Below are 60,948 nucleotides of genomic sequence, written 5' to 3'. Positions count from 1 at the left end.
TTAAGAATATATTGAAATGATCTGAGTAATTAGAAGAGTATGTAAAAACAGGACATTTAAAGAAAATGAAAAATTAAGTGGTTCACTGTCACCCAAACATTAAAGCCTCGTACGTTTTATTATACGTTAGTATTTGTCTTATCAGACCTTTTCCAATTCATGGCATCCTCCGTAACCGTCTTTTTCTTTTTTCTCTATTTCATTTTTGTCTCTCTTGGGTCTAGAATGGAATTGTAACTAGATTTCAGCTTTAGAAAGCATAAAAAGACAACAGAGCAGCAGAAAGAGCAGTGAAATGTAGCAAATAGTGAAATGTGAAATCCCCTGTAAAATGCGGGGGTCAATGTGACTGCTATGGTCATTCAATGTAACAACACTCAGATCAGATCACAGATCAGATTGTGTTTTGAAATTTTGATCTCAGAATAAAATATAAACACCTTTAAGAAAGTTCATGGTTCTATTGGTCCATAGGTTATTTTATAACCAGGTTATGTCCAACATTATGATGTCGCAAATTTCGAAAACAGTCAAAATGACTGCTTTGGTTTGTGATCCAGAACTTGCATCACCTGACACCCCCCTCCCCCCATTTATTTTATTTTATTTACACAATTTGGTATGCTAGGTTCACACTACAGTAAAATGTTTCAAGTAAACCGAGCCCCTTGTTTTAGGCAAATGAGGGTTTTCTGATGGTGTTCACCGGAGTTAAGACAAGCTTTCACATCCGCCCAAACAAAGTGACGAAAAAAACAAACAAAAAATGATTAAGACCAGAAACAGGTCTTAAAACATGACTGATGTTAATTTATCCTAAAACCCCATGGATGTGTGTACCAAATTCAGTAGACTGGCTGTTCAAGAAACAACATCTTAGAGATGAAATGGTAAGTGTTGTTAAACTCAGAACAACAAAAAAAGACATTCAAGTAAAGCTGCGGCAAACATAAAAACACATTTTTTATGCAATTAAAAAAGAAAAAAGAAAAACAAACCTTTTTTTTCTCTGAAGATTTGAAGACATTTATTAAACTCCCAGAAATGTAAGTACTTACGTGCCATGCTTCTTAATAAAGCACTTTGGGCTCAAACAGATTTATTATTCAGCATGGCTTTATCAGTCCCCACAGCTCTGTTGGCATGTGTCTTTGCTTGTTCTTTGCGGGTCTCTCTCACTACTGGGTGGCCTAGTTGGTCACTGCTCAACACTACTGAGTTGCCAAGCATTGAAAAAGTATTGGACTCCTCAGAGAAAACCAGTAGGAACAGGACAGATGCATTTGAGAGCATTAAATGATCACTTGTTGTTTGACACCTTTGTGATGCAGCCTATCCTGTTCCATCTCACCTCAGTTGTGTGTAAATATTGCTTCTTGTTAGACAGCAGTAAGAGGATGAAAGACACAGACTACATAAATGCAGTGAATTGGCTGGAGCTGGTTTGTTGAACCTGGGTTAGGGATCAACTGCATTGCGCTCTTTGTGTCGATTTCCCCTTGCTTCTTTTCTGTTCACTCTCCCTCAAAGTTTCTTTTTGTTGTTAGTGAAAATTGTGCATCAATGCAGTCTAAAGCTTCTTCAGTGAAATGACCCATGTTTAAATGTTGTGGGGGCATCCTGTTGAACTGCTCTAACAAATTGCTGTTGATATGAAGATGTGGGGTGGTGTCTGTACTGGGGTGGAAGCACTGAGGATTTGGCTGGTGCAATCACTTTGTCTGTTGTAAGTTGTTGTTGTTCACCTTTTGGCATATCTCTACAGGGGTCGCCACAGCAGACAAGCTTTCACTGATTCCCAATGGTTTGGCGAAGAATGTTATGCCGGATGCTCCTCCTGACACAACCCTGTGTTTTATTTCCCCCCCATGTTGAAGTGTCCTTGGGCAAGACATTGAACAGCACCTTGCCTCAGATGTAGGACTGGCGCCGGTGTTCAGCAGCGGAACTGCCATCAGTGTGTAAATGGGACTGTGACTGTAAAGCACTTTGAGCCTTCAAGGAAGGTAGAGAAGCGCAATACAAGTATATGCCATTTACCATCAAAGTCTTCCATTTAACTTTCGGGACTATTTGCAGTCCTACACCCCCACCCCCCTCCAAATAAAATTTGACCATCCAGTTCTTCTTGTCGGATATAGATTTCCTGAAGCATGCAGTGCATGCCCTTCTTTGTCTGCTCTTTGGCTCTGGAATTCACCATGTAAATTTTTCGCTTTCATTCTGTGATTACAATGCAAAGTTAATTTTCCCCCTGTTGTTTTACTCAGTAGGTATTGTGATATGCATCCCATAGATCATATATTCATTTATTAATTTTTGCATTTAATACTGCTTAGGTACTTTAAAAAAATGTATTTTTAGATAATGTTTCAAAAACCATTACATCTCTACATTCATATGTAAATAACTATTATATTTAGCTTACTTCTTATTTGTGAGTCCAAACTTTCTAAAGCATACATATATGAAGTTAATTATTTTATGTGGCTACACATCAATGTATGTTCACAAAGCAGTTTAGTTCTACTGCAAACATGTCTTTGAAACATGCTTTGAGAGGCATTAGCCACATTTTTCACTGGAAATCACAATAACTGTGTTTTTCGGGACTGTTTTTGTTTTAAATTAGATTAATTGCCTTTACACATATGTTGAATAAGTTATATGCTTGCAGCATCAAAACCCTGTTTTTGACAACTGTGCCTTACAACGTTTTTCTCCAGGAAGTCAGAAGCTCATTTTCCGACTCCACCATCACCACCATGGTGACTAAAGTAACACTGAGCACATTTGACACTTCTCACAAAAAAGGCTGTATGTGTCAGAAGCAGCCTTGTACCTGTAAACAATGTCGCAGTTTCATTCTTAAGAATTCAACTTCTCATAATGTTGTGTTGGGTGACGAAAAAAAGGGACTTGACTTTGCCTGAAAAGTGCAGTGAGTGCTTGCCAGCCGTTTTGGGTGGCCACACTTCTTATGCAGGACACTTCCTTTAAGCTTCTAATGACGAGTGACCCTTACGTGAAGAGATTCTTAGAGACTAGGTCAGGCTTTTAAAGTCCACGGAGTTCCGAGGACAACCGTCTATCACGCCTAGAAACCAGGCAATCAATTCCTGTATGAACAAACCCCACAACCTCCCTGTTTAAGCTCAAAGAAAAACAACTGTGTTTTAGGTTATTAAGACTTTATGACAGGCCAATCCTTCATCGTAAGTTTCTAAAAGCAGTTCTCAGGCGGTTTTAAAGGAATGGTCGGATTATATGTTCGGATTCGTAATGACCTATAAAGACGACAAAGAGGTGAGAGTTGGTATGCTGAGAGCAAAACCACAAGAGCCACTGAATTGAAAAAAGAAATCCAGACTGCTGACATCCATCCATTAATCAAATGGGGTCGCTACTCCTTTGAAGTGTGAAAGATGACTTCCCATTGGAATTGGACCAAAAAGAAAAACTCTACAAGAATGATAAACAAAAATGTATTAAAATATTACAGCAAATTATAAATTGTTACGCAAATTAAATTTTTAAATGATTTTTCAAAATACTCAATGCAACGGCAGCCACATTTTTAAGTCACTGACCATTTGAGTATATATTAAATGTTATTGAAAAAACCTCCTAAAGATAATAGTATTTTTTAAAATAAAACCCTTGAAATGCACAGTTCCATATTATTGCACACAACAGAGTTCTACAACTTTCAATAGATTCTAAAGAACTGAAAGTTGTCCTTTGTTGAATTAGAAGGTCATATTTACTGAAATCAAATACTAATCCAATCAAAAGCATCTTAATGGGTCAAGTTACATTTTAACTTTTGACCCCTTATTTTGTGGCAGCTTCACAATTCTTGCATCTATTGAAGTTGTGAGTTTTTGGAGAGTTTCTGCTTGAATATCTTTGCAGGATATCAGAATAGTCTCCCAGAACTGCTGTTTGGATGTGAACTGCCTCCCACCCTTATAGATATTCCACTTGAGGATGCTCCAGAGGTTCACAATAGTTGAGGTCAGGGAAGGTTGGGGCCACACCATCTGCTTATCTCATTTCATGCTCACAACAGCCAATGATGCAGATGGTGCATTATCCTGCAGGAAGATGATTTTGTTACCAACAGTTCTGTTCTTTATTTTTTTTTTACCATGGAAGAAAGAAGTCAGTCAGAAACTTCACATCCTCTTATTTTTATTTTTTATTTTTTTACTTGTCCTGTCCAACAGCTGAGTAAACAGATGTGAGCTGAAGGCCTCTTTTGTTGGACATATTTTACTTTAACAACAGGGGGTTATGAATCTTCTGTCAAACCAGAGGTATGTCTGAATAAACCCCTTTTGTAATCGAGGCCAAACTTTATTCATATTGATAATATTTATAGCATTTTAATGTTGGATCAGACGGAAAAGGAAAGGAGGGAAGAAGAGAAAGGGATGTTAAAGAGAGGGGGGGGGGGGGTAGGACGGTAATTATAGAAGGGGGTGGGGGGTAAAACCCTGAAGCAGCATAAACCAACAAGTTGCTAGATGTTTATAATCATTACAGTTAGGTCAATATGTAATACCTTTCTAGAAGGGTTGGGACCTATCCACACACACACTCAAATGTTATAAACATACCTATTGGCTCCAAAAATGTTCACATGTCAACATGTACACAATACAACTGATGTTCACACACACATACCTATGAATTCAGACCAACTAGAGTGAAATGTTTTATTCAGTCACGCAAACTGTTTGCACAAACTAAAAGTACGATGAGCACACTTCAGTTTGTCAATTGTTATGGTGCAAAGCCGCTTTAATTTGTGACAGAAAGAGATGATTTACGTCTATTTTTGCCACTGTAAAGTGGGTATGGTATTGAGTATTGGCACAAGGATGCTTCAGAAAACACTGGAAATAAGTTAATTGTGTAAATGGTTGAAAAGTTGCTGTAGTCAAAACAATGTTAACACTGGAGCTGAAGCCCAGGTGTTAAATGGTTAAAGCATATTTCTGATGTCTGCTTCCTTTCTTTATTTATTGGGGAGGGGGGTGGCAGTGGGTGGGCAAACAAAATTCCAGTTTTACAATGAATTCCAGTAAAAAGTTCAGTTTTCATTTTCGCCTTCTGAATCCTATGGGTGATGTCAACGATTATTTATTCAGTCAATATTTGCCTCCGTTTTTAGCACAAAGACTACTGTGGATTGTGATGGATTCCAGTGGTGAGGGGAATTAATAATATTATAAAAGAATGCACTACGATTGTTTTTTTTTTAAAGAGAGTCAAGTGTGCGATTCAGACGGAAGCTAAATTATGGACAACTATTTTAATTGAATGTGAACAGATCAAGCCGCTTGGATTAATTAGAAATCAAAAAATGGCGCCAAAAGAACAGAAAAAGACACTGCCAAGATGAAACTAACTAATAAACATTAGTAAATACAAGGAAAGAGTGATTGACAAGGATTTGGGACAAATAGTTGACAAGGACCTGGCATAGAGTCAAGGAACACAAGGTGCCCGTGTGCAGTCAGAGTGATGACTCAGAAAAAAAGACTGGTAAATATTAAGAACAGGACTCAGTTGTTGCACACCAACAGGAAATAAGGCTGAAGACAGAACAAACAGCACAAAACTACAAAATAAGATCCAAATTTAAGACATTTAACTAGGAATTGAACTTTAGATAAGAAGCAAAAGTAAACTAACAAGCCAAAAGAAAATGGGCCTTAAAATCTGTCTATGTAAATGTTTGATAATGAAAACAAATCAGTGAGATTAGAAAATATAAAAAGTTATAAAGATATATGTAAAAGATATATATGTCTTATTTTTAGAAAATATAAAAAGAAAAGACCAGTCACATACACACACGCGCGCGCGCACACACGCACACACTGAAGGAGGAGGGTTTGGGGAAGAAAAGGAGGGCGGTAAGAATGGGTGCCCCGTCTAGGCTACCCCACTTTGGTGGAACACAGCCTGGGTATATAGATAGATAAAAAGAAAAGAACTTGGATAAAATACAAATTTGGTGAAAACAAATCTAAAGTTTAATAAAAATAATAATAACAATTGATTGGATTAAGTTTTGGTACACAACGCATCAGCAAACGAATTGCAAGTGGAGTGATGATGAGTGGTTAAAAAAATCGTTTGCATGTAACCCCACCCCTTCCCCTTCAGAATAAAGGCACTATTTGGCGACTACCATTCATTTACCTAGTAATTCAACTTGAAATACATTTTATTTAGTTAATATTAAAACAGTTAAAGCAGGATGTGTACACATTCATTTATATTATAACAAGACATATTTATAACAAAGCTTTATGGTCTAGAAGTTCACGGAGCAAAAAAAATGTTTCTCCCTCAAACTGCTTTTGAGTTTTTACAACCTTCTTTTAGACTAGATTAATTATCAGTTAATTCAGGTTACTGCATGTTTCAGAGGCGGAGGGCATCAACCTGCCCCGTGTTGTGACCGCGCCACCCCGCGCTCTGCGCGCCGTAGTAACGCTGAGCTGCGTGGAGCGTGGCTTTTATCCAAGTACAGGCGCTTGAGAGCAGACCGCTTGCAGAGTGGAGGCGCAGTCGCAGGTTATCCCTCGCCTCGTGCTTGCTCAGAACCGTCACTCTGCCACCTTTCTTTATAAACAGGTCAACAGAAGCGTCAGCTGCAGGTGCAGACCTTATCCACCCTGCGTTTGTCAATAAAGGTGATTGTTCAGGCGGATCATCGCTGGAGGGAAGACGCGGTTTTGCCATTATTCATTAAAAGACTGGTGAGTTTGCTTCCACTTTGCATGTCAACTTTGTTCAACTAGTCCCAATATTTACCACACTGAGACTGATTTCCTATAATAAAAAAGAGGTATCCCTCTTTTTACAAAATTAACTTGTCTTAAAAAATATGACGTGTATTAAATTTGGTTATCATAAAAAGGTTTACTTAAAGGACGGTATGTACATGTGTTCTTTTTCATGTGAAATAAATGTTTGATTTAATTTCTAATTATGTACTACATTCTCATAACGTTTGATTCTTTGAGAAGTGTCATTTTTAATGGGGTGGTTAGCTGTTTAAACTAGAAATTCAAATTATAACCAGTTTTTGACTGCTTCTATCATGTTGTGCATTACACAGAATAGACATTGTTTAGCAAATTTTTTGTGTGTTTTGGACAGTCTATGTGACTCCAGTCACTCCAGAAGAAGTGAGTTGAATCCTATTTAGGATTTCAGCTCACCTTTGTCTGCGGGCTTTTCTCTCTCTCAGCAGGCTGCCTGAGCGTCATGACAGCTGAGAAGAGTGGGCCCGTTATAAACGGAAAACCAGAGGATGGCAAAGACCCGGAAGGGTCCAGCTCCAGTCTGGACAACAGGGAGTACAATGAGAGGGGCCAGTGGAACAACAAGATAGAGTTTTTCCTTTCAGTTGCAGGAGAAATCATTGGGCTGGGAAATGTCTGGAGGTTCCCTTACCTCTGCTACAAGAATGGAGGAGGCAAGTTTTCCTTTAATGCTGAAAATATGATAACCAGCAAGTCTATTTTTGTTTTAATCAAACATTTAGTTACAAGTTAGTGGTGTTGATGGATACCCAATGAAAATGCTCATAAAAAAGAAGTAAAGATTATGTTGTTTTTATTTCATCTGGCCTCTTAAATTTGCACAGTATGGATCTGATTGTATCTTGAATGGTGATTTGACAGTGTGATCAGCAATAAAGCATCTTTTTTAATGTATTGACCTCTTGCATGTACTGGTATTTGTAAAGGTGCCTTCTTTGTTCCTTACGTCATCTTCTTCGTGTGTTGCGGCATCCCCGTGTTTTTCCTGGAGACGGCCCTGGGTCAGTTCACCACCGAGGGAGGCATCACCTGTTGGAGGAAAGTCTGCCCGCTCTTTGAGGGTGAGAAAGGACCTTTGAAAAAAACCTTTTCTCTCTAATTATTACAACCTATACTCGGGATTTTAGCTCTCAAAATAAAAAACCAAAATGTTGGACTTCCCAAAGAGAGAAAAAAAGTAATCTTGATGAAGTAATCCCTTTGAACACACACAAAGTACCAAAGTAACATAATTCGATTTCCACTGATATAGCATCTAAAAACTTCTTATTTGTTCTTTTCAGGCATTGGTTATGCAACACAGGTGATTGAAGCTCATCTGAATGTGTACTATATAGTGATATTAGCCTGGGCCATTTTTTACCTCTTCAACTGCTTCACCACTGAGCTGCCATGGGCTGGCTGTGGCCATTACTGGAACACAGGTTTTTTTACTTGAGTTAGAAAATAAGATTTTTATTTTGACATCAGACAGGAAAATCTTAATTCTGTTATTAACAAATTGTTGTGCATTTATAGAAAACTGTATTGATTATTATGGAGAAAATGCCACCAACATCACAAACCCCAATGCAACGTCTCCAGTCATCGAGTTTTGGGAGTAAGTACGCTTTTTTGTTTTCCTATTTTTCCTCCTAGTATTTAGAAGTGTCTTGCCAAATGACAGAACAAACTTTAATCTTCTGCTCTTGCCACACTTGGTAAGCTTAATACCCCCCTCCCTGACTTTACTCCAATAATTAGTCATCCCCTTTCATATCCACCAGGCCATATTAGGGCGACTCTCCCAGCTAGAGTCGTGAATGTGGCAGCGGATCAGGCCCAGTCAGTGTGAGATGCTGATCACACTTCCTGTCCCACTGCCAGCAGCCACATAACAATTGCTGGCTCAGATCAAGTTTAAAAACCATCTCTTAAAAATAATCTTTTTTTAAGTCATTAACTCATAATCTTTTAGAGTTTAGCTGCTTGATATTTAATGTAAAAATCAGATTAGGACCAAACACATACTCTCAACCCCTAAGGATGGTGAAGACAAAATGCCAACTACCATATGTTGGTGGTATAAATAGATGCTGACCTGTGTTTTTGAAGATTTTGCCAGAAAACAAATGGAGTATGTTGGGTACGCTGAGTAACTGGAGTTATAGCAAACCACTGTGTTGCTGTATATTTAGATATTTCATTTGTGCAATGTAATTTTGGAATATCTCACATTTTTGAAAGTGTGCTATAAAGTGTCAGGTTTGTTTTATATATATATATATATATACATTGTTTACTGTATACTATTTAGTATGCTTAGATGTAATGTACAGGCCCAACCCGGTCAGATTACTAAAAACTAGTGATTTTCATAAAAAATACAAGAATTCAACTTAAAACCTCAAGACACTATGACTTTCACTTTGTATACCACTGTTCTTTCAACTTTTCAAAATTTCAAAACTTTTAAAAATCAAGCATATGCACTCTTATAATCATTTTGACTTTAGACAATGTCCTAATTTATTTGTTAAGCCAGAAAAAGACAAAAGTGTATTTGCACACACATCTTACCCTGTTAGCTAACCTGGGTGGAGTAAAGACGCTGTTTGGACTGAGACTATGGCCATCCACCAAATACATGTCACAGTGGTCAATGGCTGCTCAGGAGCCTTGGAGGTGAACTACATGTCAGAGACTTGGCTGTGCCATGTGGCTCTGTGGCAGAGCTTTCTGATTCCCTGCCTCCATTAATGAGGTTGCCTGGTTACACTTTAGTAAACAGGAAATGTACTCTTAATTCACCATCAGTGTTGGGAACACTTCTTTAAAAAGTACAAAAATATAGTTACCCAATACTTAATCCAAAAAATAACATAGTCATTTAGTTACTTTTCAATGAAAGTAACTAATGACCAGAAACAGTTACTATTTGCATTACTATAAGAAAAGTTGCTTCAGATTAACATTTAGATTTTTTTTAATCAGTTTTCACATATTAATAAAAATGAGTGATATTTCAATTGACTTGTATATAACCTTCAATATGTATTGCAAATCAATAAAAAAAAAAAATCTAAAGTGTGTTAACCCTAGTACTCAATAAATCAAACTTTAACAAGCTGAGACAACTGCAGGTAATCAACTTGTTTTTCAGAGTTTTTTGTGCACATCAACAGAAAACACAACATGTGTTTTTAACTCTAGTCCAAATAAAATACACTAAATCAAACTTAAAATCTCAGACAACTGATCTGGGAAATGTCTGTATACCTATTTCATTTAAAAGTAAACCGGTAAACATAGGAAATGTTCTTGCATTTACTGTAGCTAATTAAATACTTCAAACTCTCTCAACCTGAGACAAAAGACTGTAAGTACTTATTCTATCTTTGACTGGAAAATGTTCCAGCTTTTCATTTGGTTTTTCAGAACATGCCATTTCTGCTGCTTCTTCCACCTGTTTGGTGTTTGTGTATGAGTGTGGGATGAATGTTCTGGGTTGAGTGTAAAATGCTGGCCCCAACTGGCTACCATGAAAGGTGACACTGCCTTAACCAATCATAATTGCTTATTTCATTGTTAACTCATCCAGATTTATTTTCTGAAGAAAAAAACACTATAAAAGGCAAAATCAACTTTTTTTTAGCTTTTAAGTGTATATTATTCCCCCTTTAATTTAATGGTTTAGGAATCAGAGACATCCGCGAATACACCATATACGCGAATACAGAGAACCATCCCCACCCCCTACCCCCGTGGCCGAATAATGTCCGTCACCAATCCTTAATCATTAAAAACCCTTCTGAAACATTTATGATTCTATGTCAAACATTTATTACACTTCCTTTATTAGACATATTTGATTCTGATTGGCTGCTGGGTGTGGATTAAAAAGTGATAATCCACAGTGATAATGCACACCCAATAAAGTTCCAGTCACATATCTTAAATGTTCTATATCACTGCACTGTCTTCTTTAAAACAAACTTTTGCTTCATCATCTGGACGAAGACAAGCGGTAAGAGATTAACTTTCTCTCTGAACTGATGCTTTATTTAACCCATCGTGGCAATCAGCATATATATCGGCATGTTGTCATGGTAGCATGATGCTGTAACAAAAAGTCCACATTTGGTGAAAAAAGTGATCTAAGCCAAACAAATGACAAGAATAAAGTACTAAAAACTCCACAGCTTGCATTCATTTTTGAAAATGCACACTTCTACTGCCATTATCCCTTACTCAAACACTTGCTCCGGATGATCAATATTCTCCGCAAATATCTTCCTCAATGTTTCAGGATCTTTTCTATCAACTTCTGAGTCAGCTGATGCCATTTCTCTGTGCAGGTACAAACCAAAGCGATATAGCGATTTAGGAACCGGTGGAAACACCTGTAAAATATTATTTACCAACCGGCAAGGAAGCCATCGGGCCGGCGTTCTCTTTATCTCTGCTTCCCGCCTACCCCGCAGGACCTCGTTCGGAAGCAAAAGTCTCATACAAGCGTCCTGAGCTGAATCTTTGTGATGAACCGGAGGCGTCACATGACTGAAAAAAAATCTACAAATTCGTGAAACCGCTAGTATTAAATCGCGAATAAATAGGGGAATTCTGTATTATACTGTTAATTCTTCATTAACAACAAACCCAAAGCAGTATTTTAATCCTTTCATGCAGTGTTCCTTTTAAAACCCCTCCCAGTCCACAACAATGAGTGGGTCCTCACATTGTGATGCCATAAAGTGGGGAACAGCCCCTTCCAGGAACAGTCTGCACTGCCAGCACCGCCCCCAGTCTAACCCACATTTTCTTCCCAGAGCTAGCGGTGATTGTAAAAAAAAAAAAAACTTTTATTTTGTCTGCACAAAATGCACATATATATATGCAAAAGTTTGGATGCTGTTTGTTTGGAAAAAGTTTTTCAAAAATGCGGATGTTGTTTGTTTTTGGTGGGTGAAACGCAGACATGCTGCTAAGGCCGGGTCTAGGTTGACGTCATGAAATGGGGGAGACACACGAGGAGCAAAAGGCAGGGCCTCAGAGATTGAGTGGTCCTAGGAAAAGGAACTCATGAAAATAACAATTATTTTATAAAAAGATTCATTCTTAGTGCGCCAAAGGCAATATATTATCATATATATTGAAATAGTTTACTCTGAAAGGTTTAAGAATATTGACGTAAAGAGGCTCTATAAGGCACAACAACGGACAGCGGTGCATTTGGTTTGTACAATTTTTTAAATCAAGTCAGAGTGATGCACCCCACATTTCATCCAGTACAGTTCTATGAACAAAGAAAATTGTAACTAGTTTATTTTATGACTAAAAATTTTGTTTTAAAGTGTTATTATGTATAGCTGTTCACCACCCCAGCAAGAGGCAACGCCATGTTGCAGATTTGCATGAGTAGAAGCTAATAATATCAGAAAATACAAGGCTGTTTGACCAGCAGAAGTAATGGCATCTCTATTTATACTGAGAAATTGCACGCATGTATTTATTTTTTATCATCCTCCCTGAGTGTTATAACTTATTCAGCAAAGGTGACTGCTTGGAGACTGATCCCAGAGAGTCTCTGAGCCCAGCTCTGATTCACTGTATTAGCTGTTTACGAATTTCGATCCCAAATTGTGAGTCATTAATCATATCCAAATCTGTCCCAAATCAGACGGAGAGTGCTGAAAATATCAGATGGAATCGAGCACATGGGTGGAATGCGTTGGGAGCTGGCCATGTGCCTGGCTCTGGCTTGGTTCATCTGCTATTTCTGCATCTGGAAAGGACCCAAGTCAACTGGCAAGGTAAGACTAGGGTATGTATGTTGCTGCTGTATGTGCCTCAGTGGGATGGTGACATGACAGCAAACCTATGCTAGCTACACTCTTTTTACATAATATGTATCAAAGTTTCATATGTGGGGGTGAAAGCAGTTTGTGTTCTGACTGTTTATTGGAGCGGTTTTAAGAGTTGTGGACTGAAATGGCTGGATGCCACAACACTTTCCCCTCTAGTGTTGGTAACAGCTCTCTCACAGAAAGCCTGTGAATTCCCTTGTACAAACACAAAACAAAAGAGGTGTCTGTACCAACTACTTCTTCTATTCCTTCCCAGTTTAGTTCCTTGCTTTATTCTCCACTGGAAGTCCCGTGAAGGACAGTATGGATCCAACACTTCTCTTTGGTTTCTCACAAGCCTTACAGAAAACACCTCATAGATTCACTGAACCAAAAAGACTACAAAAATAGAGACAGAATCTTGATAAACTGTGAATGCAGAGGGTTGGGTGAGGAAAAATTAATGGCTTCACATTGTATGTGATGGGTAAAAAAACACTAGACAGCAATGCTTATATCTCCATGAAGAGTCTTTTGTTCGGCCGTGAGGAAAAAAGGGGTAGAATGCTTCTTCACGGCTAAGCTTTTGCAGTCGGTCCAAGATTGATTTCTGTATTCACTGGAGGAAAGTGGTGCGTTCATGAGGAGCATGCAGAGTGCATCCACAACTCCCTCCTCTGCCACTTCTCTTCGGCGATGATAAATTTACTACAGCAAGCTTGTTGTAAGAAAGGCGCTTTCTTTTCTGCAGACCCTACAGCTCATTCAGTCCGAGCTTTGCTAGGCTGTTTACTTTTATTGGCCGGCTGTGCCAGCCATTCTCACTTTTAAGCCCTGCTGTTAAATTTACGATGAGGCAGGGGCAAGTTGCACCAGGAAATTTGTGGTGGCTAAATGTTTACCAAAAGCAGGCAGAAAAGAGCATGCCGAGCATTAAATGCTCACGCATTCAGAGATTGAATACCTTCCCTTTTCATCACCGGGAAAATAAAGTGATTAAAGAGGGGGAGTTAGATTGTGTAGCTGATTTATTTCTTAAATTAAAAGGAGGGATGAGCTGGGCAGGAAACACGTTTTCCCACACTATCCTAGTAGGCCTCTTTCGGATTAGAGGGCTTACAGTGGATAGCCACATACTAACTGTTCAGACAACTTTCTAATTAGGATTTTATTTATTGCAAAACTTTTGAAACAAGTTTTAAAGATATTCAGGTTATTCACTGAAGCAGTTTCTTTGGTTTTTGAATGACCGAGTAAACCACGGCCCCATGGTGCTCAAGTGAACTGAACTTTTGTGAGCATAGATTAAGAAGTTCACTGCACTAAAACACGCCACTTCCTACTGCTTGAAGTCTGAATGAAGAAGCCATTCAGGAAGAAACCTCATGAGGTACAGTTATGAAACCTGCATGCACTGATGTGTGCATGCGTGTATGTTTGTAGTAGGGACAGTCCCATTTCAAAGTTGTGAATGGGTCTGTGTGTGTCCGCTTGTGTGTGTGCACTCATGCACTCCTGTGCATGCTTCAAAGAGAAGCACATTTTCCCACACTGCCAACATCACTCCTCTGGGCTCGTCCTGTTAAAAAAGATGAGGGCCAAAGGAGCACTCTTTTCTTTTCAGGCTCCTGGCCTGCCTCTGCGCTGTCCTACTCTGTCCTCAATTGGACGTTGACTGTGTGCCAGAAGCCAGTGGATGTATGTTACCCACCTCTGCCTTCCAAGAGTCCAGAGTCTTTGTTCAAAGAATCTTGGGATGTAGATCCCAGTTCTGCAAAATCTGAATGGTTCAGTAAAAAGGGGATGCATTTGATGGCTAAAGACTGTTTCTTAACATTGTGCAACCAGATAAATACATCCTTATGGTTCATGCTGTTGCAAATACTAACTATGCTTGGTTAAGGCGCGGGCTACACCAAGACTGGTAGTCATTGATATTGACAAATGTTATTAGTAGTAGATTTATGGCTCCCATTTTTTAAGATCAGTACACAATTACTAGTGATAGAAAATGATTGCTTTGAAAGAAAAATTAAGTTGCACAAGCAAAGTCAAAATAGCCATAACTATTTGTCTTGTGAAATGTCAAAAAATAGTTTTAGCTCAGTGGAAATCAGATTTTGTGGGGCACTGTTCCATTTTGCATTTGAGAAAACATACATGGCCTGTATTTGGATCAGGTTGATTTATCGAAAGGCCATGCCTCCCTTGAAGTACAATTTTAATCCCAACAGACAATACAATTATGAAATTTAAAAGAAAATCCGTTAGATTTTAAGTCCCACTAAACTAGGCCTGCACAATATACCGCAAATTTATCGTTATCGCAATATCCAGCTCTGCAATAGGCATATCGCAAAAGACTGCGAATGTCGCAATAAATCGTAAACCCAAAATGTGTTAAAACAATCTTATGGCAGCTTGACGCTTTTAACGAATCAAATGAATCCCTTTATGCTTTGACCAATCAGATGGACGCCTTCCCATTGTTTACCAATCAGATGGAGGCCTATCATGTTAGATGTTTGTCACCTATGTCGATGAGGGTCATTTGGAGTATAATTTTAAACTGTTGCAATGGAATGGGAATGATGTTTTTGGCATTTTTCTAATTTTTTATATACCACAAATTATATCGTTATCGCAATATTAATCTCTAATATCGCATATCGCAATTTTCCTCATATCGTGCAGCCCTATCGTGCAGCCCTACTTACAACCAAAGTAGCTGAGTATTTATCTATTACTAGTTTGTTTTAAAATTGTACTTAATTTCTGTGTTGTTTAAAGGACAAAAAAAATTGTTTTTTTTCCGACTTTGAGCCCCTTCCTTTTTAAAATCCTGTGCATGTCCCTGCACGCTGAAATTGAATCCTTCCTTTTTCACATTCTCTCCCGCTATCTTACAGCCCCTCACAACCCTAAGTTAACATTTGTATGACAAAAACAACAGCAAGCCAAACTGGAGCTATGCAGTTTTGAGCCAGATGCCAGCTTGGACAATAAACTTTAAGACGCATGTATTTGTCTGCAAGTGGATGCATCAAGAGGAGAAGGGGGACATTGTAGTTGCTGCATCATAAACCTGAGTTTTTTCAATCTCCAGGTATTTTCTGCTCCTAATCCATCATGATTTGAATAAAGAAATACTCCAAAACACAGTTTAAATCTTTAATTGTTTTATATATGCCCTCCATCAATTTTTTACAAAAACATATTAAAAACACAAAAAAATATAACTCCCAGGTAGTGGTAAACTGCCTGCGGGTGGGGGTGCTCTCTGGTGGATTGGGCTTTGTGCTCGGCCCCTGGTACAGCAGGAGGGCTGTTCTTCTAGCTTGGCTGGTGCTTGAATTCTCTGTGTTACTATGCCCCTCTGCTCCTTGGTGTTGGGGCCCCTGTGGTAGTTCTGCCGACTCTGGTTTGGGTGTCTGATGTTGGATTGCCCAGCGGGCAGATTTCCTTAAACTGCTATCCCGTCCAGGTGTCTAGAGGATCCTGGCTACCACTGCTATGTTGCCTTCGGCAGGGGTCTTGGTTTATGGGTGATCGGGCGCTCCTCCTCTTTTTGTATTCCATCATCCACCACAGTAGAACACACAACTGAGCACAGGTGTCAGCTCACTTTTGCACAAATAATATGATAGACGGAATGATATGGTTGACATGTTTATTTGTCTGCATAAGTATGTGTATGTAAGCTATACTGGCATTCTGTAGGTGTTGACATGTTTATGTATGAAGATTTTTGGAGTCAGCAGGTATATTTGTAACATTTGAGTGTGTCTGCGGACAGGCCCCGCCCCTTTGACTAACATCTACATTTGACAGTAATGACGATAAACCTCCAGCAACTTGTTGCTTTGTGATTCTACTCGCCTCCTACTTTATCCTCCAACATTATCCTTTAACCCCTATTTCTCCCCTTTCTTTTGAACCCTTATTCCCCATCTCTAACATCCCACTCTCTCCTCTTTTTTTGTCCAGTCCAACAAGAAACACATAAAAACATATTAACTATAAATAAAGTTTAGCCTTAAATACAAAAGGGGTTAATACAAATATACGCCTTGTGTGTCAGAAGATTCCTAAACTCTTTTTATAACAGCAAAATCTGTCCTCAGCTCTTCTCTGTTTGCTCAGCTGCTAAACAGGTCAAATAAAAAATAAAACAACAAAAAAACACCAAAAAACACAATTTTCATCAGAGTGGGTCTTTAACCTGAATAGAGAGGAAAAATGTTTCTGAAGCCAAATTTAAATATGTGTAATTTTGTTGCAATGTTAGCTGAATTTATGCAAGTTATTAGAGATGTACTGCATTAGAAGTTTACTCAAGTTACTTCTGTTCTCAAACAAGCTTCTAACAGAAAGTAGAAGTGTTGAAGCTTAGCTTTCTAGTAAACAACAAATGAGGGGTTGACTTACAATTTTGTCTCTAGAGAAGAAGTCTTGATAGTCAAAAATATTGCAGGAATCAAGGATACCCATACCCATCACTTAAGCTTGAATCCAGTTTTGCTCTCAAGATAAAGTTCTATGAAAAAGTCAGTATTGAAAGTGCAGATCTCTGTCCAATCATTTAAACATATTCATGTGTTTTCATCCACAGGTTGTGTATGTGACGGCTACCTTTCCATATTTCATGCTGTTAATCCTGCTCATCAGAGGAGTAACTTTGCCTGGAGCTTACGACGGCATCAAGTTCTACCTGTACCCTGACATCTCCAGACTTTCCGACCCCCAGGTAGGCTTGATGTGTCCTCTACTGCTGATTTTAGGAAAGGGTTACTATGCTAAGCAAGCGGCACATGGATTAAACTACATTTCTGTGTCAAGTATTCTCATGTTTGGAAACAGAACCAGATTTATTCACATTTTTGGATCATAGCACTGACATAATATGTAGCTGGTGATGAGCGGTTTGTAGATTGGGCTGTTTAAAAGATCCCAAAGAGTATTGGCACACTAACATGTAGTGGATGCAGATGGATACAGAAACACAATCTTAGATTTTGTGATCTTGGCTATCAGCAACAAACATTTTGGGTTGCTTGGCAACAGAGCAAATGTCAGTATGTGTCATTGCATGGTTTTAGTAGGATGACAGGTTTGAGAGAGAGGAGATCAAAACAGATAGATGAGTCTTGCTTGTATATACACTTAAATCTTCTTGTAGGATCTGTTTGTGAACACAAATGGAATCTGGCTAATTACCAGAAGTTTGATTTAGTTTACATTTGACATAAATGAAATGAGAAGTATTCATTCATTCATTCATCCTCATTCATTCATTCCGAATGAATGAGGATGAATGAATGAAAAAATGAGAAGTATGGCCTGAAAATACTCTACAAAAGATACATTTCTCCTTTTTTTATTTTGAAACCTTTAAAACACAAAAAAACAAAAAAACACAGTCACCCTGTTCACACTTTGTAATGAACATTTGAGTGTCCAGTTATAGTTGTGAGGCACACCACCTAAGTTGATTGTCTTTCCTGACATTAGGAGAATATGGGTGTAAGTGTATGCCTGAGTTATTCTTCCTGCTTAAAACTTGACTTGTTCGAGGGATCGGTAAGCAAAAAAAACAAATGTAGTATCTTTGGATGTATGGCAACTAACAGGTCCTTAACTGAATCGGACAACTCTATTTTCAATATTTTTTCCATGGGAAACACAAATTTAAACCTAAGTTTCGAATGATTTACTTTTAAAGTAATGGAAACAGAATAAATCAGTGTTTGGAGAGAGTATGCTACAATTGGTTAAGGGTTTATTTATTTAATAAAATAATTTTAAAAATTATGCATAAAGCAGTGAAGAAGAAAAGAAAAGACAAAGTCCACCAGAAACAAAACAAGTTAAAGTGTTTTGGGCAACCCTAGACTACTTTTAATGAACTTCCTTCTTTGCAGACTTGTGTCTCATGTAAACATGTGTTTTACACTCTTGTGGGAGAAATGTGATAACAAGAAAACTTCCTGTCTCATAAACACTTCTTCAGATCTGTTGGGTGAAAACTTGGTTGAGCCAGTCTGTTTCACTGAAGGTGTTGACAAAAGTGGTGTTTGACTCATTGTTGCTATCCTAGAAAAGGCAAAACCAGTTTGCAAAAAAAACATCATTATGTAGTTGCCTTTTTTTATTATTTTCTGAAAGAAAATAAATGGGCTCTAAACTAAACTTTGGATAAGTTGCTTATACCAAAAAACAATTAAAAGAAAAAAAATAAAAGCAAACTGTAAAAGTAGAAGCAGGTGAGGGCAGTTTAAAAAAAATTGACTACACATTTTGTTTAATTTATTTCAGCTTGATATCTTGGGGATACTTCTTGCCTTTTATTTTAGAAAAAACTAACGAAACATTTTGTTTGTGTCAAACTTTTCTGGTGTTTAAGTTTCTTGAGACCCAACAATAATTTTGATAACTGGGACAAAGGAAGAAAAGATGTGACTATAAAAAGAGATAAACATGAAGACAAGGGGACGTGATAAAGAGTAGCTGCTGCTTGAAAGAGTCCATTGCTTGTGAAAACGATGTAAATGTAATGCCCTTTAGGACAATTACGGCTCTGTTCACTAAAGTGTGTGAATGGTGGTTCTTCTGGCTGTTGCCCTCTTTTAGCGTCCTTAACTTTATGCTTAATCTGCTTTTCCTTTTTTGCTGCTTTTCTTTTTGATGCTGCCCCTTCCTTTTTTTTCTCCAGCCCACAATTATTTTAGAGATCTCACTCCTTTCTATTGACTGACCTCCCTTCCTCTGATCTTAAAATGTCTGTTTATTTACCTCAGATTAAGAACCCATTTTCCATGACAAGTGTTCTTTTTCTCCCCTACTTCCAATCCAAAACCAAACCTGAAAGAAATAAGTTTTCTGTAACAAACATAACAAAGAAATGATAAGATGGTTTTCCTGGAACCCAGACCGTGGCAACAGCGTGTGAGTAAATAAATTACTCTAAGTCTATTCTGGGTCCTTTTCTCCACATCCTCTATTGGCCCTGTAGGACTCAGCTAGCCTATATCATAGCAGCACAGTAAGCCACTGGACAAAGGTCACAGGGGCCACATATTAAGCTCAATTTACCATATAGAGTGTTCCAACGACTGTTGTGGGAATTACGTTCTAAAGAGAACCTGTGATTGGTGAAATCTGCGAAGTAGGATAATAGATATTTTAAGGCTGTAAAATCCCTCACTACACACTTTGTACATTTTTGTCTCTTTTTAAAATTCTCAGCTTTCAGACACACTTAAAAAATAGGTCCATTTCCTTTAAATGAAAGCAAAGATCAGTTAGTTAATGAAGATTTATGTGAATTTGGCAAATCAAATGCATTCTGTACAGGAGACATAAATTGAGGGTATTGATTGAAATGTCTTACAGCCAGGATGCAGAACACAGACACAAACCCATGAAGCAGCGAGACCACAAAAGCTGAACTGCGATATAGCAAGGGACTGCTGTAAAAATTTACAAAGATACACAGTCAAATAACTGAAAACATTTAAATTTTTTATTTACAAATTTAGATTTTCTTTATCTAACAACTTGAATGCACACATCCTAACAACTTTGTTTTTAAGTTACTTTTCTGCAATAATAACAAATTTACAATCATTTTTAATTAAGCAATAATAATAGTCTACACAAAATGTTTGGTTTTAAAAACAAATCATATAAAAGCTCTTTACACCTCTTTATGAAAAATGGTGTAACTTCTTCTAAAAGTATGAAGGCCTGTATAATACAAAGAACTGCGAAGGTTAAGCCTCATTATTCCAACTGAGAATCAGCTTTGCATGTTTGAAGTTTCTAACTAGGATCTGTAGTTGGTTGAAAAGCTTTAAAAGTCACTGCCCATTTAGGAGGTGTAAGAAAATAAATTGTAACTTTTTCTTAATGTATAACCTCTAAAAAAAGTATAAACGGTGCTATTAAAAAGTTATGTCCATTTTTTTTTCATTTATAGGAACACCTAAAGATTTAGATCTTTGAATTTTCTTTTTTACACTAATCAAATTATAGAATGTAAAGGTCAAAATCCTGTTTTCTTATAAAAAAACTGCACCATTTTGCCATAACCGCCAGTTTTTGTTGAGAAATGGTGATGCAGTTTTTTCGGAAACCTTTTAAACCACATCAGATATTTATTTTCCCTCATGAGCAGCTTGTTTTGGGTTATGCAACTGTTTTATGGAATTGTAGTCCCAAACTTTGTCAAGACCACTCTAAAAACGTCAAAATTGGACTTGATTTTGAACGTTTAACCCTTCTCCTGCTGCATGAGGCCACAAGCTAATGGCTGATGCATTCTGCCCTTTCATTTGATAACTGGGATAGGTTTCAGTGACCCTACAGAGAATGTAGCAAGTGCTGATAATTGATGGATGCAAAGTCGGAGGGCAGGAAAAATAATTCCCTCATATTGAAGCAGGTAATCCTGAAGCCATCCATCTGCCTTCTGAAGCAGCTGAATCCCTTTCAGGGTCATGGGGTTGGTGGAGCCTATCCCAGCATTAAAGACAGGTTACACCCTGGACAGGTCAACAGTGTGTCCCAGGGTTGATCCTGAAACCAAACTAACGTGTAGAAGATTTTTAAGAGTATTTTTTGTCATTTCAGACTCAGTTTCATTTTTGTTCAACCATGAACAGGTAGATGTAAACAGTTTTTGTTTTTTTTTAAATGAAGAGGATGCACAACTGCACTTATTTTTATTTTTTAAATAAACTTTATTGCACATTATGCCATTTACAAGGGTGTATTTTTAGGTATGCAATAAAAAAAACAAGTGCTAATATCAAAGTAAGCCAGGGTGTTAAATTCTACACGAATATGCTGAATCTATCACATACAGACAATGTTTTGATTGCTTTTTGCTTCTCTGAATTTCGAATACTGTTGATATACTGATTAAACTCAGATAGGAATACAGTGAAACAGGGTTGCACAACTGCACTAAGGTACTTTACTCTGCTATAAAGGGGATAGGTGAGTCCATGACATTTTTTACTTTGACACCTATGGTTGTTCAAAACATCATTTGAAAGAATAAGAGATAATATTTTTTAACTACACGAGAGAAAGAATTCATCAACATTAGGTGTCATAAACTAGACAAAAATCCTATTGCAAATACAAAACCGAAGGAATTTATTCATTAATGCATGCATATGCTATGAGTAATGTGTAGAGTACTAGGAGTGGTACATTCCAATGCAAACTAGCATGCAGCCATCCAGCAGTCAATTATTTTTTCTGAAGCCACAATTTCAACATAAGCGAAGACAAGGCTAGCCAAATTAGGCACAACAGCTTGGGCCTTTAAGGTTTCCGTTTGCTGTGCAGCCATCAGCCGCGGCTGAACTACCGTTGATGAACATTAGGAGAGAAAAGCCTGTTCTTCCACAGGAACAGTCCTGTGTTTGTGAGGTCACAGAAGTTTCCGTGGTTACTCCCAAGAGGGAGCAAAGACCTTTCGTTTGTTAATTGTTTTTCAGTGGGGAAATGAGATTAGTGGCTGAATGGTAATGTGAGAGAGTTTTCAAAGAGCCGTGCTGCATTAAGTTGAATTCGCTAGAACCACATGCTGTCCTGTGGGCCCTGGGGTTCACTGTTGTTCAGTAAAACAGTTTTCTAAGGCAGATTTAGGACCTCGGGGTGGAATCTTACAAGCAGCAATCCCTGTGATCATGCTGTGCAAATAACCAAAAGCATATAACTAAATCAATTTTTTTATATTTAAACACTTATTATTTGTAACTTCATTAACTTTCTTAAATTAAACGTTTCCGTTTATTAAACACTAGCCATGTAAAAATATGTTAAAAAAACAAGCATGGCATTTTTTTTATTAAAAACTACATACAATATCAAATTAGATGATCCCAAATTTAGTGAATTTCCGACTTTGTGAATTCAAATCTAATGGATTTAAAACATTTGGCTGTGTTGCCAACCTCTAATGCATTTGCTTCCTTCAACTGACTGCAGGAGTAAGTAGGCTGGTTTATTTGCAACACCTTATTTGTCTCTATGTTTTCCTATGATGAATTCACAACCTGTCTGCACTACATGTCTCCTTTTTGCCAAACAACAATCATTTTAAGCCCCACCCCTTTCTAATATATTTAACTGATTAAACAGTAGATGCAAATGGATGTAGAGAAGAGATGGTGTGGCAGATTAAAAAATGTAAGTTAATTCCTCTGGGACTTTGATCTAGACAAAGGCTCGACCTTTCAGCCTGTTTTCCAACTCTTCTTATAGTCCTTGCTTCCTAGTGCTGATACCTGCATCCGGTGTGGTGAGTGAATCACAATGTGAAGGCACTTTAACCAGCTAATTAACAAAAAGCAGAGTTGAGAGATTTGTAAACCAGGCAGGTTGGTGGATATCAAGGACCAAGGTTGGAGAACTTTGATCTAGATTTTCATATATTTATTAGTCAGGTATTTAGCTCACCCAGTTTTTTGACAGGTGAAGCAAACTTGTTACTTGTACTGAGATTTGAGGATACAACCACAATTTTTTAATAGCTTTTAATAGCTGTTACCTTGTTAAACGTTGTCTTCTTGAAGTCCCACTCCAATCATCTTTTGATTTATTTAAAAGTATTCCCAGCAGTCTTTTAATTTTGATAATGATGTTTTTAAGCAAAATCAAAAAACCTGTCACTTTCTACTACCGTAATTTCCAGACAATAAGCCGCTACTTTTTTCCTGCGCTTACAGCCCTGCGGCTTATTCAGTGACGCGGCTAATTTATGGATTTAATTGACGGCCGCCATGAATGTACTTGCAGACTCGGACGATGGGTTGAATACTCTATTCAACTCCAAGCAACAAGGCATTTATTGTTCAACACACCACTAAGCAGCCAAACAGCATGGACTTGACTTCAGGTCTTAGACACTTCAGTCATGGTTCAACAAAACGAAACACGCATGCTCGGCCGCATCCCAGAATCCTTTGCTGCCATTAGACCCAACGTGCACGTGATCGCCACTACAATTTGATGCAGCTTTCAAGTTAAAATCCATCGTTAAAAGCAGCGTGAAAAAATCCACCATCACCAACAGGTTTGGAAAAGCCGCTCTGCTGCGCAACGGAGAGAACAGCGCATGCTCAGGAGTGAATTTACATCAGAGTCATAGTGACACTAGTCCATCTATTAGCAGCTCCGTAATATACGAGATGATCTTTTAAACGTACGTTTATTATTGCTATGTTATGGTTATTATGAAGCCCCTGTTCGCTCATTTTATTTTTAATCTGTGTGGTCTGTGCTTTTTTCTGTCAGAACGAAGCCGGAAGTATGGTTAGGTGAAGGCTGACATGCACTAACAACATTTAGCCTGGATGAACATGAATCCATGCGGAAAAGCTGCAATCTGCAGCTTGGCTGAAAGTAAATATGTGGGAATAACATCAGCCTTTATTTTGTCGGGACACGACTGGAAACACAAATTGACGTGATCGTTTGGACTGAGCGAAATTTTGCATTGAAAAGCTCACAGCCTCCGTGTGAGCTGGAGACATGTTCTCCTGCTGCTCGTTCACATAGAGCTGCGGGACCGATGGCAGTCTGATGGCTCCCACACATAACAACTCATCCGCCCCTCATCCACAAAACGTCCAGTATTAAGTCCGATTGCTCTGCACAGACACGATTCGCTCCTTCCACCGGCGCAATGGGGACGAAGCGCTTCTCCTTGGAGCCGCCCTGGCAAGGGGTGTCGGAGAAGATAGGAAAGGGAGACAAAGAGCTCGCTTGGCGAGCGTGGAGCACAGAGGCGTCCGCGGAGCAACAGTTTTTGTTGTGGAAGGAAACTTCTGACGCACACGCGGCACGGAGGGGCGCGTATCGCGCTGAGGTGCGCGCTTTTCAATCGCCGCTACTTTATTTTACTGGTGTGTTTTTTTAACCAGCCCCGTTACCACCATAATGCTGCCGCGACACAAGTGGAAGGAGAGATGCTCTCCTGTTCGCCCCTCCATCCACTGCTGCTTATTCTTTAAACACTGACAACAGTATGGCGAGCCGGGGGTTAGACCCGCCTTTAGCCCCCAAGACTCATGGGAAATTGGGAATCGCGGATATAAATTTCCTCATTATCACTGAGGGATGTAATGTTGATTATATGGTTACTGTTTGTAATTATATATATGATACTTAGATTGTCAATAAGTAAATAAAATTAAAAAAAAACATAACTGAGAAACTTGTGAACAGAATGGAGGTCCATGCTGTTTTGCGGAGGTGGGTGTATGCAAACACATGAGCTGATGCAATGCAATCTGCTCCTACAGTGTGCTAATGATTTGCACTCAGTCTGGGAGTCAGGATGTGATTTGTCAGGCTGACCACGATGCGTATTGCTTGCGGCTTGTACATTGACGCGGCTTTTGTATGTACAAAAGAAGTTAAACACGTGAAAATGGGTGGGTGTGGCTTGTAATTGGGTGCGCTCTATAATCCGGAAATTACGGTACACAGTTTCGGCAGAGCAGCAGTAGTTCATTAGAAATTTGGGTAACACTTTATATTAAGATTCCTTAACAAGCTTTGTTAACACATTAACAAGCATTATAAATGAATTTATAGGGTGTTAGTAAGACATTTATTAGTACAATAAGTCTAATAAGGTTTATTAAATTACTTAGTTAACACATTTACAAGCATTATTATTAGGATGTTTTAAGATGCTAATGATGCATTTACTGATATTATAGGTGCCTAACAAATGTGTCAGTGTTAATAAGCTTAATAAGATTTATTAACAACCTTTGTTAACAAATTAAGAAGTATTATTATTGTTTGGGGTTCTAGTAAGATATTTATTAGCATTATAGATGCCTGACACAAGCCTAAGTGTTCATAAACTTAAAAAGTTTTATTAACTAACTTAACAAATTAATAGGCTTTATTAATGTGTCAGATGCTAGTAAGATATTTATTAGCATTATAGATGCCTGACACAAGCCGAAGTGTTCATAAGCTTAAAAAGTTTTATTAACTAACTTAACAAATTAATAGGCTTTATTAATGTGTCAGATGCTAGTAAGATATTTATTAGCATTATAAATGTCTTGCAAATATCTGAAAGTGTTAATAAGATTTATTAACACCTAAAGTCAGACCATTGTCTTCTAAATCAATATTTCTAAACTGCTTATAAGCTTTACAAATGTATTTATTAACTTTGTTAATAGTTTATTAATTGTTTTGCAGCACCTCATCTAAAGTGTGGACGTTTTTTAATACAAACAACCACAAAGCATAAAGATTGTAAAAAGAACTTTATGACATTAAAACAGACTAAACATACACAAATCGTTCTGTAAAAGATATATAAAAATATAATTCAGACAAATATTTTTTTTAAAAAAACATATATACTGGTGTTGGATGTCTAGCATCATAGCTGATAAGGATAAAGTATTAGCATCTATCCTGAGTGAAACATTCATTGCAAATCCCATCACCAGGAGACAATTCTCTGCATTCAATGCCAACTGCATTCAACCACTGTTGCCTTGCTTCAAAGTCCACAAGAAAGTTGCACAAGACAGTCATTTTAGAAGAACGAAGACAATAAACCTACAGGAGCCATGCTAAAGCTAACACGCTAACGACAGACCGGTACAGAATCAAAGATGGGCGGGGCTTTTTTCGTCACCTGCGTGAAAGCAAAGTCTAAGAGGCCATTCAATTGGCTGAAAGTGAGCACGCCTGTTTTGCTGACGAGTTTGATTGACAGATTCATTAGCCAATGGTGACATTAGTTAACCTGCCCATCTTTGATTCCTTTCAGAATCATAGATGGGCAGGTTAGCGTGTTAGCTTTAGCATGGCCCCTGTAGGTTTATTGTTTTCGTTCTTCCAAAATGACTGGCTTGTGCAACTTTTTTGTGGACTTTGAAGCAAGGCAACAGTGGTTGAATGCAGTTGGCATTGAATGCAGAGAATTGTCTGCTGGTGATGGGATTTGCAATGACTGTTTCACTCAGGATAGATGCTAATACTTTATCCTTATTAGCTATGATGCTAGTCATCCAACACCAGTATATGTTTTTTAAAAAAAAATCTTTTGTCTGAAATAAATTATTATATATCTTTTACAGAACGATTTGTGTATGTTTAGTCTGTTTTAATGTCATAAAGTTCTTTATGCTTTGTGGTTGTTTGTGCTAAAAAACGTCCACACTTTAGATGAGGTGCTGCAAAACAATTAATAAACTATTAACAAAGTTAATTAATACATTTGTAAAGCTTATAAGCAGTTTAGTAATATGGATTTAGAAGACAATGGTCTGACTTTAGGTGTTAATAAATCTTATTAACACTTTCAGGTATTTGCAAGACATTTATAATGCTAATAATTATCTTACTAGCATCTGACACATTAATAAAGCCTATTAATTTGTTAAGTTAATCAATAAAAAGTATTAAGTTTATGAACACTTAGGCTTGTGTCAGGCATCTATAATGCTAATAAATATCTTACTAGAACCCCAAACAATAATAATACTTCTTAATTTGTTAACAAAGGTTGTTAATAAATCTTATTAAGCTTATTAACACTGACACATTTGTTAGGCACCTATAATATCGGTAAATGCATCATTAGCATCTTAAAACATCCTAATAATAATGCTTGTAAATGTGTTAACAAAGTAATTTAATAAACCTTATTAGACTTATTGTACTAATAAATGTCTTACTAACACCCTATAAATTCATTTATAATGCTTGTTAATGTGTTAACAAAATTTGCCTCTAAGTTGTGGGGCGAACGCTGCGGTGGAGTAAGCCTTCCCCCATTTCTCGGTATTCATCTGTTTACACTCACTCACGCTAGCTTACAGCTCCACACAAAAAAACGCATGCTACTCGGATGAGGAAAAAAAAGACGTACATAGATCTATTTGTATACAAGCGGATGCGTCAGAATGGTGCAGATCAGGGAGCTTGTGGCTTGCCGTTGTAGTTTCTAACATCACAACATACAACGTTTTCCAACAGCAGTTTTTTGTCTGCTCCAGATTCACAACAATTTAAATAAAGAATTACTCAGAAGCACAGTTTTTTACCTAAATTTCTTTATATACAGTATATCTTCCATCATGAGAAAAAAACAGAAAAACATATTAGAAACACCAAAAAACACGATTTTCATCAGAGTGGGTCTTAAAAAAAAAGAAAGTCTGACAGTCCAACCAAGTACTGATTTGAAAGGTTCATGGATTTTCAAGCTAAAATACAACTTTGCCGTTATATTTGGCCTTTTTATTTAGTTTGCCTGACATACATAGAATGGCCTATTGTTTAGAAAAATAAGTTGTGAAATATGTCCAATATACCCACAATGTTCCTGTAAAAATAAAAATTAATTGAAGCAGATGGATATTAGTGAGGGTTTTTTTAACTCTTCACCAATTCTCCCCTTTAATCTCATAAAATAGAAGGAGTCTGTAAAGAACTAAAGGATGAGAAGCTGTTTTTAGAAATGTAATTCATGATTCATGCAGATGCACAGTGTCCATCTCAGAAGCAAAGAGACGAGAACTGTGACCTTACTTCATTTTATCATTGGGAGGAAGAGGTAGAAATAGAGATAGGACTTAATTAGAGAAGACAATAAATGTACATCACTGGGATCTCTGATTAAATCAGACATGTCTGAATGTTATGAATTGTATGTGCTCTCTTGATAAAAACTAATTGAAGTAAAGCTTTAATTAAAAGGGCCTAAGAGTTCCTAGTTGCAATTAGTATTTTGGGTTTTCTTCTTTTTGGAAACCATGTGATAGTGAAATTTAAAAGGGTCTGTGGTAGTGTAAACCTAATGTCACTTAAATTAATCCAACTGCTTTTGTGTTGTTTGGTAGAAACCAAAACCCTCTGAACAGTTTGAAGTACTGTAACTCAAATTAATTTATAATCTACTTCTCTTGCCTCTGTGCCTTACTCTAACTCATTCACCAGGTGTGGGTGGATGCAGGAACTCAGATCTTCTTCTCCTATGCCATTTGTCTGGGTTGTCTGACTGCTCTTGGAAGTTACAATTCTTACAACAATAACTGCTACAGGTAAGCACAAATGGGAATGGAAAGTGAGTCACTTTGAATTCCAAGGTTTGTATTTAAAAAACATGAGAAACAAATGGGGTCTTTTCCACGCTCTAAAATAAGGTAAATGCAGATTTTGATTTACAGCTTATTTCAGACAAATTACTGTAATATTTGAATATTTTTTTAATTTAACCCAATTTTAATATCTGTAAAAGACAGCATTTATTTTCCATTTTTCTCTGTACTTGTGGTAGTTAAATTTCCCAACCCTAAGAGACCTTACTGATGTACTGTATGTATTTTAACCCTTGTGCTATCCTAGGCATTTTAACATTAGGAGTTGGGTCATCTAGACCCACTAGACAGTGCTCTGAACCTTTTTTCTTCAATGATTTGTGATCTTCACTGGTGTCCATGGATTACTTAAAATCTTTCCACCTTTATCCACATTTGTCATGGTAGGAATAACACATCAATGTAAGGGTGGGGTCATCTAAGATTGCACAAAGGTTAAAAAGACAGTGTTGTGTGATTCCATTAAATCTGTACATTAATGTTTGTCTTGCAGTCTACTGTAACAGAATGTCTAAGCTCTTTGTCTTGATGTTCAGGGACTGCATCATGCTGTGTTGCTTAAACAGCGGCACCAGCTTCGTGGCAGGTTTTGCCATCTTCTCCGTTCTGGGCTTCATGGCGTATGAACAAAATGTTCCGATTGAAGCTGTTGCAGAATCAGGTGAGAGAACTCAAGATAATATTGTGACTCTCATTAAAAAAGACAATCAACTTTTAAAACTCTTCTGTGACGATAAAAGGGGATTTAACCAGGATTTAGCAGCGTGCATCATCCATCAGACTATGGTAAAGCAGACAGACCATTTTTATAACTCTAAACTCCTCACACAGGCTCTTAGACCACTGCATTATGATTTATTAAAGTCAGTATAAAAGATTTAGGGAATTCACAGCGCGAGATAGTTGAAATGTTTTTCTCTGGGGACCTGAAGGACATCTTAATGCTTCACACATCATGTGCTTTCATGGAACTAGTTCTTTTTGTTGGTCTTGAATAATTTAAAAGAAGGATGTTTTCCTGCTTTGAGACTATGCCTTATTATTCAATGTCTAAGTATTCTAATCACAAAGTGTTTACTTTTTACAGATTTGACTGTAGTGTGATTTGAAAAATGAGTTTTTATTTGTTTGTTTTTTTCAAATTCAGTACAGCAAGCTTTGACAGCAATTCAAAAAACTATTTAAGAATATTGTGGCTTTATCAACTGAAGACTTTAAGACCCATCAAAAGAAGTTAATTATGTTACATAAACTTTTAAAAGTTTTGTCTTGGTAAACTCAGTCTTTTTTATTGTGTTTGTGTTTATTGTAATGTAGGTCCAGGACTAGCATTTATTGCATACCCCAAAGCTGTAACAATGATGCCTCTGTCTCCACTTTGGGCTTGTCTTTTCTTCATGATGCTGATTTTCTTGGGCCTTGACAGTCAGGTGAGTGTGGATCATCATTAGGCTTTAATGAAACTTTTATTAATATTACCTTTTGACAACATGTGCACTTTCGATTGAGGATTTCTGTTGGTAAAATAAGACTGTAGGGGTGTAATGATTGATTTATGAGTTTATTTAGATTCCTTCGATCCAACCAGATCAGTCTGTCTGTTATTAACCAAATCAAATTAATTCAAATCAACCTATACCATTATAAAAAAAGTTTAAAAAATGAAATCAATTGCCAATATTGGAAAATACATTGTGGATCGAGGCATGCAGGTTTATTTTATTTATGATTAAACTACCAAGTTCCATCATAGCAGACACCCTAAACGCGATGACTGCAAAAAATGCTCGTGTGGAGTTCATGTGAATTTAGTAAAGACATGTGACCATAAAGTGTGGCAGAATGTTCTAACAATGTTCCGTTTGAAATATTTTTATGTGGAAAAAACAATAGTGGACTAAACTTGAATGGATGAATGATGAAATGAATGGATTTGCAATGAATTCTTGTTTACTCGTTTGTTTGTTAACATATTTAATTTACACTTAATTTATCTTGCAAGAAATACAAGGAATCTGGAAAACTTCACCTGCATTGTTCAGTACCCAGGTATTTCCCTCTGAGTCACAGTTATTGAACTTCCTGGATTTATTTTAAGTGACTGATTTGGATCAAATTGGATCGTTCATATTGACTACAAATTTGTTTGTTGTTAAATTGTTGTCATTGCTGTTAAAATGAATTGTTACACCCCTACAAACTAGATTACATGAAAGACATGATCTATATGCACATCTAAATTTTTTGTAAAGCTTTGTTGATTTGAATGCAAAAATATGCTGCTAGAAAACCACATCATATCATATAAAAATAATAATTATTATAATTGATTGGATTTATCTGTGTTTTTCCATTATTCAATCACCCATCATTCATACTTTGTGTTGGTAGGCTACTGATGCAGCCACAGCACTCTGTGGCAGACGGACAGAGGCATGGCTGCCAGTTTGCGCCTACGGTCCCTCTGACCATCACCGAGACATTCATACACATTCACACACCAGTGGAGCAACCCTGGGCGGGGTATCTTGCAAGGACACAGCGACAGTTGGCTGAGGGGAGCGGGGATCGAGCCGCCCACCCTTTGATCATAGGCCAACCTGATCAACCGCCTGAGCCACTGTTGCCCAATATAAAACATCCTAAACAGCCAGAGTGGTCCCATTAGCTACAACACTGAATATTCAACAAGTCTACAAGCTTGTGTATGCTACTGCCCAGAGTGCTAATAGCTGAGGAGATATCTTTAACAACATAAGGCATCCCTTGATAAGGAAGTGAAGGCATCCTGTTCTTCCTCTAAGATATCGATATCACATCACCCTCCAGTATCTTTTCCTAGATTTAAATTCCCTCTCCAATCATCTTTTGATATATTTTAAAAGCGTTCCCAGTGGTCTTTTAATTATGATTATGCCGTTTTTAGCCAACATAAAAAACCTGTCATTTTCTAGGACATAGTTTCTGCAGAGTGGCAGGACTTCATTAGAAATTCGCCTCAGAGTTGAGGGCGGTACCGTTGGCACAAAGTAACTATTTGCATAAAAAAATACTCAGACACACAATTTTAAGCTTAATTGTCTTTATATGTCTTCCATCATGAGAAAACTGCCACAAGAACATTGTAACCCTTGTGCTATCCTAGGCACGTTAACATTGGGAGTGGGGTCATCTAGACCCACTAGACAGTGCGCTGAACCTTTTTTCTTCAATGATTTGTGATCTTCACTGGTGTCCATGGATTACATGAAATCTTTCCACCTTTATCCACCTTTGTCATGGTAGGGAGAACATGTCAATGTAAGGGTGGGGTCATCTAAGATAGCACAAGGGTTAAAAATACCAAAAACACAATTGTCAATGGAGTGGATCTTTAAGCTCTCCAACTTGTGGAGCCTTTTGGTTGGAGCCTTTAATGGTAGCAGCATTAATTAAGGACCTTCGTAAGGTCAGTGTTTAATACCCATACATGCTATGTTCACTGAGTAAAGAACACAGGATATTGAGCCTACTTGGCTCACCTGGACAGCAGAATGTGAAACATAATGGTCTATTCATCACTTGTGGTTGATTTAAAACTACATTGCAGTTTGGTGGTCAGCACTGCTGATTCCCAGCAAGAAGGTTTAAATCCTGACTGGGTCTGTGTAGAGTTTATTTGTTCATGTGTGGGTTTTCTCCAGGCATTTTGACATCCTCTCACTATCCAAAAGCATGCTTCATGGGCTCACTGTTGACTCTAAAATGTATCCTAAAAGTAAGAATGTGTGACGAACTGTCCAGGGTGAACCCTAACTTTACCTTAAAGTAGCTGGGATTGGCTCCAACAACCCCTTTGACCCCGCACAGGACTAAGCAACAATATATTGAATAAAAAATTAAAAAGGATACCTTTTACATCTGAGTCAGCTGACATGTTGTTGAAGGTCTAAAACAAAGCCTACCTAAAAGCTCAATTTACATAAGTGCCTTAATAATAATTTATACTTTATTTATCCCACATTGGGGAAATTCTTCTCCGCATTTGACCCATCCTCTGAGGGGAGCGGTGGGCTGCGGGCTGGCCGCGCTCGGGGGGGCGACAGCGACAGCTGGCCGGGGGGAGCGATCCGCCTTTACTGGACATTACTGTTCTTGTTAGCAGAAAGAACAGTTTGCCTTAAAATTGTAACTGGGTTAAACAACAAGCTGCTGCACTTGTTAAGACGCCAACCCCATTAAACCTGCGGAAAACTAGAATCAACAGCATACTGTATTGGGCAGTGGCGTGGTTTATAATTTACCAAATTAATAAAAGATGCTTTCCACAAACCAAAACAGTGTAATGATCTAAACAAAAGATCACTTGCTAATGAAATGTATATTTTTTGTCTGTGCTTAGTTTGTGTGCGTAGAGAGTTTGGTAACAGCTGTGGTGGACATGTACCCAGAGACGTTTAGAAGAGGCTACCGCCGGGAGCTGCTGATCCTCGGCATGTCTGTGGTCTCCTTCTTCATAGGACTCATCATGTGTATGGAGGTAAGGCTAACTTGCAAGGATTCAGTCTTTCAACAGTTTGCGCAAAAGGGATGTTATTCAAATTGTGCTGGCATGAAAATCGTACAATTTTTCTAGTCATATTAACTTTTCTTTCATTTGTCTGTTGCACTTTCTGTTATACTATCACCTTCTAATTGTTTTTTGGGTCCCATTCAGCTAATCTGATTTTTATAGATAAGGTCAATTCCAGTCGGCCAAAAAAAAAAAAAGCTCTCTTTGACATAAAGACCTTTTAGCCAGACTTCTTTTTACGTAACATCACATTTGATGCTGTGTTTACATGAACACCTTAATAAAACCACTCATAATTAAAACAGGCCTCTTTCCCTGCCTTATGGTCTGTTTTTAGTTGCAACCTTTGTGTGCTCTGCATCCTTATGATGCTCAAATAGAAGGCCTGGTTTTCTCACCGGTTTTTTCAGCCACTCAAAGGTTTTTCTTGTTTCTATATGTACTGCCCTTTTTCAACCCCAGTATATGCAGACTGTGTGGGTCCAGGTGTTTTCAAAAAGCCATGAAGCCCATGAAAAGAGTTCAACACAAAATTGAAGTGTGGCACTTTCAGTGCTTTGTCAGTCTTAGAGTTGAAATATTCAGTAGTCTGCCTTTAGCTTTTACTCCCACAACTTCCCGCACTCTTCATGTTTTATTCCCTTCAGCCTCCAAGAAGTCAAGACCAGTAAAGTGTAACAAACGGCTTGAAGGAGAATCAAATATAGTTTAGTGGCTTTACAGTATTCTGAGCGCTTTAAAACTGTAATGCAGTTTCACTGTTGGATCTGGGATGCATTTCTGAGGAGGCGGGAATGATGAAATGATGTGAATTCCATAAACTAAGAGAGGTCAAGTTATGATGAAGGAACTTTAAATGAAGCTTTACAGCTCCAAGAAGAGTTTAACAGAGCTGATTGAAGTATATTTGGATAGTGAGCGTAATATTTTTAATCTTTTTGTTTGAGGTTTATCCTAAATCAATTTGAACCTTAAATTCATCTATTCCATAACTAAGTGCTTGAGTATTGTTTCATTTTACGGTTGAATTGCATTTTTAAAGAAACTATTGCAAAATAAACTGCACAGCTGAAGGTATTGATATTCTATTAAAGCATTCAGCAGTAATGATATCTTGAAGGACCTGAATCAATAAACGGCTGCAGCTTGATAAATTCCTAATTTTAAGGGAATGAATGAGCTCCAATGTTTGCTGTGTGTTTGTTTACTGAAAGAGTTTGCCGTCCAGACCCTGATAAGCAAAGTCAGGCATGCCTGATTTACTTCATATTTGCACCCAGGCAGATGTTTGCAGGGTGACTGTGACTAACAACTCACAACCTGTCTTGTTTCATCAGGGAGGGATGTACGTCTTTCAGCTTTTTGACGCGTACGCTGCAAGTGGAATGTGCTTGCTATTTGTGGCCATATTTGAGTCCATATGTATTGGCTGGGTTTATGGTAAGAAACAGAAGGACACCTATTGAAACTGTCTATTCTACTGTACACTAGATCTGTCTCACATATCTGGAAAAAGAGGCAAGTGCACAAAGCTTTGTGCCACCACTCCAATTGAATGATATTTCTTTTCTGCCCTCTGCTGGAGAATTGTATCAAATGCATTAAAAATGATTTTTTGAGTTATGTGAGCCTATATACGGTTTTAGTACTTTAACAGTATAATTATTCTTTTTTTCAGATATTTTCTTCTCTCCTATTCAAAGATTTATCATAATACAAACAATTACTATTAGTTTAGGCTTAAAGAGTGTCAAAACTACAATTATATTGACTGCTGTGGGATTAAACATTGAACTGTCATGTCAGTCAGTTGCTAACAAAGCGTCTTTCATGCAGGATTTTTTATGTGGGCAAACACAATCAAAAGGCATTGATTACCTTAAAATGTTAGTTTTACCTGCAGACAAACGTAACAGGACCTATCTCCTTTCAGGCAGTGACAGATTCTATCTTAATATCGAGGACATGATTGGCTACAAACCTATCTTCTTCATCAAATGGTGCTGGATGATCCTAACCCCGGGCATCTGTGCTGTGAGTCCAGAGCTGACACAAAAACATCAACACGATCCAATGACACAGATGAGCACACCAGGGATGACAGACAGAGCCATTCACAAGACCTTGATTTATTTATTTGGATGGATGCATTGACATGAATTTTGGGTTCTGAACTGATTGTGGAGGGCATTGTGGAGGGTAGAACAGATAAAAAATGTTGGGGTTTTTAGGCTATAAAGTAATGTTTAGTCTCACGTCTCTCGATTTGACAGAAACACAGATGTTAGTTGACGCAATTAGAATTAAAGAAGGAACATTAATAAAAGTAAAAACGACATGTTGTTCTTTTTTGACCTTTTCTATATTTTTGAAGTTTTTTTTAAAGTTAAACTGATAGCAGGAAGATATGGAATCAAGCAATATTCTTTTATCATATACAATTTTTCAAGTCACCCCAACGCCATTATTTTGGCAGCTAAAAGAGCAAACTATTGGATTTGGTTGCACCAGATTATGTTCAATATTAAAATATGAATGACAGTGTATCTGTAAGTCGTGATGCATTCGTTTGTAAATCAAGACCTCTCCTGCTAATTATTATAATTGAGTTTAATCAGGGATTATTTAAAAAATAGTAGAGAAATGTTCACATAACTATTAGCTTTTTCATCATCATGAAAAAAAACGTATTAAACCACAGAGACCCTGCGACATACTGGTGACTTGTCCATGATGTCCACTGCCTTCGCCCACTGGTGGCCGGGACAGTCTCCGGCAGCACCGTGACCCAGAAAGGGATAAAACTGTTTTAAAAGATGGATAAATGAATAAACCACAGTGTAGAAGCTTGTTCATGTAACATTGCTCTAAAACAAACACAGTTTACCAACTTGTACAATGAACTCACAAGTGTTTTTAGCATTTTTTTAACACACTCTGGGCTATAGTATGTATAATTTCTTCAAAACCATTTTCATTCTTTTTTTTATGTCTTTTTTTTCCCTTTAGGCAATATTTCTTTTCTTTCTGATTAAGTACAAACCTCTGAAGTACAACAACGTCTACACTTACCCTGACTGGGGTTATGGTATTGGCTGGTTCATGGCCATGTCTTCGATGGTTTGCATCCCAGTGGGGATGATCTGGATGATCTGGAAGACTCCAGGCACCTTTTCTGAGGTAAAGCACACACTACGTACGGATGCTGTCACAAAATAGTGACATCGTGACTAAGGCTTTCCCAAACATTGTTATTGTTCTAAGAATGGTTTAGCTTAGAGAAAGCAGAGCTTACTTACTAATGTCACCAACACAGAATGGATTTTTATCTTTGTCTTTCTTTATTTAAGGATCCCTATTAGTCTTTACCAATGTCAATACTATCCTTCCTGCTAAAAGTAACTACTTTATTACAAGAGTTATAAATAAAGATGCCATTAATACATAGTCATAGTCTTTTACAGTTTTTCAAAATTCCATACATTCAAAAAGACAAACGAGGCAAAATTGTAAAATGTATTAAATTCCTAAATGAAAAGAGATAAATCATTTATGTAGCGAAATTTCATTATAAATTTTTGGCTTCTTCCGATTATCTTTAGAATTACTATGACTACTTACTACCATTATGTTTTTTGGCAGCATATTCTAGTAAGAAATCACTTTATACATGCTTGTTATTTTGAGTGCATTAGTCTGTGGCAGAGTAAAAGTAACATTGGAGGCTTGTGTTAAAGCCGTGTCTATTACAAATGAGCAGTAACTGTGACATTAAGCTGAAGGTTCTTTGCACTGTCCAAATTTTATGTACACACTGAATCAGACTACACACAAGTCTGCCATTGACTTTCATCCATGACAGACTTTGATGCATCCAGTTGATATAAATTTCAAAAGGACAACCCAGAGTTGTGCAACCCTATCTCCCTTTTGTCCACCAAAACTAAAACTAAAACAAATACTTAAATCCATGCCTAAAACTGTGTGTTTTTTAATAGAATCAGAATCAAGTCGATTTATTTCAAGTGTCTTGTTTCCATTAAATCATGTTAAGTGATGTTGCAGCAATGCATGTATAACTTTAGTTGTAGTTACAAACCTTTAGATTGAATTTGGTTAGCTTACAGAAATAGTGTAATTACAACAAGGACAAAATAAAACATGGTTTCTATTAGTTTAGTTAACAACTGAGCATTTCTAAGACATTAATACTCTTTTGTCTTCTTGGCTTTCTGTAGAGAATAAAGAAGCTGACCACTCCCAGCCCCGACCTGAAAATGAGAGGGAAACTCGCTGCTCTAAGTCCCTACGCCGCCAACGACGCAAAAGCAGATGGAAAAATATCTACCGTTTCAGAGAAGGAGACACATTTTTAACAGACTGCCTGACTGATCAGCCAGCTGCCTGTTGTTTGTATGAGAAGTTCAACAAAGTGAAGCCACAGCAGTGTTATCAACCACTACACAGAAAAGCAACATGAAACAAATGACTTTTCTTTTGTAAAAAAAAAAAAAGTATATGCACCAGAAAAGGAAAGGAAAGGAAAAAATGGGAAAACCCTGTAATGATGTTTGTCTCTGTTTTGCACAAACTTTTAATAACACTGTTTTGATTAACATTGTGACTAAAGCAGCGTTTTCCTTTGTTTTCTTTTTAACCGTCAAAGATGTGTGTTGACATGCGTTCAGTGGCTAAAACGTCTGAGTGTACGTTGTCTGTAATGGTTCCAGTTTTCCTAGTGCCTTTGAAACAAGGCTTACACTGCATTTGATGGCAAAGTGCTCAGCCTCTATATTAAGTTTGGTAACACAGCTATGTAAGTAAGAAAGCTACAGTTATTCTTGATATTGCAGTGATCACTGAAGTCCCCTCTGTGTTACACTGTTGTTTTGAAAAATGTTGGAATTTTAGACACTATCTGATCAGAGCCCTTTTTAACAATTTAACCTTTTTCTTAACAAGGAGCCAGTTTAGCTCGTGCTGGTTTGCGGGGCCTTCCATCTGTGAAACGAGAGTTCAAATCCGGGCTGCTCCCTATTCCCTTCTCTGCTTCTGTGTTGGTCCCAAGCCCGGATAAATTGAGAGGGTTGCATCAGGAAGGGCATCTGGCGTAAAACATTGCCAAGTTAACCATGCAACTCATCCTCAAATGGGAGGTTGTTTCACTGTGGCAACCCCTGATGGGAAAAACCGAAAGAGGAAGAAGAACCTTTTTCTAAACAAGCAAAAAAACACGGCAGTCATGCTTTTAATGAAGGAAATTATTAGACTTTATATCATCACAACAACACATCGTCAGATTCAAACAGATAGCACACAAGAGAGGCTGAGGGATTGAAAGTTCAAATCTGTTATAGTTTGGTTTTCTTGTGGCTACAAATGGAAGTATGTGACTCGCAGGCTGAGTCTAAAACACACTTCTTTCTCTTCTAGCCCTCTGGTATAAGTCATGGATATCTGCCATTCACAGTAATTACGTTGAGGCTAACACAGACTGGCAGAGAGGTGTGCCTGCAACCCTGCATTTTTATGACCTGCCCTGCATATGGAGGCAATTTTCAAACCTCATCTGTCTTCTTCTCATCCTTATTCTTTTCATGCTTTTTCCAATCTTTTTTCTTCACTGCCACTCTCTTTTATCTTCCCATTCCTTCTCCGTGTGTCTCTTCTATTTGGCTTCTTTTCAGTGCACGCCTGGCTTGAACGGTCGCACAAGTCCAAAATGAAACTCGTATTTTGCATTTCGTCTTGTGTTAATGTCTCAGAGACGTTCTCACTACTGATCTGCATGACTGTGACCTTTTATTCTGAGGCTGAGAAGCCTCCAGTTTTAATTTTGCTGTCTGAGCCACTGCAGGGGTGAAAGGACGGTCTCTGTCAGCAGCGTCACTTGTGATGGGAGACCGTGAGCGGGTCTCATTGTTCAGATCTCCTCAGCTCTCAAATGACTGCACGCTTCCTTGCTTCGTCCAACTGTCTCATTTCCGTTTCGTTTTTTATACGCTGATAGGAAAGCAATCAGGGGAAAATTTCAGACAGGATTAAAATCGTCTATATTTTTGATGGGGAAGAAAACAGGTGAGGAACTGAATGAAGGCTTTGTGGAAGTGTATTGCCAATAGAAAATAAGGGAAACTGATCAAACACATTACTGAAGCTCTTCTCCACACATGGGGCGCTTTTTAATAGATGTCAAGGTCTCTCTGGGCTGGGTATGTTACCCCTCTTATGAATGTTTGTTCTGGTTATTAGATGTATGGATCAGAAATTATATAAAACTTTTAACACTGATCACATCGATGTATATGTTAAAATCTCTATAGACACCTGTGGCCTATTTTCTGGGATGAAAAACAGAATTGCTGTAATAAAGAGAATACATGTTTTGTTTTGACCTTTGAAATGCTCAAACGATCAGGTCATAGACACATAATGAAAGGGTTTTATTGTTCTGGACTGTTTTACACAAATTTTGGTAATCACAAGGCACTTGAACTGTCAATTTTCTCATTTTTAAAAATAAATATGAAACAAGGTAAAGCAGAGGCTCTGAGTTTTTATTTGGTTCTTAAATGAGTTTGCATTCTTCGTTATTTTTAACATGAGCTGTTCTTGAGGTGAATTCAAACATTCAAACTCCTTCAAATTGCATTTCTGTGTATTTCTTTATTCACATTGTTTATCTTGCTGTTCTACAGATACCGCCCACAACTCAAAGGGGCGAGTTTCTAATGAACTCCCACCTCTTCCTTGTAGAAACTACTTACCAGAATGTGACAGAGTTTTTTTTGATTTTGCCTAAAAATGGCATAATCATCATTAAAAGACCACTGGATAACTTTTTAACCCTTGTGCTATCTTAGATGACACCACCCTTACATCGACGTGTTCTACCTATCATGACACAGGTGGATAAAGGTGGAAAGATTTCATGTAATCCATGGACACCAGTGAGGTTCACTAATCATTGAAGAAAAAAGGTTCAGAGCACTGTCTAGTGGGTCTAGATGACCCAACCCCCAACGTTAAAGTGCCTAGGATAGCACAAGGGTTAAATTAGATCAAAAGGTGATTGGAGTGGGTCTGTAAATAAAAATCTTCATATCAGCCAACTTAAAGCCATTTACAATAACCCAACCAAAAAAAAAAATTAAATTTTCAATATTTCAAACATGACGGAACATTTTCTGGCATTCTATATCTACTATAGTTTCCAAATGATCTACATGTTTGTCCTCATCAGGACTCACATACTGATCAGTGTCACATTTGTAAAGTTTGGAGAACATGACTTTGCAAAGTCCTGTCAATGTTTCTGGAAAAAAGCCAGTGTAAAATCTCTGTGGGCTTTTCTGCAACAACGCTGCCATCACATAAAAAAAAACCTTGCCAATGGGAACGACTCAGGCCCCGCCTCCCATGACAGACCCCTGCTCCTGGGCTTGTTACTCATAACGGTCAGGATCATCATCTTCAGTCTAGATTGTCCGACAACCTAACCAGCACTTTATCTCTTTGTCATAGCTTTGGAGGCTCAACACGGCCATGCTTAACCTTTGTGCTATCTTAGATGACCCCACCCTTACATTGACGTGTTTTCCCTACCATGACAAAGGCGGATAAAGGTGGAAAGATTTCATGTAATCCATGGACACCAGTGAAGATCACAAATAATTGAAGAAAAAAGGTTCAGAGCACTGTCTAGTGGGTCTAGATGACCCAACTCCCAATGTTAAAATGCCTAGGATAGCACAAAGGTTATATCACAACTTAGTCCGAGCATTAAAGTTGCGTGGGAACACCAATTTTTTGGACAGGAATCGCCTTGGTGGTTTGTAACAGCAGAAGGTCCAACTTAGCCTGTCAATTATAGCTTTTGGTTTAATCAAAAAAATATCGTGCAGTGAATGAGCTCCTACAGAGCACAAAAGCAAACAAATACATATAGAAAACCAAGACAGACTTAATGGAGAATCAAAAAAAAGAGGCTTATTGGAGAGGATAAGCAGAAGCATTTTTTTTGTCCCAGAGTTGGGAAAAAAATCTTAGTTGGAGGTCCAACTACGCCAAAGAAAAATAGATAAATTATATCTTTAAATGTTAAGGTGGCATTTGATCTCATCTTCATTTTTAGTCCAATAAGTGGTAAGTAAACAATTGAAATCGCAGTGAGTACATTTTAGTTTCATGTTTATTACAAAAATGCATCAAAAAAGGCTTAAAATGTTATAAAGTAGTAAGTATAGTCTGACCACCTTTTTTCAGCTCCTGAAAATATATTAAAAACTAGACTTTTTTTTACATAAACTGTCCGAAACTTATTCACAGACAATTGTAATCTAGTCTGCAATGATCTCGTACAAACTGAGTTTTCCCATGAAAGTATCATGATTTTGGCACCTTTTATGGTACAAAATGAACAAAATGTGTGTGTATGTCTGAGGAGGTGTGATTAAAGATTCCTTGAAGTTTACAGTTTTGCTAGATTTAAGGCTTTAGATTCACTGGATCCAACATGGGATGTGAATGATGCTATTTCTCCTTTCTTCTGCATAAAAGCTACTTGGAAAGCCTAAGAAGCTAAAAGTTTCTGGACTCTGCAGCAAATATCTGAGTATTTTTAAACAGCTTTGCATTCCTCTCTGGGCTACAAAGAAAAAAAACTGTGTGTGAAGTGGTGCAAATTTGCTCTTTAAGTCCTTCTACCCCTCTCTTTGGAGATAAGCTTTTATCAAATCCAAAATGTTTTCCCCATCTGAGTAGAAAACACTCTGCATAAAAACAGTTTCTTTGAATGGAAATGTTTTTTGTTTTTTTTTGCAGTCTTCTCTGTGATGATCAAGAAAACGATAAAGTAATCCATGGCTCTCTTTTGAGAAGAACTCCGAACATAAACGGTCACCCAGAGAGATTACTAAAGGCTGTGAGCCGATGGAAACTCTGAACAAGAAAAATCCCATGTACCAGATTTTCAAGTAAAACTTATTTTTTGTCATTTTGAAAAGCTTCAGTAATTTAACTCAAATAAACATAGTGCTAAGCATTATTAACAAATACAGGTCAAAGATTTGTAGGATTTTGTTTGTTTTAATAACGATCCACTTGATTGAGAAATAATTAACTCGTAAAAGCTAAAAGACTGTGTCTATATGATGTGTGATGTTTAAATGCTAAAAATAAGAACGTCTTGCTGTATTTTATTTGAGGTAAAACAAAAGGCAGTTTTCAAAATATTTTTGGTTTTTATTTTTAACCCTTGTGCTATCTTAGATGACCCCACCCTTACATTGACGTGTTCTCCCTACCATGACAAAGCTGGATAAAGGTGGAAAAATTTCATGTAATCCATGGACACCAGTGAGGTTCACAAATCATTGAAGAAAAAAGGTTCAGCGCACTGTCTAGTGGGTCTAGATGACCCAACTCCCAATGTTAAAGTGCCTAGGATAGCACAAGGATTAAAGCGTTTAACAGAACACAAGACTTGTTGTCATACATAAATAGCTGATAAAAGAACAGGAATTAATGCAAAATGCAAGCAGACAGCCAAAAACTGGAAATGGAAAATGAAGTTTTCAAGGCACAGCTAAGTTTCATAAAACTTTCTGAAAACTAAATTTTTCTAAATTTCCATCATGGTCTAACCTTTTATGTAGCCTATAAGGACATTTGGGCTGTTTATGGCTCAGGTGGAAGACAGGCTTTCTTTTTGTATGCAAGAACCCAGGATTTCAAAAACAGACTCTGCTGTGTGAGTGTCACAACTAAGTGAGTCCTGCTGTTTACAAATGTACACACATGTGCACCAATTAGTGTTGTTTTGATCAATTCGTAGTTGCTGGCCTACAAATTGTTTAATCCAAAGAAGCTAAATATAGATGTAAACATGTCTTCACACCATCAAGCAAACTAACCAACAGCAGTTAGTTTAATCTTGAGGTACTGATTTTATGTTTTCCCAATCTTTGTTAGTAGATGCGATATGGACCACGATGCAGATTTACTCATGACCTTTCAGAGTACACAGACAAACTCTGGCAGGCTAACACATAAACAGTTACTCAGCCTGTGACATCATAAAGGAAAAACAACACTGTGCAGCCCCGTTGCTGTGATAGCTGGAGAAAAAGTGCAAAAAAGGAAAATTCTTAAGAAAAATATTGGTTTCCCATCATTTAAGTCTTTGCCATTTTAGATTATGTTTGGCTAGTTAAAAACAAACTATTCAAAGGAATAACAGTTTAATAAATTACTGTTTCATTTAGCAGTACCCAAACCTATCAAAGTTGGTTCTTCTTTGGTGTTCTTGTAGCTTAAACATTGGTTTGTTATAATATTTTTTTGACGGCTCTGAGGTCATCAAAATATAACATCAGGCATTGGATGAGCCCCCACCGAGTACAAAAGCAAACAGAAAGCATGAGACAAAGGACAAAAATAAGCAAACATGGAGAACCAAAAGAAAAAGATTACTAAAAAGGAATACCAAAAGCATATTTTTGTATTTGAGTTTGAAGCTCTCATACTGTCATAATATGCTGAGGATCATATTTCAATTGTATATTCTACTAAATCACAGATAATCGAGGAATAATATATTTAATTTAAATTTGTCTTTATTATAAGTCCATGAAGTGGTCATTGAACAATTGAGAGCAGAGTGAGACAATTTTAATTGTATTTTTAATACAAAAATGCATCACAAAAGGCTTAAAATGTAATAAAAGGAGTGAATCCATTTTGACTTATTCAATTTTTTCCCTTTTATCGGCTAAAGGTCAGCCAGAGACTTTGAGATATTATTTCTCTGCTGTCAGAGGGTTTCGTTTCAGAACAAAAGGACTGTTCTTTTTCTGTTATGCTCTTTTTTCTCTTTTCTTTTTCTTTGGCTCTGTGTGACATCACACCAAAGTTATCCTCATTGTTTCAACAGGGGGCAGCAAATTCTTAACAACCGTGATTGAAGAAGCTCAAGCATCAGGTTAGTAAGAAAAAAAAGGAAGAGGAATACATTCTGTTCTCTTCTCAAACCACATGTTCACACCGCATCATCTTATATCAAGTGTTACATGTATTACAAGTGTCGCATTGGATTAAACAAACAATAAAAGCATGTCATTGTACGTATTGTTCTTGATTTTAAAGATTCTTACAAGTGAGACACTGGTTTGTTTGAAATAAAAAAGGGGATTGCAAATTACACAATTCTTCCTCTTTTACATGTTAACTTTAACCTACTTTGAAAAATTGGTCTTGTTTTTTTTCTGTCAGTGTTTAAATTTGTATTCAGGACTGCTTAATTGTGTCAGTTTGTTTTGGGGAGTACTTTATGATATGGTTGACATTCATTTGGGTTGTATCTCACCGAGTTGTAGCCACTCAAAAGTCTAAAAACCTTCACAGATGACCTTCATTGATAAAACACAATTCACATGAACAAAAAAATGAACAAAATGCTACTTTTAAAAACTGACACACACTGCTAAAATCCTAAATGATACCTCTCTTGTCAGTTAGTCACGTGAGACCCCTTCAAGATCATTTGGAGACATAAATGAGAATTGTCAAGTCGTGGGTTTGGTGGAACGGATCTAACACCTGTGGTCCAGGTGTCATGCAACGTTGATGCAACCTCTGTACAGAATTTAAAAGTCCCACTATCTGTGACACACCTAGGTGTGCAAAATGACCATCCCCTGGGAGAGCGGTGAGCTGCAGACACAGCTCGGGAACCATTAAGTGGCTTGACCCCCCAATCCAACCCCTTAATGCAAGGAGGCATCGGGTCCCATTTTTAAAGTCTTTGGTATGACTCTGCTTGGGTTTGAACCCACAACCTTATAGTTACATGGTGGACACTCTAACCACAAGGCCACTGACCAAAGAAATAATGCATCTGATCACAAAAAACTGACTGGAACATTTCCTATAAGGGGTTTGCAAATGGCAAATGTAATGTTTTTTATTATAAACATTACATGTAAAGCTTTTTCGCTAAATCACACAGAAGTGTGTCACTATGACAAACTGAAAGAACATTGTATTTCATGATTATGTGTGTTTTGTGGAGTAGATCCACCCGTAAATGTGGATGTGTGAGCCCCACTTCATGTTTGTTTACTTGATTCAATGACTCAATGAATGTTCTTTGCCCACTGGGCAGCCCTGTGCAGTGTGACTTTGCTGTAATAGGTTCTGGCAGCTGTGTAATTTCTGTTCATTTCACACCGACCTTGGAAAAGTGTCCTTCTGTGCAAGGCAGGTGTTATTTTTTTTTTCTTTTTTAACGCACACATTCATGCACAAGAACAGAATCATGAACACAAAGACAAAATGCTTCTTAAAGATCACAAGTATCTATGTATACACGCCATAGTACACACACACACACACACACACACACACACAGCCACCCATCTTTCCTCAGTGTGCACACTTTGTTAGTAGGTCAATTTATTACTCAGGAACCATGCATCTAGCGTTCCACATTTCCCTGTGGCGTAATGCTGGTTACAAATACAAATAGAAGAGTACTGCGGATTTAGAAATGTAATGTTTTCCTTTGTGCTTTTTTTTTTTTTTTTGCAAACATGCCAAAACATGAAAAAAAAAACTTTATGTTCCAAGAATATCTTGCCTGCTTAGTTGTGTATATGTTTATTTACGTTTTATTTAAAAAATAAAAAGTAAAAAAAATAAAAAAAACAAGGTTTGATAGATACAACTGATGTAAATGTGAAAACTGATCTTTAGTCCTCTATAGTAAAAAAACACAAGTAAACAAGTGTCTTAATCTTTGTAGTTTGTTTACCATGACATACTGTATAGCAAAAAAAAAGAAAAACTAAAAAGTTCAAAAATGCTTTATTTGGCCAAACCTGCCACTCCCTTTCTTGTTTTTCTGCTATTCCTCTCCTATACTTGCTGCTACCTGGATCAGGTAAAAACTTGTGTAGCGACTTGAAGGGGAAAGTTTTGAACGCAGAAGCCCGCAACGCGTTTTTACACGCCTTTACTTAGACATTTCATTGGAAGTGGTCGCTTGAACGTACCTCACCACTTCCACGCTATAACCATCAACATCTTTTTGGCTTCACACCCACAAGAAATAACCAACAGCAGAGAATGTGTCTGAAAATTGCAAACACTGATGGAAAGCTGCTGTACACTTTTTCAGAACATGAGCAAATGTGTCCAAAGTAGGAAAAAGTATTTATGGAAAGATCTTCCCACATACAGACTCCACATCATACTGGTTGCCGGTCATTTAGATGATCAAACACAGTAACTACAACATGACATAAAAATATACAACCTGAACCCTAAAACGACATTCCTGAAACATGATAAAAACAGCAGCAGAAGTTTAAGAAAAAAGATTGATTTAAATGAAAACCATGAACTCAAAGGATACTGAGAGATAAATAACTCCCCCAGAAGCAGCTGAGATGATTGGAAACTGTGGCATGCTGTGATCCCTCACACAGAGAGAAGCACAAGCTAAACAACCGAACAAGATATTTTCAGCTCAAACATGCACACAATAACACAATAACAACTACAATCAAATCAAAACTAAGACATGACTTTCCACAAAAAAAGGCAAACATTACTGTCATTTGCAAGTTATCAGTTTGGTATGAAGCTTGAAATCCAATATTCTTAAATTAAAGTATAACAAAATGTGATTTCCATATTTACCTCAGTTTTTATTCAGTCCTTCATTTAATTTACTTGCATACTTAATGTTGTCAAATGTCCTATCCAGCATTTAGCCTTTACCCAACATGTCAGTTTGTAACTTAGCACCACACTGGCATGCTTTTTTTTTTGTGTTTAGAACCTGTCAGTCAATAATTTGCACTTGCAACAGCTTACAACAACACTACCCTTTGCTGCTGTAATGCTCTTTTTATGATCATGTCAAGGCTTTTAACCCCATGAGGAGCATAGATGATCTCAAACTGTGTGCATGAAGACTTCAGCCATGTGAGCTAATGATGCTTCCCATCAACTCTCACTTATAGCTTTTTTTCTGCATCTAAGGCAAATCCCACTTTTACAACATGCTCTACTGTGCTGTGTATTTTTTTAGGCTACTTTCTGTTTAGCATAATCCCCTAGATCTGTATATTGGTTAACATGTACAGGTGATATTTTGTTATTGATCTTGATGTAAGATTTTTAGAATTGGCTATTTTAATAGCTAAAAAAAAATATGTGCAACACAAATGTTTATGTTGTCTATCCAAAAGCAAGATTTTGTTAGGTATTGTCAAGTGCTGACTCAGACATTTGAGTCAAATATACAGACATGTACTGATTTATCTCCAATCTGAAACTCATAATTTAATCTAAACTTTCGAAATATTCTTCAAATGTATCTTAATAAATAAATTTAGCTTCTTTTTTATTTTAAGAATAACATGTTAACAACAACATATCCTTATTTGAACAAAACATTTTTGAAGTTTTCATTAAGATCAAAATGTCGTTGGGCTCTTCCGGCGCGGCGGGGGGGGGCTGCTCTCCTGGTTGGGCTGGGGCACCGCTCTCTTTCCCCCGTGCTTCCCTGCTCTCTAGCTCTGGGGGCTTCGCGACGGTCCTGCTGGTTGTCCCCTGCCTGCTGCCGTGTGGCGTTGGGGGGTTCCGGCTGCCGCTGCGGCGGGGGTCTGGGTGTGGGGGTGGCTGGGCGCTCCTCCTCCTTCTTTTCACATTCCACCATCCATTTTAGAAGAACATAAACACTCACCTGAGCACAGGTGTTCGCTCACTTTGCACTAATAGTTTGCATGATTGAATGAATGAAAGATCTCACCCTAGTTGGTTTAAAGGCATAGGTATGCGTGTGTGAACACTGTTTTGTGTACATGTTGACATGTGGACATGTTTACAGCTAGCAGGTGTGTTGATAACATTTCAGTGTGTGTGTGTGGACAGGCCCCGCCCTTTTTCTACTACATTTGAACCTTACCGTAATGATAAACAACCAGTAAACTTGTCTGTTCTATGCTGCTACATGGTCTTATCCCCCCCTCCCACTATCACCCCCCCCCCCTAGCATCCCTCTCTCTTCTTCCCTCCTTTCCTTTTCCGTCCTGTCCAACGCCAAAGATTCTCAAACATGACTGAAATTAATAAAGTTTGGCCTCAATTACAAAAGGGGTTTATTCAGTCATGCCTTTGGTTTGTCTGAAGATTAATAACCCCTCTTGTTAAAGTAAAATATGTCCAACACAAGAGGCCCTCAGCTCTCATCTGTCTGCCCAGCTGTTGGACAGGACAAGTTAAAAAAAAAAAAGATCAAAATGTTTTTAACTGGATCTAGTTTTTGCAAAGACAATTTACAAAGTGCAGACAAACACCTATAGGTTTCAGGTGAACTTAGAAGTTAAAGCTGATAAATATAAACTTAATTAACGTATGTCAGCCATATTCCTTTTGCTAAATGGTTAGGAAAGATGAGCCCTTTTTAGAACTCATGCTCCTACACCCCAAGCACTTGCAGACACATTCACTTTATTTTCTGATGAAGCAGGAAAAACACTTGAACGTTTTTAATTTGCTGAAGTCAGTTTCTTTCAAGATTGTTGTATTTTCTTGTGGGCATTACTTTTTGTTTATTCTCAACCAAAAAGCCACAATCAGCAAAGCTGAGGGACCAATATGTGCACATATAAAAGTCAATGTTTTAAATGTCAGGACAGAAAGCTGAACACTTGAGCTATAACATTTGCTAATTTTGCAAAAAGTCTCACTCTTGAAGTGTTTAACCCTGAGTAGTCTCTTTGTGGTGAGTTTGCCAATCACATGTAGGATCGACGCCAACTCCCCCATTCGTATTGTTTTCTTTCAATATGTAACATAAAGGTTTTAAAAAGTTTTTGGCTTAAAAAAATATGGTTTAAAATAAAATTAACAAGAGTTATGACACATAACACAACCTGTGTTTTCATAACAACACACAGGTTGATCTCAATTTTTGTAGTTAAAAAAAAAAAGAGAAAATGTTCTGAATTTAGTTTTTGGTACAGTTTTAAGTTTATAGTAGAACTATTATGGCCCAAACACGATTCTTTTGTCATAAAAACAATTTTAAAGGTAAAAAAAAAATGCTCAAAAAAACCCCAGACTAATAAGGGTGAATCTGTCAGTTTTACACTGGTTAACAGGGTAAACATTTAGAAGAATAAAACAATGTTGGTGATTAACATTAACAATATTGTTCTGGGAGTATTTGGTTAAACATTTATTTAGCTAAAATAATACCTTTTAGTATAAAGCATTTGGGTAATTTGTAAAGAATTGCCTAAAGACCCGCGCCATTAAAACATTTGTTTTTAACATGTTCTTGAAGCATTTTTCCTCATAATGGAGGACAAGAAAATTACGCTTACAATTGCATTTCTGAGTATTTCTTTATTTCTGTTTCATTGTTACGGAGCCCCCCAGGTACCAGTGGTTAAAGAAAAAAAAAATTCTGATAAACCGTGCGCTAGTAACCCGTGCCAGCGGATTGATCAATTGTTTTAGTACTGTTGCATAATCGGGCACACACACATTGCTCTAAGACTTCTGTTGGGAGTTTTGATTTATAAATGATTGGTGTAGGTACCAAACTGTTCAGCTGCAATAAGTGTTCGGGGGCCTCGGAGCAGCCGCACTTGTAGCTTCTTGTTTGCGGGCAGAGAAGGGTCCTTTGTTACAGTATGCACTACGAAGGAGGCTTCAGGCCAGTGTCCATCCGTCCGTCTGCTCTGCGTGAGTGAGCTGCCGGACTCAGAAGAACCGTGTCTCCCGGGAGATTTGCGTCTCCAAGCAGAGCAGGTGGCTTTTGAATGAACAGTCCTGAGAAACGGTGCAATCAATCATGTGAATTTGTGATACCAGTCGGGTCCAGACAAAATTGTCAGGAGCTGGTGGTGGAGGTCTCAAAATGCAGCAGACCAGGGGGGTATTGCAGAAAGCAAGATTAAACTACACTAACTTTAACCCTGAACTCTGGCTGAAATCCCCCGGAACTTGCTTACTCTGGGTATGTCGGTTCCACAAGTCCGGATATGAGTTAGCGTAATTACACTCGACTTGGTAACCCTGGGTGGAGAAGTGGAGGATAAAGAGAAGCTGAGAGCGCAACATCTTTCCGGTCTAACAAGCCCATTTATTTTGAACACACACCACATTGAACATTGCACAGGAGTCATCAACCTCTCTCCCTTCTACACTCATGGTGCAACATAAAGAAACAACATAGCAAGAAGAATAAACCAAGGTGGAACAACAAAACTGCCATATGAAAAGAAACACGGGCAAACAGAAACGCTCCTGCTGAGCCCTAATAAGATCATCCCACATCCCAAAATGCCCTGCTGCTAACAGACCTAAAATACACATGACCACCACTACAATTTCAACATTTCTGTCAATGAAAATTTACGTCATAGCCTGCGACACACGTTTCTACCAGCAGGGCTTTTTTATTTTTTTATTTTTTTTACTTTTAGCGGCCGGCTAGGCAGGTGGCTGATATAAATCGAACCACCGTCAGTTCCGTGCATTGATCTCCTGCTACACAACAAAGTCCGATGGCTGTCCAGGGGTGACGTTTTGCGTCACTTTGTCGTCTGTTTAGAACACGTGAAAACGTTCCTGAGAAGCAAAGACCTTAACTACCCGCAACTGGAAGATACTGTGGCTCGAAAAGCTGCACTTTTTGGTAGATATGACTGTGACAAGCCACCTAAACGAGCTGAATGAAAGTCTGCAGGCGCCGCAAATGCTTTAAGCTGTTCTGTCATTCAAGCGCAAGCTGACTGTCATGTGGCACGCACGTTTCATTTTATTGCTTTTTTTTTCGAATCCTCAAAATAAAAATGACTTAAAAATCGGATTTCTTTATTACAGTTCTTTAATTTTATCAAAGCAATGAAACATAATTCATTGATATTATAATTAAGTTAAACTTGCATAACAGAGCAGTCACATGACGCGTTGTTCTCCGCAGAATGCACTGCAGGGCAAATAAACATTTAATCGTTAATAATGCTCATTATGTATTTGTAACAACTTAGTCTAGTTAGTGTTAGTGTTTTTGATAGTAAACTAATATAGCTAATATAGATACATGTTGCATGTGTTGCCTTCATTAAAGGCTTAAATAGGGCTTTTAATATCTTGCGGCTCCAGACATATTTGTTTTTTGTTTTTTTCATCCAATTTGGCTCTTTCAAAATTTTGGTTTGCCGACCCCAGGTTTAGAGCCTGCAGATATACTCATTTTTATAACTCTAAAAAGAAGGACACAATATAGATTTGCAGCATGACGTTTTACACCATTTTTCCAACTTTAACATCATACTGTAGGAGAGTAAGGGTGCTTAATAAACTCATCATCCTCTCCCTCCCTCTCACTCATGGTGCAGAAAGAATTACTGTAATTTCCGGGTTATAGAGCGCACCAGATTACTAGCCACACCCACTCATTTTCACATATTAAGCTTAATTCTTTCATACATAAACCGGGTCAGTGTACAAGCTGCATGCATTACGCAACGCAGTCAGCCCAGCAAAGAACATCTTGACTCCCAGACTGGGTGCAAATGTGGGAGGAAACAGCCTTGTGTCAGCTCATGGACTTGAATACGCCAACATCTGCCAAACAGCATGGATGTGACTTCTGTTCACAAGTTCCTCAGTTATGGTTTTTTTTTTTTTTTTTTTTTTTTTTTTTTTTTTTACTTATTGACAATTGAGCTATCATACATAAAATTACAAACAGTAACCATATAATCAACATTACATCCCTCAGTTATGATGAGGAAATTTACCTCCGCGATTCCCCATTTCCCATGAGTCTTAGGGGCTAAAGGCGGGGCCAACGCCCGGCTTGCCACACTGTTGTACGTGTTTAAGAATGAGCAAGGAGCAGCAGTGGATGGTGGGGCGAATGGGAACAGCTCTCCTTCCGCTTGTATCGCAGCAGCAATTTGGTAGGAACAGGGCTGGTTAAAAAAACACACCAGTAAAATAAAGCAGCGGCGACTTAAAAGCGCGCGCCTCAGCGCAACGCGTGCATCATAAGTTTACTTCCACAACAAACACTGTTGCTCCGTGGACGCCTATGCGCTCCGCGCTCGCCCCGCGCGCTCCTCGTCTCCCCTTCCTATCTTCTCCGACACCCTTGGCCAGGGCGGCTCCAGGGAGGAGCGCTTCGTCCCCATTGCGCCGGTGGTCGGACTTAATACTGTACGTTTTGTGTATGAGGGGAGGATGTGTTGTTACGTGTGGGAGCCTTCAGACTGCCATCGGTCCCGCAGCTCAATGTGAACGAGCAGCAGGAGAACAAGTCTCCAGCTCACACGGCGGCTGTGGGTCGGTGTGAGCTTTTCAAAGTAAAATTCCGCTCAGTCCCTAGAAACCGTTAAAACGATCACGTCAATTTGTGTTTCCAGTCGTGTCCCGACAAAATAAAGGCTGATGTTATTCCCACATATTTACGTGCAGCCAAGCTGCAGATTGCAGCTTTTCCGTCACGCAGCTCACCGACTTTTCCAAACCCGTTGGTGATGGTGGATTTTTTCACGCTGCTTTTAACTTGAAAGCTGTGTCATATTGTAGTGGCGATCACGTGCACATTGGGTCTAATGGCACCAAAGGATTCTGGGATGCGGCTGGGCATGCATGTTTCTTTTTGTTGAACCATGACTGAAGTGTCTAAGACCTGAAGTCAAGTCCATGCTGTTTGGCTGCTTGAAGTTGTGTTCAAACATAAATGACTTGATGCTTGGAGTTGAGTAAGCATTCAATCCATGCTCTGAAACTGAAAATACGTTCATGGCCGTAAATAAGCCGCGTCACTGAATAAGCCGCGGGTCTGTAAGCGCAGGAAAAAAGTAGCGGCTTATAGTCCGGAAATTACGGTAAACATAACTGGACAAAATAACTAGGCCATACACAGTAAAACAGCTAAACAGCTAAACACATTTGGTCAAAAACCCACACTTAAACCCAAATCCGTCCAGACAGGCAAAGGGAATTGTATCCCACAAATCCTTGCAGTGCCGATCCAGCAGCAGCACCAAAGTTACGCCTACTTAATTGAATTAATTTGAATGAAAGTAAAATAACTGTCTGATAACTACTTGTTATTTTTAAGCTGACTTAACTAAAAAAAAAAGATTTATCTTAACTGAAGTAAATAATTAAGTTAGATCAAAGTAAAAAAGTTTATCTTTCCAACATCCATCCATGGTCTTATCACCCTCTCATGGTGGAAAAAGTATTATTTGAGCTTCTTCATCCACTAAATTATCTTCAAATGGACACGCCGTGCTGCTTCACCTCTCTGAAAACAAACGAACCTTCAACTAAACCTGCTCCAGAACAAGTTATGTTCAGAGCATGAGTTGCTATTGCAACTTGACATACCCTGAAACATACCTTCATTTTTAGAACCGAAAGCGGTGGTTGTACACTTCTTTAGCCTCAAACTTACTGTGGTAACTAGCATAACCTGCTTTCTGGATTACCCCCCAGGCATGGTGACAGAAAATAAAGCATTTAATAAACAAACTGAAAAAGACAAAACCCATGAAGTTAAAAAAAAAACAGGTGACACAGAGCAGATGACCTGACAAGGATGAACTGAAAACTAAAGACACTTATATAGGTTGAGGGCAATTAACAAAATGACGACAGCTGTGGATCATGAACCTGAATCTGGTGGGACTGACAAAAAAGAAACCGAAAACATGAACAAGAACAACAAAATCAAACAGAATCCTCACAAAACTAAAGGCTGATGTTATTCCAGTTTAAGTTCATCCATGGCTATACGTTATTCAGTTCGGCCAGGAATAAAGCACTGGCTGCACAGATGAAAAAATATATATTTAAGCAAATGTGCACTTAGTAATAATCATAACTATAATGAAAGCCCAATTAGAAGATCATATCGCTCTACGCCGCAACTTTGTTTTGTTAGGGAGGAGCTTCTTTTTACCCCCCTTTAACGGAATGTCAGCTGAAGAAAGCCACACCTTGTCTCCCACCTTGTAATCCGGGGCATCCGACCTTCGACAATTAGCAACAGCAGCGAGTCGCTCCTGGTTTAATAGCAATTGTTGCCTGTATTTGTTCCAGGTCCGCCGACAGCGTCTGGTCCAGCAGAAGAAGCCATCTGCTCCTGGTGAGGAAACAAAGGAAGTTGGTACCCACAGGCTGCTTGAAACGGAGAATATCCGGTGGAGTTAACCAGGGAGTTGTGGGAGTACAGTGCCCAGGGAAGCTGGGATTCTTGAGAAACATAGCTCGTAAGGTCTTCTCTAGGTCCTGATTATGCCGCTCTACCTGGCCATTGGTCTGGGGGTGTAATCCAGAGCTTAGGCTGACCTTGATCCCCAGAAGATTGCAGAACTCCTTCCAAAACACTGCTATGAACTGTGGGCCACAATCAGAGGTAATATTTAGTGGAAGTCCATGGAACCGAAACAAATCCTGGGAAACGATCACGGCTAGATCCTTGGCTGATGGAAGTTTCTGTAAGGGTATAGCATGCGCCAGTTTAGAGAATCTGTCATTGATGGTGAGTATAACAGTTTCACCTCTTGAGTTGGGTAGACCGGTTATAAAGTCCATAGCCACAGGGGACCAAGGTCTGGAAGGCACAGGAAGAGGGTGCAACAACCCTGCAGGTGGGGTCCTTGGTGTCTTGGCGCTGGCACACACAGGACAAGCAGCTACAAAAGCCCTTATGTCAGAGGACAGCTGACAGCTGGTCCTGGTCACTCCAGGATGACAGACCAGACGAAAGTAGTGACCCCACTTAAGAACCATGGAGCGCAGAGAGGAAGGGACAAACAAACATCCAGAAGGACATCCTGCAGGTACAGTGGCTGGATCAGTAACTAAAGACCAACGAGTGGCTCCTAACACCAGATGAGGGGGAACAATAGTAATGGCAACTGCTGGAGCCTCAGTCTCCTCCTCCTGCTGCTGTAACTGGCGTGACAGGGCTTCTGGCTTGGTGTTCTTGCTCCCAGGTCGGTAGGACAGCATGAAGTTAAACCTGTCAAAGAAAAAGGCCCACCTCGCCTGGCGAGGGTTTAAACGTTTGGCAGTCCGAATATATTCCAAATTCTTATGGTTGGTCCAGACCGAGAACGGCTGCTCAGCCCCCTCCAACCAATGCCGCCATTCCTCCAGAGCGAGTTTTACTGCCACCAGTTCTTTGTTCCCAGTGTCGTAGTTTCTCTCTGCAGAAGTGAGCTAGTAGGAGAAACACGCGCATGGATGAACTTTGTTATCAGACGCCCTCTATGATAAGACAGCCTCTACCCCGAACTAGGAGAAATCCTTCCTCCACAATGAATTATTTGGAGGGATCAGGCCGAGTCAGAATACGAGCTGTAGAGAAACATCTTTTTAGCTCGGTAAATGCCTTATCAGCCCCCTCATTCCAGACAAAACGTACCTGAGCTTAAGTGAGCTTATGGAGGGGTGCAGCAATGCCACTGAAGCCTCTGATGAAGCTGTTGTGAGGTGGAACCCTTTTAGGTGTTTTAGTTGCATGCTTTTGTGTGTTTTTTTTGCTGTTGTTCCACCTCACTGACATTAACTCCCAGACTGGACACACCTGAGACTGGACGCACCTGGGTGTCCAATCAGCAAATTGGCCACCCTATTTAAAAATGGCAGTGAGAGGAGGGAGAGCAGAGACGTCGGCTGTGGGTGACGACAGAGGCAGACGACACTGGAGCCGGTGGTGTAACCAGCCGAGTGGGTTTTCCCCAGCAAAAGGGTGCTACAAAGCGACATACACTCAGAGGCAGGGCGAGGAGCTCTGCCGGAGTGTGAGTACCGCCCTCCTGTCTAGTGGCACCCCAAAGCAACAAAGTTTGGCTGGGTCTTCTTCAAAGTACGTGGATACTGGCAGGATCTGTTTTTATATTGCAGGTGGCTGTTTTAAGAACTAACCTGCTGCAGGTTTTTGTCAACACATTTTTGTAGGGTTCTCTTTTATTGGTTTTAATTGCTTTTTAAAAGAAATCCTTTTTAAACAAAGGTACTGAAGCTTTTGCAGTATTCATTTAGTAGGCCCCCCCATTTGGCAAGGGTGGGGGCCGACAAAGCGCCTGTGAAAATTAGCAAACCCAAGGAAGCGCCAAAGTTGTTTACGTGCGGGTGGAACCGGCCATTCTAGAACTGCCATAACCTTTTTTATTTTTTTAATTTTTATTTTATTTTTATTTTTCCACAATGCATCGAAAGCAACAAATCTCACAATACAGAATGTGGAAAAAATGGACATCCCAGAAGCAGCTGCTTATTATTAGGGGTCCAGCATTTTAGACAAGCATAAAAATACAAAAGATAAGTGGCGGAAGGAAAAGAAAAGAAAAGAAAATAATTTCATAAATAAAATATACTAATAGAATGCGAGAAATGATGGTGATATAGTGGAAAGTGTTAGACAATAGGGACAATGAATTTGAACAACATAAACTCTGGCGTGTGGCCATATAAGTGTCAACAGACAGAAAGAAATCACAAACACGTTAATAGATGGTTTCGGTTGGAGCAGCATTTTCACAGTATGTTGACAATAATAACAATTTCAGTTTCCTTTTAAACATGTACATTGTTGCAGACTGTTTAACGTCATTTTCTAAAATATTCCAAGTTTGTGGACCTCTAATACAGACAGAGAAGCTTGTACATTTTAATTTTCTGTTTTTGCCTTTTAGCATATGCTTTCCCCTGGTGTCATGGCGATAAGAGGGCAAAAAAAGTGGTATGAGGTCACACAAACGACTATTTAATTTATTAACAACACTGTACATTGTGCATGCATTATGATACGTGTTGAGTTCCGGTAACTTAAGGAGGCTGTATCTGTGGAAGAGTGGATCCGTTGGGGAATTTGGCGTGGACCAGGTTATTGCTCTTATTGCTTTCTTTTGTGTAATCAGGAGTTTTGCCGTGTAGGTAGAATATGTGTTATTCCATATGATGTTACAGTAATTCAGGTGGGGCTCAAACAGGGATCTGTACAATGTTAGCAATGCATCTGATGGGAGGATGTGCCGAATCTTATAGAACCTTAACCTTAGCATTGTCCATCTGCACAGACCCAGAAGATAACATATGACCCAGGAACCGAGTATGTGTGGTGTGGAACTCACATTTCTCGGCTTTACAGAACAGCTGGTTTTCGAGTAGGCGCTGGAGAAGGGCTCTGACGTGCTGCACGTGGGTATCCAGATCTGGAGATAAAATAAGAATGTCATCTACATATACAAATACAAATTTGTTAATCCCTCAAGATGTCATTAACCAAACATTGGAAAACTGCTGGCGCGTCAGTGAGTCCAAAAGGCATCACTAAGTAGGAGTGTTAAAGGCAGTTTTCCCACTCATCCCCCTCTCGTGTGCGGACCAGATCGTATGCGTTTCTAATGGCCCGTACACACCGGGACGAACATTCGCCAGGCGTTATTCGCCAGCGTTTTTCGCCACGTTTTTTTTGTGTTCACACCCAGGCGATTTTCGCTGACGATGAGCCGAGCGAACATGCAATTTCATTCCCTGACATTAGATGGCGCTTAATGTAAAACAGAAATACTCCTGTACACAAGGTGGCGCTGCGCAACTTTACGCTTCTTAAAGTCGCTTTTCACTCAGAAGAAGAGAGCAAAAAACATGAATATTTCACCAGTTGGAGCAACTGGTGCTTGGTTGGGGGATATTTTAGAATGTCCGTCATTATTTCTTCGCGGCTGTGTAGATGCAACTCGGCGCCTATCTTCTTCGCTGGTATGTGCGCACAGCAAGGAAGTTTTGTGTTTGAGCGCCCCCAAGTTGTGTTTTATTGTAACTTCAGAGGCTCCAGACACGTGTGCAAAAGCGCCGTTCTCATTGGTCGAATAGATTTCGACGCGACGCGTCAAAAAAACAAAAACAAACCCGAGGCGTTTTTTTTGTTGACGCGTGGCGTTTTTTCGCGTCGGTGTGCACACTCACATTGGTGCCCTTTGTTTAGTCACGAGGCGTTAAACGTCGGTGAAAATCGCGCGCGAAATTCGTCCCGGTGTGTACGGGCCTTTAGGTCCAGTTTAGTGAAGACCTGGGACCCCCTCAACATATCAAACACAGTCTGCAGCAGGGGAAGAGGATAAGTGTTCTGAGTCGTGATGTTATTCAAACCCCTGTAGTCAATACATGGCTGCAGTCCCCCATCCCGCTTGCCCACAAAGAAGAACCCAGCACCAGCTGGCGAGGATGAGGGACAGATATTCCCAGCCTGTAAACTCTCCTGCAGATACTCATTTATAGCCTCCTGTTCAGGTGGTGACAGAGGGTAGATGTGTCCCGTAGGAGGTTGTGTTCCTGGTAAGAGGTCAATCCTAAAATCACATGGACGGTGGGGAGGTGGAGACTTAGCTCGAACCATACAGAACACAGCACTAAGGTCATGATATACAGAGGGTATAATACTAAGGTCTGGCGGATCTGGAAAATGTTGACCTCTAACAGAAGAACGTACGGTGGCAGCATAGAGACAGTTTAACAAACAAAAGGTACTCCACGACAACACCCGCCTAGAAGACCAGTCAATATGAGGAGCATGTTTACACAACCAGGGGAAACCTAAAATAACCATGGGTTTTAAGTTCTCTACAACGTAAAACCTCATTAGTTGTGTGGTTTCCAGAAACTGTCACTTTAGTGTTCTCAGTGTGTGAACTGACCCTGTGAATGACTGAGCCATTCAAGGATTGAATGACCAAGGCTGGAGACAATGGCTCAACAGGAATCCTAAATGTTCTCACCACCTCTTGAGAACCGGAGTCTATTAAAGTTTTGAGATCCTCCTGTACTCCAGCGTGTGCTACCAAAACCTTGGTTGATGGCCTTGAAGGTGGTGAAAAAGAGTAGACACAGCTCACCAGTTCAGCCTTTTCTCTGGAGTTCTCCGGACAGCTGTGCAGGAAATGCCCAGAAGCCCCGCTATACCGACACAGCTGCCCCCTCATGCGCCTCTGGCGCTCTGCAGGAGTGAGATGTCCAGACCCCCGATGTGTAGGCTTCGGAGAGGAAGTGAACACCTGACGTGGAGTTCCGGCGCTGGTACAGAGTGGTGAATCTCCCATGGTATCCGGCAAACACAAACCTTAGGCGCTGCGTCGCTCCTGATCTTGCTCTCTCATCCTCCGATCAATGCGCACGGCCAGGTTGATCAGCTCCTCCAGCTCCTCTGGAACCTCCCGCACTGCCAGCTCGTCCTTGAGTGCGCTGGAGACACCCCGAAGAAAAACATCCACTAGCTCGTCTTCCGTCCAGCGGGTGCTGGCAGCTAGAGTCAGAAACTCCACGGCATAATCCGAGACTCTGCGGGCTTCTTGCTGTAGACGGCATAATCCGAGACTCTGCGGGCTTCTTGCTGTAGACGGAGAAGCTCAGAAGTGGCTGCTCGGGGAGGCGTCATTGGATCAAACACCGTGAGAAGTTGGGTGGAGAATGCTCAAAACGAGCGACACAGTTCAGCTCCACAGTCCCATTCTGCCAACCCCTATCGCTTGGTTCAACCCTTAAGAAAACTCAGAGCGAAAGCCACTTTGCTCTGCTCGGAGTGGAATTCACTTGGATTAAAATCAAAATGGAGGTGGCGTGAAGTAAGGAACGCCCGGCAGTACTCAGCAGTTCCATCAAATGGCTCAGGTGAGCCCAACCGGATCATACAAGATGGATATGGAGACTGAATCTGAGGAGCTTGCTCCAATCGTGAAAGCCGGTCTTGAAGCTGCTGGATGCCGGAAATGCAGCCATCCAGATTTTGGGCTAAGACAGGGTGAGTCTTCAGATCTTGATCCTTCTGCTGGGTTAGACATGGCCTGAGCGTAATGTTACAGGGTGGTCAAGGAAGAAACCCAGTAGAAGGAAGGACATGAGAAAAATCCACAATTTTGCAAGGTTTAGTTCCACGAAGAACAGAACCAAAAAGACTAGGAAGGTTTGAAGACGCTCAGGCACAGAACACAGAAAAGCAGCTCTTTATAAAGGAGCCTAATTAGCAATGGATTGCAGCTGTGGCTCTCACAGGAGACACACCCTGTGTCCGAATTACTGCCCTAACCCCTATATAGTGCATTATATAGTGCGGTCGCCATTTTGTAGGGGTGTCCAAATCTACGGTTCAAAAATCGAGTGCACTAAAAATTTCCCAGAAGTCTCTGCAAAAAACCAGTGTGGATCGATGCTCACTCGATTGGCGAATATTGACCACAATGCATTGCGTTTGGATTATTCGAAAATAGCGGATGGTTGCGCAAGCAAGACAACTTAAAAATGTAAGTATATCAAGAAGTACTAAGTATCTGTTGTAAAATATATTTGTAAATATGTAATATGACTAAATACGAAAGACAAAAGTAAAGATTATTATCATGCTCTGTAAAAAAAAAAGAACTTAGAGTTGTTTTCATGTTAAGATCTCTATCACCTAGATATTCACTTCTCATGCCTCTGTTCACACTTGCATTCCTCCCTCCCTGTGCCTCCTTCTC

The 60,948-nt window shown here is 38.9% G+C and overlaps 1 protein-coding gene across 2 annotated transcripts; it reads left to right on the top strand.

The window, feature by feature from the left end:
• The first annotated feature begins 6,508 nt into the window (after positions 1–6,508).
• On the top strand, positions 6,509–39,925 carry slc6a11 (solute carrier family 6 member 11). 2 transcript variants are annotated; one of them, XM_011474841.3, is made up of 15 exons: positions 6,509–6,779; positions 7,277–7,501; positions 7,775–7,909; positions 8,132–8,272; positions 8,367–8,448; positions 12,508–12,640; positions 17,286–17,420; positions 28,673–28,776; positions 29,370–29,494; positions 30,151–30,263; positions 33,215–33,352; positions 34,723–34,825; positions 35,319–35,419; positions 36,395–36,565; positions 37,624–39,925. In XM_011474841.3, the coding sequence occupies exons 2-15, from the start codon at positions 7,291–7,293 to the stop codon at positions 37,759–37,761; spliced, it is 1,830 nt and encodes a 609-aa protein (XP_011473143.1). In that variant the 5' UTR covers positions 6,509–6,779; positions 7,277–7,290; the 3' UTR covers positions 37,762–39,925. The 2 variants fall into 2 exon arrangements, with proteins under 2 accessions (XP_011473143.1, XP_004068701.1); XM_004068653.4 differs by having other exon boundaries at positions 6,510–6,779; positions 7,274–7,501.
• Positions 39,926–60,948: the final 21,023 nt, after the last annotated feature.

The sequence above is a fragment of the Oryzias latipes genome, chromosome 5 (assembly GCF_002234675.1).
Source record: "Oryzias latipes chromosome 5, ASM223467v1".
Taxonomy (NCBI): Eukaryota; Metazoa; Chordata; class Actinopteri; order Beloniformes; family Adrianichthyidae; genus Oryzias; species Oryzias latipes.
The sequence above is the reverse complement of the archived record's forward strand: the minus strand, read 5'-3'. Positions and strand labels throughout refer to the sequence as shown.

Coding starts and splice junctions, on each gene's coding strand:
- slc6a11 (XM_011474841.3), top strand. CDS start 7,291: ATGACAGCTGAGAAGAGTGGGCCCGTTATAAACGGAAAACCAGAGGAT. Junction 7,910..8,131: donor AGTCTGCCCGCTCTTTGAGG/GTGAGAAAGGAC, acceptor TGTTCTTTTCAG/GCATTGGTTATGCAACACAG. Junction 36,566..37,623: donor CTCCAGGCACCTTTTCTGAG/GTAAAGCACACA, acceptor GGCTTTCTGTAG/AGAATAAAGAAGCTGACCAC.